The 69,709-nt window shown below is 45.2% G+C and overlaps 4 protein-coding genes across 7 annotated transcripts; 3 read left to right on the top strand and 1 right to left on the bottom strand.

Annotated features, from left to right (window-relative positions):
- The first annotated feature begins 8,059 nt into the window (after nucleotides 1-8,059).
- On the top strand, nucleotides 8,060-14,562 carry mrpl39 (mitochondrial ribosomal protein L39). Its single transcript, XM_018758491.2, has 10 exons — nucleotides 8,060-8,245; nucleotides 8,854-9,060; nucleotides 10,295-10,434; nucleotides 11,462-11,561; nucleotides 12,130-12,197; nucleotides 12,339-12,451; nucleotides 12,607-12,672; nucleotides 13,001-13,154; nucleotides 14,001-14,048; nucleotides 14,315-14,562. Exons 1-10 carry the CDS (start codon nucleotides 8,206-8,208, stop codon nucleotides 14,429-14,431), a joined length of 1,053 nt encoding a protein of 350 aa, XP_018614007.1. The 5' UTR covers nucleotides 8,060-8,205; the 3' UTR covers nucleotides 14,432-14,562.
- A 2,799-nt stretch (nucleotides 14,563-17,361) lies between these two features.
- On the top strand, nucleotides 17,362-28,330 carry jam2a (junctional adhesion molecule 2a). Of its 3 annotated transcripts, none has more exons than XM_029256670.1 (10): nucleotides 17,362-18,051; nucleotides 24,084-24,149; nucleotides 24,445-24,555; nucleotides 25,105-25,254; nucleotides 25,760-25,947; nucleotides 26,271-26,373; nucleotides 26,444-26,551; nucleotides 26,990-27,005; nucleotides 27,305-27,329; nucleotides 27,755-28,330. In XM_029256670.1, the coding sequence occupies exons 1-10, from the start codon at nucleotides 18,009-18,011 to the stop codon at nucleotides 27,791-27,793; spliced, it is 849 nt and encodes a 282-aa protein (XP_029112503.1). In that variant the 5' UTR covers nucleotides 17,362-18,008; the 3' UTR covers nucleotides 27,794-28,330. The 3 variants fall into 3 exon arrangements, with proteins under 3 accessions (XP_029112503.1, XP_029112502.1, XP_018613475.1); XM_018757959.2 differs by having other exon boundaries at nucleotides 17,366-18,051; nucleotides 26,987-27,005; XM_029256669.1 differs by lacking the exon at nucleotides 26,990-27,005 and having other exon boundaries at nucleotides 17,363-18,051.
- Nucleotides 28,331-30,350: 2,020 nt separating this feature from the next.
- Nucleotides 30,351-41,998, top strand: gabpa (GA binding protein transcription factor subunit alpha). The gene is made up of 10 exons (XM_018758503.2): nucleotides 30,351-30,465; nucleotides 35,746-35,835; nucleotides 36,591-36,735; nucleotides 36,846-36,930; nucleotides 37,430-37,660; nucleotides 38,148-38,342; nucleotides 38,454-38,510; nucleotides 38,909-39,046; nucleotides 39,137-39,329; nucleotides 40,341-41,998. The coding sequence occupies exons 2-10, from the start codon at nucleotides 35,759-35,761 to the stop codon at nucleotides 40,561-40,563; spliced, it is 1,344 nt and encodes a 447-aa protein (XP_018614019.1). The 5' UTR covers nucleotides 30,351-30,465; nucleotides 35,746-35,758; the 3' UTR covers nucleotides 40,564-41,998.
- Nucleotides 41,999-42,774: 776 nt separating this feature from the next.
- Nucleotides 42,775-69,273, bottom strand: LOC108938103 (amyloid-beta A4 protein-like). Of its 2 annotated transcripts, XM_018758431.2 has the most exons (17): nucleotides 69,049-69,273; nucleotides 52,184-52,351; nucleotides 51,782-51,911; nucleotides 51,580-51,692; nucleotides 51,216-51,406; nucleotides 50,668-50,930; nucleotides 50,245-50,412; nucleotides 48,795-48,928; nucleotides 47,702-47,776; nucleotides 47,401-47,559; nucleotides 46,275-46,403; nucleotides 45,928-46,027; nucleotides 45,343-45,561; nucleotides 45,116-45,166; nucleotides 44,909-45,000; nucleotides 44,333-44,479; nucleotides 42,775-44,144 (listed from the first exon to the last, which is right to left on the bottom strand). In XM_018758431.2, the coding sequence occupies exons 1-17, from the start codon at nucleotides 69,106-69,108 to the stop codon at nucleotides 44,043-44,045; spliced, it is 2,301 nt and encodes a 766-aa protein (XP_018613947.1). In that variant the 5' UTR covers nucleotides 69,109-69,273; the 3' UTR covers nucleotides 42,775-44,042. The 2 variants fall into 2 exon arrangements, with proteins under 2 accessions (XP_018613947.1, XP_018613955.1); XM_018758439.2 differs by lacking the exon at nucleotides 50,245-50,412.
- Between the last annotated feature and the right edge of the window lie 436 nt (nucleotides 69,274-69,709).

Genomic DNA, 69,709 nt, shown 5'->3' with positions numbered 1-69,709 from the left:
GGAAGTGGGGGGTGAGATTCCAGTTTATCAACTACAAAAACCCCTCAGACACAGATGTACAGAGAACAGAAAAGGGGAGATGTTCACAAAGGGTCATGGTACTGATGTACAGCAAGGGCCAAATACTCTACTTGTTGGGGTTGCAGTCTATGGAATTTACCCTGCTCATTCTGGAAGAGAAAATAAAGCCCCGGCACTGAGTCATTTCAGGTTGCAGCAGACAGAAACACACGAAGAAGGGGAGGTCCCACTGCTTTGGAAATTCACAATGCATCATCCTCGCTACCTCCAGAGTACAGCATTACTCCCTGACCTTTAATCAGGATTTTTGCCACATTTATATATTCACATATTTACAAGACAGATACTGTGTGATGGAAATAGTCACCCACCTTAGTGTATTTCTGACAAGCACACCAGTTTATCTGACTACAAAACCATTAGAGTATTTCCTGAATAAAACACATGAAAATAGCAGACACTCTAAAAGATTTAAAATCTAAGACACTTAATACTTAAAATAAATGCAATTAATGGAAAATGTTATCAAATGTAAAATGAAACATTAGTACCTCCTTGAAAAATTGTTATATGAAAAACTGAAAAAACAGTTACCATTTTATTTAATCACCGGGATTTCTGAAACAGCATAAAAGATTTAAGGGTATTTTTATGAAATTGTGTCCAATTTGTTTGTCCATTTGTTTCACAGCAGATACAGAAAGGAGAGCATCGAGGCCTATTGCTGAAAAATTCACAAATTTCCAGCTGTGATAATTTTCTTATCGTGATGACCATTACTAAGACTCCTCAAGGAGGAATTTCAAACCTTCCTGTAAAGATCATATATCATGCCATAAGTCATACTGGATGTTTTCATTGCCATATACAATACCAGTCAAAAATTTGGGTACACCTGCAGTACAACTTTTAAGGACATGAGCATACATGTCTTCTCAGCTTTTCCACATCAGTTTCAGAGATGTAGAACATTTGTGGGTTGCTTTGCTTTCACTCCTCTCCCCAGTTCATCCCATGCTCGTATTCTGCATTGCAGGCTCTACACGTGTCCTCAGACCTTTCACTGGTAGTGTACAATTTAAAAATCCCAAAATCCTGACCGCTACTGACTTCTGTAGAAAAATGCATATAGACCATAACATGAGCTCAACCCTTTTAGGTACTACATTGAGCTGAATGGTTCAGGATGCTCCTGTTGCTAAGAGCAACTTTCTCTTTTGTACATCACCAATGTAGGGAAATTTGGGTGACTCACTACTGTGCTGTATGTATATAAGCCAGAGGGTGTCACAGTTTTAGTCTTTTACCTCGGATTGAGCAGTGCTGGAACAGCGAGAAAGAGAGTAAGAGAGGATTTCCTGAATGATAGGAGTACTAAGCTGACAGCGGAGGCCCGCATGGCACCCACGAGGCAGGAAGTCTGTGAACGTGCAGGCGAGCAGGTATGGAGATATATGCCGCGTCTTCTCTTTCTAAGCTCAGTGTACTGCCCGCGTCAGGCTCTATTTCCTCTAGTTTGGTCTCGGCTTTCGATCCCAAAACACATCAAGTGAGGTTTTTTTTTCTATTTGCATTTTATTGACTTGGTACGTTTCTGACAGTGAAAACTAATTTAAAAAGTGCTGCTTTTTACAGCAATGGAAGAAATATACAGTATATTCCGCTAGTGTAATTGCTATAATCCACCTCCCAGTTTTGTCTTTTCTATTCCGTTATCTTAATTAAACTTGATCCTTAGTTTAAGCACCCGTTCTCATATCAGTCACGTAAAATATGCTGTTCTTCTAAACTGACTGATTTGGAAGGTCAATGTGTAGTAAGAGTAATGTTACAAAGAAATTAGGCAAGTGAGCTTCAGTATGACCTCAGTGCTTATGATCATGAGTGTGACACTTCCAGTATGCTATTTATCGAGATGATGATCCTCACCTCGATCATTTAGTAATCGGCGAGGAGACGACGTCAGCTGCAGCAGTCACTGAAACGGAATCTCAGCCTGCTGCACAGATTCATTCAATGCGTATCTGTGAAAAAGACTAAAAGCTTTGCTAACCAACTTTACGAGGGAGCAAACAATAGCTGTTTAAACGTAACCCTTGTTTCATTACTTTTCATCATCTGTCGCTGAATCGGATGCAGTTTTAGGTCTCAGCTGAAAACCTTTTAGCACATGGCTGGAAGAAAAGTTATTGGAAAAGGAGGGATGGGTTTGTACCGAATGGCCTGGGGGCTGAGAACAAAAAGAGGAGGTTTCATGTCCATGAATTCATGACAAGGAATAACTGATGTGGGATTTATGTGGCCTAGCCGAATATTGGAAATATAAAACATCAAAGATGATTTAGGATGTTGTGAAAGTGTAAAGCAGAGTGAAGTATAAAGATACTGCCTTAAAGTACACGTTTCAGATGAACGACAACTGAAGACTCCAGCGTTGCCATGTGGGAGAGGTTTGGGTGTGATGGAAGAAGAAAGATTTGAGAGGCTCTGTCAAGATCCAGCATTCAGCTAGGGGAATAATAACAATGAGAATGAGCACCGCAATCCAATTTTGTTCAGCGATATTGGTTTGTCACTGAGTGGTTTATTTTTTGTTTGGAGAGTGAAAGGTAGAAGACTGAAATTAAAATATGTTAAAGAGTTATCCTGTGACAACCTTATTACCATAGAGAATGAGCTTTAGATGCTGTTTACTGGGATTACATCTTCGCATTTCACACCAACTAACTCCCTCCTCTCAAATGTGTCGGGTAATATTTCCCCCCAGAGGATACAACTGGTTTATTAAGAGACAAAAAAAAAAAGTACTTTGTGTTGTAATGATCAATGACACTTATGTGACCAGACATTTTCCAAGCAGCTTTTTGTTCCCACAGTGATGTTTGCTTGTCTCCCACCTGCAGGCCCTTGGCATCAACACAGGCTACGATGTCTGCTGGAAAAGCTCAGAATCACACACTCCCAGCCCAGGGTTAATGCTAATTGTGATAGGGGTTGTGTTATGGAAGACTCCTGTCGGTTAGCATTAGACCTGTGCCACAGGGACACTCGGCAAACCGCACAGAGATGAGATAAAACATTTGCCATCCAAACAAAAACACAACAGAGAATAACGCAGGAAAGCGGCACAGACAAACGAGGGTGACTAACGTAGTAGCCAGCGAATATCTAAGTTCCTAGACCGTAAGTGGAAGGATTAAGAACGGATGAAAAAGTTAAAGTCATTTTATTACTTTTCCGTTACAATGTACAAGTGTAAAACTCCTTCATGTTTGAAATTTAAAAAGTAGTTTCAAGACTAATTTACATTTACTATTTGAAACACCATAAAAGTTGTAGAAATATTATACATACCAGGATGAATTAAAAATGTGTTTTCTGTTTTTTAGATTTATACCGCTCCCCGGTGATTATTTATGCTATTATATCAGAGAGTATAGATGGATTTAAGAAAGTGCGAAGCTTAGCAAAATACAATGCACACAAACTGCTATAGAATTCTTTGTACATTTTATTAAAGACAAAACGCTACTTTTCTCTGCCAGTGTGTACACACTCTGTGAATTTAGTCCAAATGCTGTCTCACACCAGAGAAAAACCACATAAGCATAAATGCATGCTGATGCACCCGATCGCACGGATAGACTCACAACCCTTATGCACATCATCGCACGTAAATGGACGCACGTAGATATTCTTGGTCTGAGGAGGGTTAATGCTGTCCATGACTGGGGTCGTGGGACCGCTGACCCCAGCGTAGCAGCGTTCACACTTTCGGGCCTCTCCTGATCGCACTGTACCCGCCCTGGAGAGCACCGCTCCTGCCGGTCCTGGGCATGCTGAGATATAAAGTCGGATTAGTCACCATGCAGCCAGCATGGTGTGAGTATACTTCTGTGAGATCAGTGATTTGTATTACTCATGATGCTTTCAATAAAATGTTGGAAAAACACCCAATTTTGTTTTTTCACACGGTAGGGAAATTTCAGCAAACGTATTTCCAGAACACACACACACACACACACACCTTTAGCAATCATTGTGAACACAAACAACGCCTAGGGTTTCTAAAAATGGGAACCATTTCACAACTAGATGGTGTCAAAAGATGCAAAATCATACAAGTGAATAATGGTGTTATTTTGACATTCAGGAATTTGTCAGCCCACACACCTTATTCACCGCGGTGACTTACACTGCTAGATACACTACTTACACTGGGTCACTCATCCATACAGCAGTGGAACACACACACTCTCTCTGTCACTCACACACTATGAGGGAACCTGAACAGCATGTCTTTGGATTGTGGGAGGGAACAAGAGCACCCAAGGGAAACCCATGCAGACACGGGGAGAACATGCAAACTCCACACAGGCTGAGTGGGGATTGAACCCACGTCCTTTCACACCACCCAGCGCTAATTGCTGTGCCACCGTGCTGCCTTTATTAATAAATTAATACATAGATTAATTAGAGTAATATTTCAGAGTATCCTAAAATTGTGCTAAATTCAGTGTTCAAGCTATAGAAAGAGCCTTGAGAAAGATTTTCTTAACTTTAATCCATTTGAAGAGGATCGGAATATCAAAGTATTATTTGTCAATGTGAAGGTGGGGTAGCACAGTGGGTTTGCTCAGGTCCTGCTCTCCGGTAGGTGTGGGGTTCGAGTCCTGCTTGGGGTGCCTTGTGATGGACTGGTGTCCTGTCCTGGGTGTGTCCCCTCCCCCTCCAGCCTTATGCCCTGTGTTGCCTGACTCCAGCAACCCCGTTTGAGACAAGCAGTTTCAGCCTATGTGTGTGCATCTAAACAAGCGGGTAGAAAATCAGAGGCACAGAACACCTTTTGGCTTTCATGAAAAAAATTTCAAAGTGAAAGACATTTTAAAGGTCAGAAATTAAGAAATGATGCGGAAGTCAAGTATGGTGTTAATAAAGCTTAGTCTTAAGATGTCTACAACTATAAACTTTATCAAGCAACAAAAGACTATTCAAATAATAAGCAGCTCTTTACCTCAGTGGAACCAGGGGAACCATCTGAAACTTCCAGACAGGAATCCTGCCTTAAAGACAAAACATATAGATTAACCTTCCTTAAATAGTTTCAAATCTGGCCTTTTGAGACATTTATTCTATGAATGTGATTGGACACAAGCTTACTGTACTGGTGCCCATTCAATGATTCGAAAGATCATTAAGAAAAAAACTGATTAGTCTCGTTCTTGTTAAACCACAGCATAAATTCACACACACACACCCACGCCCACGCCCACACCCACACACACACACACACACACACACACACACACACACACACACACAGTCTGAAACTGCTTGTTCCATGCGGGGTCGTGGGGAGCCAGAGCCTAACCTGGCAACATAGGGCGTAAGGCTGGAGGGGGAGGGGACACACCCAGGATGGGACACCAGTCCGTCGCAAAACACCCCAAGCGGGACTCAAATCCCAGACCCACCAGAGAGCAGGACCCAGTCCAACCCACTGTGCCACTGCACCCCCCATAGCATAAATTTAGTTTTTAATAAATATTTAATAGTGCATAAACATACAGAATGTACATTGATTACTACTATATATTTGGCACGAAAAGGTCTTTTATGGTTCCCTTTTGACAAACATGTGGTTTGTGTTTAACTTTCTTGCACCAGAAGCGTTAACATTTCCATCAGCATCATAATTCAGATGAATTCTGGAAGATATGCTCAGTCTTTTACGACTTATGTTACATGACCAATCATGCAAAAAAATTGCAAAGTTTTATCCCTGCCCTCTATTACGTGTATGTGCATGTATTTGCATTTTTGAGTTTACCAATTCCGCCTCTATGTTGCTGACAACCCGCTTCTTTTCTTTTCTGTCGTTAATGAAGAAAGAACAAAAAACAAATGATCATATTCCAAAACATTATTGGTAAGCAGATTCAGTATGAACCGAGCCTTGAAAAACAAATTCAAACGAAGCCAGATTGTAAAAGAAAAAAAACCCTGCAGATGTCATTCATGCTGATCACTCAATGGAAGTCATTAAAATATCCAGAGGGTTGCATGTTCATACTGAAAGTGTGTGGGCTCGCTGTTTGCGACCGTGGCTCGCCGTAGCCTGGTTACGCACACTCTCCACCCAGATAGGCACCCACACCTGGGTGTGGCCTGCAAGAAAAAGAGTACCAGGTGTGGCCGAATGGAACTATGACACAGTGAACAAAAAAAGAGTCCTAGAGGGTTCAGGGAGAGAGGTGTTGGAATGTTGAGTTGAGAAAAACTGTTTAAAGCTCTGGAAATATGTGAGGGATTCGTATGTGCATACATATGCATACGCATATTGAAGACTGAAAAATCTGAATTAATCTGGAGTTGTTTTACTGAGAAAATGAGTTCCCTTTCATTTTCTTGATATCTGGCTCCTTTCATAGTTTGGAGTTCTGTAGATAATTAAAAGTTTGTTCTTTTTCTAATCAGTGACAAAATGAGTTTGTTTCGTGAAAGTTTTGTCACCAAGAGTTATTTGTGCTATTTGATAATTATGGCGCTACGCTGTATCATCATAAAACCTATTGGAAGCCCACCATCAATTGCGCTGTATGTGGTTACTCCTTGAAGACGACACACCCAGTGTGTCACGATCATGTGTTGTATTTATGTGTTTTAAAGATGTGAAACTGCACTCGATTACTGTTAATTCATCTTAACTACCTGCTCCGTCTCTTCGGTGAAACGCCACAGTTTAGAATGTATGTGTCAGCCAAAACTGACTGAATCACACAAGCTTTGTCTCTATACCACTGACAACACATCAAATTCTAAAGAGATTTGTATGGAAAACAAAAAATAAGAAAGAGATCTATGCCTCTGAGAAACCCTCCTTTAATGTGGCAGCAGGTAGTGTACAGTAGTGTAGTATAGTACAGTAGTGCGGTGTAGTGTAGCAATGTACTGTATTATAGTGTAGTAGTGTACAGCAGTGTAGTAGTATAGTGTAGTAGTGTAGTACTATAATGTACTGTAGTATAGTAGTAGTAGAATGCAGTAGTGTAGGATAGTGCAGTAGTATAATGTAGTAGTACAGCGTAGTAGTGTAGCAGCATAGTAATATAATCTAGTAGTAGTGCGGTAGTAGCAGTGTAGTAGTATAGTCACTATTATATAATACTGTATTATATAATACTATAATAGTGTAGTAGTATGATGTAGAAGTGTGGTAATATAATGCAGGAGTAGTGTAGTATAGTAGTAGTAGTATGTAGCAGTGTAATAGTATAGTATAACAGTGTAGTGTAGTAGTGTATCGACATACACGAAACGATCACCAGTCTGTCTCTGACTCACTTGTGCGATATAAACTGGATTTACATGATTAATTCATTTTTAGCAAACTCTTTTCTCCAGCAATCAATGTACACGACATGTCATCTCAGAGGAAAAAAAAAACAAGTGCATTACGTCACCAACAGATTTCTTTACAGATGATAAACCATATTATATCCCAAGTCGAGCAACGTTAGGCAATGAATGCAGCTGGTGACACTACCGGTTTTGCCTTAAAACTCCAGTAAGACGCCACTTACACTACAGACAACCGAGTACACAAGGATGGGCTCCTCACCACCGCTACCTTGACTTGGACAACAGCTCATGATTATACACGGTGAGTTATGTATTTTCTAAATACACATTTAGAAAACAAACAGGTGCGACGTACATGTACAAGTACATAATGCTAAATATTCAATAATTAGACACAGCAGATATGCGATTAGTTCCCAGTTTATTTTTTAAAACACCGTTTGAAATGCAAATTTACATTTTCCAGTCACCGAGTCGAGTGTTTCTGAGTAACATATGGATTTGGTATCCATAGTATTAGATGTGTAATTGTTCAACATATTCTTTTTATAAACTAAAAGTAAAAAAAAATATATAGGCTACATATAAAGAAACGAAATTAAGCATTTCGCTTCGGAATGGATTCACATTTGGTAAAAAGTGAAGCGCCGAAGAACGTTTGTGCGCGCACCTCAGTTTCCTCACGGATACATTTTACGGGTGCACAAAGCCGGAAGACATCCTCGCGGTGCATGGGCTGATCAAACCTACTCGGTTCGCATTGGGGAGAGTCGCCCAGGTGTCCGGCCGCACAGCGAGGTTTCAGCCAGTGTAGCGGGGAGGATGGCTTGTTCGTCTGTGTGCGGAGCGCTTCTCCTGCGCCGTGAGTACCGATCCACAGGGCGCTGTGCCTCTGAGAGCCTCAGAGCTGCCGTGCATCTGACCTTGACGAGGTGTGTGTGCCTCAACTTGACTTGATCACACACACCTCGTCCTCTAGACACGAATGCTTTCACACAAAACAAGTGCCCGGCCGTTCACCAAAAATGCTGAAAATCATGTTGATCCATAACAGATAGAGCAACAGCAATATCCGCCAAGTTTTTTAATTAAAATTTTAATTGTTATCCAACAGTTGAACACACCATTAAATTGATATGTAAACCCATATTGTAGCTGATTGTGTATAAGTATGTAGTACTTAATGTGAGCTATGATTTGGTGTCACTTATTCTAGTTTCTGTGAGGAGTGACTAGTCTGAGCGCTTGATCGATGAGCTTGACCTCGCACTGGAAGTCTGAGGGTGCAGGAGGGAACAAGTGACTTCGTTCATCACCGCCACCATCATCATGTGTAGAAATGCGGCCCATGTGCGAAAGTGTCTGCCGTCTAACGCTAAGAGTGGATCGCTCTTGATGAGAGGGAGGAGGTTTTGCGTTCAGTGGTGCAGCATTTGTTGCGGTCAACAGAACATTCTCCCCCGGTTGCAGGGATGGTGTCCAGCGCGGCTGCGACCCGACTGTCGACCGCGGAACTGCGTGGCCTGAGAAATGATCTGTTCTCCAAGGAACAGGCAAGGCAGCGGGCGCTGATTACGCGCACGGAGAAGATCGAGGTAACGCTGGAGGTCCCGGGCCACCAGGGGACCCTGCTCATCATGAACAAGGGACTGTCCACACCACGCTGCTGTGCTCGGCGTGAGTATGAACTCACACACACACACATTTTCTGAACCGCTTGTCCCATACGGGGTTGCGGGGAACCGGAGCCTACCTGGCAACTCAGGGCGTAGGGCCGGAGGGGGAGGGGACACACCCAGGACCGGACGCCAGTCCGTCGCAAGGCACCCCAAGCGGGACTCGAACCCCAGACCCACCGGAGAGCAGGACCCGGTCCAACCCACTGCACCACCGCGCCCCCGAGTATGAACTCAGTTTGACTAAATATTTCAGTCAATGCGGTTGTGTAAAACAGTTGTGAAGGGATTGCCACCTGAATGCTCCCTGCAGTTGAGTTGCGATGGCTCACTATTGTACATTTCAGTGTTGTGTTTCAAGGAGTATAAACGGGTGAAATAATTTTGGATGAAAGTGTACTCTAAGCAATAAAATAATAGTTAGGGGTTACAGCCATTGGCTTGTAATCGGTAGGTTCCCAGTTCAAATCCTCACTCTTGCTGTATTACCCTTGATCGTGGTACCTACTCTGAACTGATGCACTAGCGATACTGTGCTTTATACATTGGTAAATCCTGTAAAGTTCATTACATGTCATTGTAGGATGTTTTGGAAAAAGGTTTTCATTCAGTAGGGTTAATAGTGAAAAGAAGAGAGTGGCAAAATGGGTATTGCTGTTGCTTTGCAGCTTCTATGCTGGGATGTTTTGCATGGATTTTCTCTGGCTGCTCTGGTTTCCTCCCACAGTCCAAAGACACATGTTGCAAGTGAACTTGAAACTTTTAATTGCCCAGAGTGTGTGTGTGTGTGTGAGAGAGAGAGAGAGAGAGAGATTGCCCTGCAGTGGACTAATATCCCATCTGGGCTGTACCCTAGCTCATGCCCTGTGATTTTGGGATAGGCTCCAGACTACCACAATCCTGCACTGGATAGACAGTTATTGGTATTGGATGAATGAATAAAATATGTGATGAAGAAGTTGTATATTTTTTTTTTTTGGTGTATTTGCTATAGGGTAATCAAGGTTTAAACACTGCTCTTAATTGCTGGCCTTATTGCTGGCCAGTTTATTGTACTGTATACTGTGTTCAGCATGTGAAATACATGATATGTGTATTTGAAAGTGCATATGAAACTGTGTAGACTGAAAAATGGAATAAAAGCCATGCATGTCTGTAATGGTGAGGAGTTGGATTTTTGGATGTGCTTTCATTTTGAGACCCCCTTCCCTTCTTCCTCCTCCTCCCATGTGTAGACCTGACAGAGTGGCACGTGAACAGCTCTGCTCTGGCCCTGGTGGATGGAGAGCCCTGGCCAATGCACCGCCCCCTCACTCAAAACTGCTCCCTTGCTCTGCTCCACTTCAAGATGGAGGATCCCCATCATGTTAACAAGGTACCGGCCAGCTTGTCTGTCTGCACCTCCTCCATTGCAGTGCTAATGCAGTATTTCCCCAGCTGTCAAAAGAACAATGTTCTTTTATTTCTGCACACACAAGGATGACCATGTACCTTGTGTGGAGTCCTCAACTTCCAAGCCCGAGGCACTTTTATTTCAATACGAGTCCAAATCGCTCTCGCCAGCTTCATGTCCGAGTCACAGGTTATTGATCATATCTGCATCCTATCTGAGTTCATGTCTGATGGTCTTAAGTTTAAGTCCAAGACTTGAGTTTCAGATTCAATAATTTGGGTAAAAAAAATTATAAACAGACAAATATAGAATTTACTTTTTACTGACTTTTTTGTATATACATAATGTACATTACATTTTCATGTGTATCGATTTTGTCTTGTCATATTCTTAATTGGTTATTGTACCAGAATAGTTGATTAAATTCTACACTATGCAGTGAAGGTGGAGTTATTAATGTCATGCTTTTTTTTTTTATCTAAATGGCCAGCTTTCAATTGAATAAATGAGCTAGCTGTTTACTTCATGTTGTTCTAAAAGTAACTCATGAGTCATGGTCCATGCCCCACTGCATAAATTTTAGTTTGAGTCCTAAACTTTCCAAACTTTCCAGTGTGTCACACGACTCTTGACCTGAATCCCGTGAAATAGAAGCTTAAATCAAATTTCAGTTACAGTGCCCCTCCCCCTCCTAGTCTACTGTACTTTATGCATTATATTTAGTGGTGTGTGAACTTCACTGTACTACTACTGCTGACAAAATTTCCAGGCACCATGGAGTACCTAGTATATGAGCATTTTTATTTGCTGATGTTTTTTCGTGCTAGCTTTTTTTGTTAGCTTTTGGCACAAGGTAGAAGGCTTTGGCAAACTATTTTGGTAGCCTGTGCCACCAACCGGTACTATCTCTGATCTGGTTCCATCACTGGTTTACTGCAGGGTTGTCTGTCAAAACCGCAGTCTCACTTTCATACCAGTGTATAATCATTGTTCCTGTGTTCTTTCTCAGGCTTACTGGCGGTCCTGTGCTGCCCTCCTGGGTCAAGTGCTGCAGAATGCCTTTAAAGAAGAGTTCAGTGTGGAACTGCTGACAAGTCCAGAGGTGCCAGGTACCACATACAACTAGTTTCATGAGACATACTTGACACATACACCAAAGAAACCAAAAAAAGCACACGTTACGATTCACTTATGTTCCAAGTTACAGAAAAACAAGGCTTATCTCTCAGAACAGACTCTGCCATCTGTCATTTGAGATGAAGCATTGTGATACCCCTTGTTCTGCCAGTAGGGGGGCCTGTTTAATTTGGCTTTGCTGTTTGGATTGTCTGGTGTGTAAAGGTCTCCCACACACTGCTCAGGTGGCGCGCATGGGTTGGTTGCCAGCAGTGAGAGGCGTCATTCTGCTGTCAGCGCTCGCTCTTCAGTTTGGCACTCATGCTCTAAAAGGGATCAGCTTGCAAGACTGTGTGCAGGCATGGACAGTGTTGTGAACATCAGAGTATGATAAAGAATGGATTCTGATTAAAAAGCATTGGAATTATTATGGGATTATTAGAACAATAATGTGCAACATTTGGGCAAAAAAGCACAAAGGGATTCAGTGTGAAGCTATTGAGAAGCATATTGCTGCCAGTTACATTTAATGTCTTCTGTCTCCCTGTCTCATTTCTCCAGTGACATCAGGGGCATTTTGTTGTGATCTGGTCCTGGACAGTCAGTTGGACAGCTGGGTTCCCTCTGAGGTAAGCTGTAAAATTTCTGAAGAATATTGTATGCAAAGCTAGAAAGAGAAATGTTCCTTGAGTCCTTTTGGTAAACAAAAGCATGTGGTACCCTGTGTATTGACTTTTTTTCTTCTTCTTCTTGAATGTCCCCTTCTGAAGGAGGCCCTTCGCTCTCTAACACGTGATGCCCATCAACTGATCCAGCAGAACTTGCCTTGGGAACCACTGCAAGTTTCACCCTCATTTGCCATAAAGATCTTCTCTCACAGCAGGTATTTTACTTGTTCTGTCTTAATCTTTACTAATTTCTCCATGTCTCCTGTACATTTCCACAAAAACTGTCCAGCCCCCATCATTCATATAAGTTGCACAAGAATTTCATACATGCATATGATGTTTTTTTTCCCCCCAATTTTCTTGTTTGCAGTTATAAACAGAAAGAGGTGGAGGAGAGAGCAGCAGAGAGTGCCAGTGGTTTAGTGACATTGTACAGGTCAGAACATGCACCTGCCTTGTCTCACGCTACACTCTGACACACACAACACTTGTCTGCACTTAATGTTATGTGCTTTGCAAAACGAGCAACCTTTTCAAAAGCATCCATTTCACATTCCACTATATCTACCTCAATATTACTTCTGTAATACTAAAATTTAAATGGTGAAATGTCATTTTGCATTGTGATGCAGTATTACACCTACATACTGATTGTGTGGTGCCATTGACTTGTCTTTCACAAAGTTTTAAGTCTATATGGAGGTGTTCCTTTACCATGGTCTGCTGAGTAAAGCGCTGATGTTTACTTTCTCCCTGTCTCTCAGGTGTGGGGACCATGTGTTTGTGAGTGGGGGCCACCTGGTAGCCAGGACAGGGCTGTGCTCTCAGTATGACGTCACTGCAATTCATAACCTGGGTCAGACAGAGCTGGGACTCCTTCGCAGAGCACAGGGTCTCTCTCTTCCTGTGCAGCTTGAGGTACGTGTTTACTTACACACAGAAATCACTCACTCACTCACGCACTCACTTTTGTTAACTGCTTATCCAAGTCATTGTTATGGCAGTTCACAGCCTATCTTAGATGCATAGGTTGTAAGGCTAACCTGGAAACACCCTGGCCAGGATGAAGGTCCATCTCAGGGTACTCACACAGACACACACACTTAGGGCATCTAAGAGTGTCTGCTTGTCTTTGGACCGTGAGAGTTAACCGGAGCACCTGGTAGAAACCCACACGGACTTACAGAGAATGTTCAAACAGAACTGAATCCGAACGTACACTCATACATCCAAGGCACTGTAAGGGTTCAGTGCTATCCATTGCACCATCATGCCCCTTACACACAGAGATACAACTTAAAAATATATATATTTTAAACAGTGGTTATGGTACCAATGGGAAGTATAAGTATACGTAACACTGGCAAAACTTGTATGGGATGAGCTGCAACAGAAGAGTGAAAGCAAAGCAATCCACCAGTGTCCTACATCTGAATTGCTGCAGAAGAGCTGGGAAGACATGGCTGCTCACTTCCTAATTAAACTTGTTGACCCAAAGCCTTGTAAAGAACAGAAAATGGTTTCCAGCAAATGTTCTCAAACTTCCAACTAGTAATCTAGGATGATGTACTGATGATTTTAATTTAAGAAATATTATTCAGGTGGTTGTGATGAGTCTCTTTTTTCATTGCTCCATTTCCTGTTTTTAACCTGGTTTTCAGTAATTAGTAATTTCCTCTTCTGAGTCAGGTATGGATATTCTGAATACTGAATATTTTGTGAAAATTAAAAGTTTAGTGACCTTCATGTCTGCTGGCTGCCTAGGCCCATCACACGGTGTGGAGGAAGCTCAGGGGGAGAGCTGAACGACTGGTAGGATAATATTTTGTTCTTAACTTGTCATAACTTGGTGTACACTACTGTTCGGAGAGCAAGTCTGACCTATTTATACACTATTATATTTTTATGAAAACTATTAAAGTACCACTGAGAAGTAAACAACAGCAGGACTCACACTGTGCATGTATGCGCACATTCTAGTTAGTGACTTTTGTTGGTAACCCTTCCGCTCCCTTCTGTTATTGTCTGCAGAATCCAACAGCATCCGCTAATGTACGCTGTGTTTTGTGTGCCTCCAGGTGGGAATACCCCCAACCCTTTCCTCTGAAGCCAAGTCCCCACTCCCTGATGCTTCAGCAGTGCAAGCTGGTGCTGAAGTAGACCCATCCAAGGCATCTCCCTTCCCACAGCAGTGACCTGTTAGAATGAAGAGAAGAGCAGAATTTGACTTCAGTTTTTTTTTTTGTATATACATCTGCCCAGTGAGACAAAAACATTCATAAATGAACTTTGTATTATTTTGGTGAATACATATTATGTAAAATAACTTATGGTCCTTTCTTTTTTGTGGTACATCAGAGAAATTGTTCACTAACGTGCAGCACATAAAAAGCAGTTATACTGATGTTATTCACTCGTGTAGTTGAAATATTTCTGTTTAGGTTTGTTGGATTTGTTGTTTGTGTGTGTATGTGTGTCGTCATGGGAGAAGCAGCTGGAGCAACTGTGTAAGGAACAGGTGCAGCAGAGAAAAGCCATAAGTGTTACTGTTCAAACAGTTGTTTCAGTGATCAAGCTGTGCATAGAACACAATTTTAGTAATTGAGACTGAAAAATCATCATTACTAAACCCCTTAGAAGATCAAGAATCTGGAACACTGTAAATCTTCTTACTCTTTATTTAATACAAAATGTTTTTTTCCCTTTATAGCAGGTGTGTCAGTGAGGTGTTGCCACATACCTTGGTTTTTCTGTCCAGAGAAATTCTAAGACAACTGCTAAAAAGCTACGGTATTTATCAAAAGTTTCACTTTCTACAGCTGACTTCTGGTTTCTGACATTTTTGTAGCACATTGTTTAATACGGGCCATAAAAGTCCCATCATTGTAAGTACCAGTATCTCTGCCGTCAATCAATACCAGCATTTTATTACTCCCAAAGCTCAAATCAGTATTTGGTGAAAGCAGTCATGGTAGGTCCTTTTCTGTAACTTAACATATTTCAGACTGGCTTGGTGAAATATTTGGCAGATATTCTTGGCAGATTCACTGCAAGTCTACTAAATTGATTGTGAATGGCTTGTGGACAGGAGTTTATAAATCTTTCTACAGATTCTCAACATTATATTCAGTTTCTTGAGTGTGTTACTCATAAATATTTACTTTCTTATTATGTTTCTCCAGTGTAGCTTGATCACAAAGTATGTGTCTTGTGGTGCATGAGACTTCCATGAAGTTGCTGTTCCACTTTGTCCCTTGGATGACATTCAAGACAAGTGTGGGGTGGGTGACTTCAGTGACCAGATTATTAAAGGAAAGGCAGCATGTTCATTTCCAGCTGGTTGCGGAAACTGGCAACCCCATACAGAAACCTTATTATTTAAAAGGACAGCTGTATAGACAGGATTACCGAGAAGAGAACCAACCCAACACATTGGCAAAGAAAGACTGAAAAGATAACTAGGCAGAAAAAAATCTGGAAAAAATCTATTTGCCAGTAGCATACCTATATATAAAGGATGATGATACATTCATAAAATCCAGTGTCTTTTGCAATCACTGTAATAAGCATTCTCTTGAAAAAGAAAAGTTATATTTGTCTGGCTTTCTTAAGCCTTTTTCACCAAGCTTTGAAAGATGCTAAATACACTTTAGTAGAAATAACACATTGCAGACCCAGGAGGGCATTAAAAAGCATATTATATTAGGTTAGCATCAGAAACATGCATTGAGAGTAAGTCAGACATGTGCCTCCAAAAAGTGTTTAAACCATCTGTTCTTCACCGCCATTGACCAGTGCCATTTAACTCATGTAAGATACAGAGAAAATTACTGTATATTGGTTCAGATGACTGAAGAGATGTGGCCCATTACATAGTAAATATAGACAATAGCTTGTTTATTGATAATCCCAGAATTTTCAGTGTGTTTCATAAATGAGCACACACACACACACCTCACTTACTATAGAAATGCAGTTATAGAGAAGCTGTGCAGTTTCTCAGCTAATGGAAAATAATACGTGAATAACCAAAATGTGATTTTTTCGTTAAGAATCACTTCCCTGTGAAAATGCAATGTAGTACCTTTCTTGGAACAATGCACTTCTTTATGAAAAAATCGTGATATTGGCACAGGCTTTGCCAGAAAGCACAAAGTGCTGGATGTTTGATCATGGCATGCGGCAGGTGAAACAAAAATCTAAATGATTATTTTGAGCTGTGATCCTACGCTGAACTGTGAACTGCAGCAACGCTGATCTCTCTAGATCCTCAAATAAATTCCGGCGAAGAGGCAAGGGTTAATACAACAGTTTAAAATTTAAGATGTTTCCATTATGACAGCCAGTAAAAAAGAATATATACAGTCTTGAGGTTCATGTGTAAAAAGGTCCACAGTCATTAATTCTGTTTGTAGTGTGAGTAAGGGGGTGCGGTGGTGCAGCGGGTTTGGCCTGTGCCTGCTCTCTGGTAGGTCTGGGGTTCAAGTCCTGCTTGGGGTGCCTTGCAATGGACTGACATCCTGTCCCGAGTGTGTCCCCTCCACTTCCAGCCCTATGCCCTGTGTTGCCGGGTTAGGCTCCGGCTCACTGGGACCCCTGCTTGGGACAAGTGGTTTCAGACAACGTGTGTGTGTGTGTGTGTGTGTGTGTGTGTGTGTGTGTGTGTGTGTTGTGAGTTGTACATTAAGTACTAACTTCTTCAAAATGTTCAACTAACAGTGGGATCGTTGCAAACGTACAGCAACGAGAAAGGTCCCATTTTCATACTTTCTTAGTCAAATTAAGGCTATGCCTGGACACCTGGTTATCTCATATTCCTCCCACATTTGAAATTCGCTGAGGAAATTCAAAATGTTCCATCAGGGTTAGAATGGAAAAGCATAACAATTCATAAACACGAACAAAGGTGGGCCTTTTATTTATGGGACACCTTTGTCCAAGGTCACTTGCAATGTTAACTTTGCAGTGATGGACCCTCTTGTACAGCAGTGCATTCTCACCGATCAGGGTTAGCGTACAGGGCACGACAGCAGGAGGCGGGATCCAACGGACAACCTAGAGACTGTAAAGTCCCGAACCACTACGCCACCTGCTGGCCCGATGAGGAACTACCAGCAGATCAGTGTGTGGCGGTAGGAAAAAGAAAGTATTCCCCTAAGATTTTGTTTAAAGCTGCTACGCTCTTGACTGTTTTCCCGTTAGAGGTGCTTTGCTCATTCATTCACCACACGTGTGTTCAGTTTGCTTACTTGTTGTTTTCATGGTTTAAATTACAGTTAGTTGTGTTTTACTACAGTTGCGTCACTTTGTTTTTGGTCTTTCTCGATTTCATGGAGTTTATACTTAAACTAATCAACTTGTAATGACGTTAAAATTACTTGCTTTTTTAAGTGATAAGGTATTTAAAATGACAGGTGTGAGGCGCTGGACTGGGTCCGACACCCCCCCAGCCACAAAAAACAAAAAAAAGAAAAAAAGATGAAAGGAAGGAGGGAGATGTGGGTGGCCCAGGCAGGGTCACAGCCCACGGAAACTGCGCGGCGCAGGAGGAACAGTGTGGAACAACGCCGTGGATCGTCGCGGGTGACGGTCCGTCTCGCACTTACCTCAGGAGAGCAGGTCACAGGTGTCCTCGCGCCTAACGGTGTGTGCTCTCGCGCCACAGCGGGTCTTCGCCTCAATTATCTGCGCGACAGCTGAGCTGGAGCGCGCGCCCCCTCTCTCTGCCCGCCCGGCCCGCGCGCCCCCCCTCGTCTCGTGCCCCCCGTCAGCATGGAGGTGCTGCTCGTCTCCGCGCTCCTCACACTCGTCCTCAGTAAGTGCTGTTCTCCTCCTTGCTTACTTCTTACATCAACTGTGTTGTTTTTTCATCTGAAATTTCGGAACGTTGTGTACCATCGCAAAGTTATTTTTAACAAAACATAGCTTTGTTTGCGCGGTGTTCACGGCGTGGTGTAAATCTACACTCTGTGTGTGTCGTACTGTGCGTCCTGTGTGTAAGTGGTGTTTATAAATTATGGTCCATATATATGTGCTGTATTATGCTAAGTTATAATTTTGTTACAGGTCATGGAACAGCTCACTACTAGCAGCACTTTTTAACTTTGTTCATTTGCTCTCCCATTTCCTTTTATTTTTAGTTAGTTTAAAAGCAAAAAAAAAAAGGAAAAGGAAAAGTTCTTTGAAATATTGACAAATCTAATAAGATAATATCTGTCAATATTTCAAAGAACTTTTCCTTTACATATAACTTTTCCTATACATATCTGATATGGAGTATTTATAGAATAGTTTTAGTCCACTTACAGTATTATGGATATACTATATGCTCAGATTAGTATACTTGTTACCCTGTCTTGTGGGAAGTGTTTACTACACCATATTAGAACACAATTACTTTAGTTTGGTAACATTGTGAATTTATGAAAAAAAACTTGCAGCGGTTTTTCTAACAAGTTTTCTTATGCTTAAAATTGTGTGTGGAAAAAGTCTTGTGTCTAGAGATACATTAGTCTAGAGAGGGGTTAAGTAATTTATCAGATTATGTAATTTGTGGAAACTGTCTAAAAATTTTGATAAACATTTAGTTTCAAAGACTTATGACATCTTGAAGTTCTGAAGATTTTTCTGAAGGACTTGCCTTTTATTGCTGTTTAAAATGATAGTAACGCTGTTTGATTTTGATCTTAACCCCGCCTTGAACCCCGTGATAATGCAGGACTCAGATGAAATCACATTGTTTGGACTGAGTCCAGACATGTGATGGGTGATCACAGTGAGCATCTTGCTCCTCACCATCATCACAGCATCTGATGGAAGATGCATTAGACAGTCGCATCCTTGGAGTGAGAAGACTCGTGTGGCCAGGAGAAATTCATTACTGCTGCTGGTGTGGCTGTTCCAGCACTGCTCCCTTGCTGTGGGCTCGCTGGTGACGCTGTGTTCAGTTTTTCCCAGGTTCCTCTGAGAACAGAGCGCTTATTACCTATTATGCATTTCACTGATATACAGGAACTTTGCGTTATGGAGGGGGTAACACTAATTAATGCACAAATAAATGGAGGAACCTTGTTACATACATACATCAGTGGAAAAACAACATACTGCATTTAACTTTATTTTAGTGTGGAGAGTTCTGCAGAGTGTTTCCAGTGATGGTAAATCTCGTGAAAATATTCGAGGAGGCTTACTGAATGAGCTACATGTTACACCTTTCATTCACTTTCACACACATCTGCACAAATGCTCATGCAAAAGCACTCAAAGTGAGAATGTGTACATAGTTGAAGCTAAAAGCCATGGGCTTTTTTACTTTTATTATTTGTTTCGGTAGCTTGCATTTTTCTCCAAAGTGGCAGAAAATGTTAGCTACTTACAATCGTTTACCCGTTTTTACAGGTGCTGATTTTTACAGTATCAATTTAGGATAAGTACCTTACTCACAGTTACTGTGGCTTGACTGAGGATTTGAAGCAATTTTGTTTTGACTGGAAGGCCATAGTGGTAGTGTAGATATATCCTCAATTAAACCAAAATGCATCATCAGTTAAAACCCTCTATCTTAAACTTCAGTTGAAAGTCCTCAGAACAGGATGATAAAATTTTACCGTCCTTTCACTGTTAATAGCAATGAAGTAGTATCAATGGATAACAAGTACTACTGATACAATATCATATTACGAAACAGTTAAATAATAACGTTATGTACTTGTGATGGCAATATAAAAATAAAACAAAACTATAAGATGTTCGATTGCTCAGTTCGTGGTAGCCTGTGGAGTGTTCTGAATATCTGTTTGAGTTTGCCCGCACAGTCTGTAGCAGACACTGAATAGAAGGAGCTGAACAGTGATGAATGTGATGTCCACCAGGCAGGGTCTATTGTGTGGGAAGGCAATGTATGGGTCTTTTCTTATTCTATAAATCATGTCTTGGACCATGATTTTGGACTCTGTCATCACTCCTCAGTGCAGACACAGCTGACTATTTAAAACCTCTATCTTTCTCTCACACGGGTGCATAAGGGTTGATACAGTTTAAATTGGCATCTGATACAAAGCTTGATAAAGGGTTTTATCAGACAGTGGGTGGCTGAGAAGCTTCTCTACCCATGAACAAAACCATGGGGAGAGTAGAAAGACTCAAGGACACTTCAAGGAAGTCCAACGTAGAACGGTAAAAAAAAAATAACTTTCGAGGTTCCTCATGATTCTTAGCGCTGAAAGAATTGTCACAATGCATCTGGAGTACAACAGACTTGGAGGATGTCCTGAGACTACATCTGATATGACTTCCTGTAGGATCAAGCTGATGTAACTGCAGAACAACACACACCCTCAATCTACTTCCTTAACAGATGTTTTTCATATCTCAACAAAATTTTTAATCTGGTTCTGAATGTATTGTCCAGTATAAAAGTGTTGAACAGTTGCTGATTTTATAGATATTCCTTTTGGACTTCACCCTTACAGAGAACCATCCTTGCATCCAGGGGGATTTTCTTTAGGTCAAATATATGCATATCCTTTTGTTTGTTTTGCTTCATTTAGCTTTTGTCGTGCTTCTAATCATACTTTATATACTGTACATATATATGTATAGACATACAGACATGCACACACACACACACAACTGGGACCTGTGGCAGTAAAGCACTTTGAAATGAAAGGGAGCTGAACAGGAATGAGGAAAACTAAGATGGAGTGTGAAGACAGTACAAGACTAACATTTTTAGTTGGTGCAGGCAATGTGTGTATCCTGTTGTGATTGCCGCTGGATTAATACTGGCATTTAAATGAGGCCCAGAGGGTTATCTGATGACACGAACACAGTAGTCCTTCTACCCGGCAGGACCGACACAATGGGCGTCACAGAGGGAGAGGGGCGATAGGAGCTCTTCCTCTCCTTAGCCTGGCTGACACAATGGCCCTCTGAAGAGGAGTGTGTGCCGGTCGTGCAGGCACAACCCATCTGAGGGGGAGGGCGCAGATAAAACATACAACACAAGGACAAGTATGACGCACAGCAACGGTTTTAAACATTAAATAAGATGGAAAAGAGGAGCTTTTAAGCAAACTTTTCAGCACTGATTTGCATGTTCAGTTCTGTTTTGTTTTGAAAATATTTGTCGTTTCATGGAAAAATTCATAGCCTGCAATCTGTGAATAACATTTAATTTCAGTAACAACTCTGTTTTTTGTGAATTTGTTAATTGTGAAATTGAAGCTCTGGACAGATGGTTCAACAGGGCTGCTTTTTATTACCTGTACTTCGACATTTAACAGCGCCAGCAGCGTCAGCCCATGTTTCTTTCAGCCTGACCCTACGGCACACCTTTATAATGCAGCAGAGAGGATGGATCCTCCTAAACTGCAACTTCGCTGCCTGTCTTCTGACATTTGTTTATATTTTTAGTCCCGTTCTAGTAGGGGGAAGTAGGTGTGTACTAGTTAAAACCACTCCCTTTGGACTCGAAAGCCTCAGATTCTGTGTTTTGCTGTAGTACCTTTCAGCAAGGTCCTAAACATAAAAATTGATCCTGTAAAAATTAGCCAGCAATAAACGTGTAAATCATTTAAATCATTGTAAGCTTCTCTGGAGGAAAAACATCAGATAAGTGTAATATGGTATGTTTGATACATTACCTGTGAGTACATCACAGGGTTATAGCAGTTAGAATGCAGATCATCTGCAGCTTATATGACTAAACTCTGTTCATATCTGCAAATATTAAGAAATGGAGAAATTCTTACTTTATTCACTTTCCCTTTTCCATCGAAGTACCCAGTGTTAATATATGTTTTGGAAAGAAGACTGGGAATAAAAAAGTTCCACTAAAAGTATTTAAAATGATTTAATATCAGAAGGAGCACTAAAAATGCCATTTAAACCTAAACATTTGTTTTTCAGCCTCTCAATATTTTCTTTTGACTAAAGATCTTGACTAGATAATGGAATGAAATGATAGGAAACTTAATATATTTGAGAATTAGAAGTATGATTAAAGGGGAGCTAAATATCTAAAAGCTCTCATTTTTAAATTTTTTAAACAACATATATTGTCCTAAATGGAAAAAGACCCATGTCCAAGTATCTTGCCATGTTTACTGAGACTTGAATATGAGCAGATTTTTCGATGTTTACGTATCTGTGTTTGCACTGGTAGATGGCTGTAAGTTTTTTATCCTTTTACACATCCACTATCCCTATCCCTGCTATGGCTGGTATTTCCTGATGGACCAGCAGTCATTAGTGTGATAACAAACAGTTATAATTTAACAGTGTGCATGGAGGAAGGGCTGTTCCTACTTTGTCTTCCTGTCAGACGGAGAGGAAAAGTCACCAATACCAATTAGACTACTGGCAGTTATCATCATTAATGAACCTCTCGCTCATTTCTTGGCCAATTTTATATTCATACATGAACTTTAAGCAGGGGCACAGTGGCATAGGGGGCTTGGCCAGGAGCTGCTCTCTGGTGGGTGTGGGGTTCAAGTCCTGCTTGGGGTGCCTTGTGCTGGACTGGTGTCCCATCCTGAGTGTGTCCCCTCCTCCTCCTCCAGCGTTGCTCCGTGTGTTGCTAGGTTGGGCTCCAGTTTGCCACGACCCCGCTTGGAACAAGCGGTTTCAGTCAGTGTGTGTACATAAACTTTAAATTACTTTATTATAAATTATCATTTACTTGAACCTCATATTTGAACATCCAAGTTATGAGTTTTTGAAGACACAAACATTTCCCCGTTTATCTATTATTTTAAATGGCATTTTCTTCATAGTTTGATTTTTTTTTTTAATTTTTTCTCTTACAGAGTAAGAAATGGCATATGTTTGTGCTTGCCACCAATAAATGGCAGCAGAATACACTCAGAATAGAACCTGAAAAAGCACCTTTTGGGGAATGGGAGCGATTACAGTGAACATTCTTTTAAATTTATTATTACTCTATCTACCATGTTTACAGAAATTGGCCAGTGGATAAAGTGAGGTTTGACGGCAAACTTAACTAGATGCTATGGATGCTAAGCAAACTTAACCGGATGGTTATGTAATGCATTGGTGGTTTCCTCGTGGCTAGTTTAGTTTACCATGAGATGCAGAGTTAGCATTCAAGGTTGGAACACTTTTTAATCTGTCCTCCCCTTGCAAACCTCCATTACATTGCAACTCACCCTCCTTTCTCTACCCCACTGTTTCTTTTTCCTGTGGAAAAATGAGGCTGTGTAAAGCATATTACTGCACTTTGAACAGGAGGTTGTGGAGGTTCCTTTGTTTATTTTCTGTCATTTTGAAGTATTCTAATGTTGCTTTGTGTTCAGAAAAAATAATACAATAAACTGCCATCTCGCTCACATTGTATCATCTCACGCCCGATATTTCCAGTGTAGAGGAACACAGATACCCTGTGCTGCATCTAGAATAAGTAAATTACAGTACTGCAAGGAATTTTCAATTCATTTTAGTTTTATCTGATATTTTAACAGAACATAATTCTGAATAAATTGAGGGATTAATCTGCATTATTAAGCTTTTATTGATTGTGATGTGGTGGATGGACATACAGACAATTATGACCTACAAACTGACTTCCAGTCCCAATTGCATTTGTAAACTGAGGTACAAGCGTACTGATGGCTGCACCTGGGTGAGGGTTTTTTAGTGGAAAATCAGGGGGACAGTTGAAAGACCTAGAGTGTCTTTTTTGGGGCTGTACCATTGACCATTGTCCTATACTGGCATTCTCTACCAAAAGGCCTTTTTTGTTTTTTTTTGGTTTTTTCTGTTATTCTGTGGAATTGTTATTAAAGTTGTATTAGTTATCGGGGGAAAAATGTGTTTTTCTCTCTACAGGCCCCGGTGTTATTCTTGTGACTGTGAGCACAAGAAAGCCAAAAGTGGAGGTGCAGGAAAATGAAGGTGAGACCAAAAGGAGGAAAGAGTCAGTTCCTCCTGGCTTAGTAAGCTCTCTCTCCACTACTGGCAGGGGCTAGTGGCCAAACTGAATCTTGTAGTGCTTTCACTCTCAGTTCAGTCACTGAAAGGGTTTATTTTAGGACTTAAGCCCTTGGCAAAACCATGTTAGCTTCCACGTCTTTATGAAAGTTTCAATTTAGTGCTTAAGTTGAGATTTTGGACTTACTGTACTACTGCAATGTTAAATGTCATTTCTGCTAAGTTTCATACCTTCTTCTCTCTGCTCCCTTCATCTCAGATGCAATACTTTACTGTGAATTCAAGACAGAACACGACTCTAATCCTCGGATTGAGTGGAAGAGGAAGGACAAGGATGTGTCTTTACTCTACTATAAGAAACAGTTCATGGGTAATAGACACAAATATAGTCACAGGGATAGTTTGGCAGAACATGTGAACAACGGAAGTAGATTAAACAATCAGTGTTTCTTACTGACATTTATTTTCCTCACGGGGCAAAAAGTAAAATTACACACTTTACAGACCAAAAATGAATGAGTCAGTCTACGGTACTTGGATCTAATGGTCAGGCTTGCTGGAAACACATTTGTCATTGGTATTTGTGAAACAGCTGCTGGTTGCGTCAGATGATTGAGAAGAAGCATTTATACGTGGTTTTTACAGGCTATAAGGATTATGAAACTCAAAAGTTTAAGTAAGATTCTCTTGTTTAATGGTTTTTGTGTATAAAACTATCTCATTTAATCATCTGAAGACAAAGGAAAGTTATAAATGTTATGTATCACTTGTTATGTCCTCCTTAACTCCCAGTCACAGACCAAGGTACTTCAGACTGATGTAGTTTACATAGCATATACACGGTTTAGGGAGACAGTATAAAATCCTATGTATGAACAAAACAGTCATACACGGATGACCTCTTCCTATGATCCTCAAGGGAATTTTGCAGGACGTGCGAAAATTGAGGGTGCGACAGTAACTCTTCAAAAAGTGACCTACAAGGATGCTGGAGTGTACCACTGTGAAATCACTGCATCTATGGATGATGTCAAACTTGGAGAGACTAATGTTACCCTCAGAGTACTAGGTAGGAGTGTCTAGCTCTTGACTCTAGAGATGCATGAACACCTTCTTAAGTCTTTCTGCTTCCATATATCACTTCAACAGATAGTCATTACCAAAAGCACAAATTTAAAAAGCTACATTATGAATCACACATTTGAGTATCAAAGCTAAATTGTAAGTAAAAAAAACATTTGAAGGTAAACGTGTGGCTTTCTGAAAGACGTAGATTTTGAAAAAGATGTGTCACACCCATTGGTAAATGATTTTTTTTTTTCAAAATTAGAAGCATACTTGCTGATGTAAGTAATTACTTCATTAGTGAAGTCCTGTTTTTCCTTTTGGAGAATTAAATATTTGGGATCAGTATGTGACATTAGTTCTATCCTGGCCTCTTCCCAAACCCTATATATATTTTATTAAAATTTCCTCACTACCTGTCAATGCCTGTCAGTGTTGCTTGTCTGATCAACTGGAACACAGCCATGGTAAAAATATCCCTGTCCCTGCACCCCTTTGCTGTCCCCCAGTGGCACCAGGGATTCCCAGCTGTGACATTCCAAGCTTTGCGCTGTCGGGGTCCCTTGTTGAGCTGCATTGCAAGGACAAGCACAGCGTTCCCCCTGCTACCTACAAGTGGTACAAGGACAAGAAGCTGCTTACCCCCAGTGGCTTGCCCAATATCTCGTACACCATTGACCCTAAGACTGGCACCTTGGTGAGAGAAGAACAGAACTCTCTGCATGACTTGCTCCAAGGGTTGGATGTATTTGGAAATAAATTGCAGCCTAAATCATTTATTTTGACTAAATAATATATACAAATATATAATGATATATAATTTACCACTTTGGGGAAAATCTATAATACAATCTAGGCTTGACATTAGAATGAAATGGCAAAATAGCACTGAAACACTGTAGTATAACACTGGGAAATTCGCTAAAAATTCTACAAAAACTACAGTAAACTTTTAGTCTGACTAGGTAAATATTACTGTTGTAATCCACATTTCTTTCTGCATCACTCTGCTCTGGACAGCGGTTTAAATCAGTGTCTCGGGCCAGCTCAGGAAAGTACCACTGTGAGGCCTCCAATGGCATAGGGAAACCCAAGACCTGTGAGGCCAAACACATGAAGATTGGTGAGTTACTGCTGTGTGTGTTTTATATGTTCAGTCACTGTAGAATAAATTAATTTACTTACTCTCACAGATGATCTCAACATAACAGTCATCATTGCTGGAACTGTTGGGGGTTTCCTGCTCATCTGCCTCTGTGTCGTGGGAGCTTGTTGTATTCGCCGGAAGGGCTGCTGCCAAAGTGAGTTGTCATTATCAAGCACCACTTTCTGCTCCACTGAAGGATTGCCAGAGGAATTGCAGCTGCTTAAGTACACACACACACATTTTCAGAATCGCTTGTCCCATACGGGGTCACGGGGAACCGGAGCCTACCCGGTAACACAGGGCCTAAGGCCGGAGGGGGAGGGGACACACCCAGGACGGGACGCCAGTCCGTCGCAAGGCACCCCAAGCGGGACTCGAACCCCAGACCCACCCGACAGCAGGACCATGGTCCAACCCACTGTGCTACCGCACCCCTTGCTGCTTAAGTAATAATGTTTAAAACTGTGTTCTACAGCTACAGAATGATAAAATGAAAACAAATATTACTGTCAGTGAATGCAGATACTTATGTTTTAAAACCTTTCTGACATTCTTTCATTCAAAATAAATGAACTTCTCTGTTTTTCAGAAGACAACAGAGAAGGAAGGTAAACCCCTCATTGTGCTGTTTTCTTGACAATTTAGTTTTGTTATGATATACAGTAATTGAGATCAATGAGGAATATGAGAAAAGCCCAGTTCACCAGCTTCTTTCAAAAATCCAATTTCCTTAAAAATAAACAATCAAACTTTTTTCAGGTATTTGGCAGGTATTTGTTGTTTTCCATTCTTTTACATCATTGCAATGAAAATTTCTAGAGGTGAACTTCCATTAAATAAAATAAGAATTAAATGGATACATATATAGTATAAACTGTCCTAAATGACTCTACTTATATTTCTGCAGAAACAACTACAACCCTGCCCAAGCTGTAAGTATTAATGTATTTGTCTTTTGAAGTCTTTGCCAAAAATTTAAAAAAAGAAAAAAATTCTGTAGGAAGGTGATCGGGATTAGTGTATCATGAGTTTTGTGCACCTACTCGTGCAATGAAGTGGAAAAAAACAAACTAGGTTTACTTAAGGCTCACATGTCTGCAACTATGTCTTTCTTTCTCCTAATGTAATGCACAAATTGTATTTTCTGTGAGATGTACGTTGCTTTGGAGAAAAGCGTCTGCTAAATGAATAAATGTAAATGTAAATTAAACAAAGACATCCAGGAGGGGGGGTTATGTAAGAGGTCTGATTTATTTTATTAAGTAGCACTTAGAAAGTTACCGCTGACATATTGTATTTGATATCTCAGACAGCGACGGCTATCTGATGTATTGTTCTGTGCTTTTCCATTCCTTAGACGCAAGACTTCAGACATACCCAGTCCTTTGTCCTGTGAACAACTGTCGACTGTGGCTCTTCGTATGACAGTGGAAGAGCGAACCATTAACACCTTATGAAGCACAACTCCAGTGTCTTGTTCTCTTGGACAGCTGAAGGATAAAATGAAGGAACAAATTATATAACCCATTTCTCTGCACTTTGCAATGTATGGGGAAGGTCCCAGTTGTAAAAACTGCTCTCACGCTCCCTCTTTTGGCGAGAATAAAACGAGTACGTACAGTATTTACACAACCTCATCAATCATGTTCATGAAAAAACACCTCATAAGCAACTGTGGTAAATGTATGGCTGAGTTCCATAATTAAGTAGGCATATGATATCACTGAAGAGGCTTGCCAAGTGAACATAGAGGAAATGGCAATAATGGAGGTACAAGACAAATTTTTTATGAATTTTATGAATTTCGCAGACCTTCAACACCCTAACTTGTCTTTGGCTTCAGAACCACTGTTACTACAGAAAATGTTATTGTAAATCACACACACACACACACACACACTGTCTGAAACCACTTCTCCCAAGTGGGGTTGCGGTGAACCGGAGCCTAACCTGGCAACACAAGGCTCAAGGCTGGAGGGAGAGGGGTCACCCAGGACAGGACACCAGTCCATTGCAAGGCACCCCAAGTAGGACTTGAACCCCAGACCCACCTGAGAGCAAGACCCAGTCCAACCTGCTGCACCACTACATCCCCCTATTGCAATAACACACACACACACACACATTTTCAGAACCGCTTGTCCCATACAGGGTCACGGGGAACCGGAGCCTACCCGGTAACACAGGGCGTAAGGCCGGAGGGGAAGGGGACACACCCAGGACGGGACACCAGTCCATCGCAAGGCACCCCAAGCGGGACTCAAACCCCAGACCCACCGGAGAGCAGGACTGTGGTCCAACCCACTGCGCCACCACACCCCCTATGTATTGCAATAACTTTTGTTCAAATTTAGATATATATTTTCAGTACCTAAAATGATGTTGCTGTTCTTAGTAACTACTGCCTAAATGTGTACATGAATTACAAGGACTTGTATTTGCATCAGAACACTTGGACCTTAAATTTTATTAAAGCTCATTTTCCTAAATTTATGATGTATTCTGCTATATAAGAAAACCTATAATGAGTGCAAGAGTTGACTGCAGTTTCCAGTGTTTTAGCTTAAAATATTTAAATCCATTGATTCTACATTTCAAGCTTAGTAAACATGACTGGCTTGAACCACACCATGGCACTAATTAAATGTTGAGTTTCTATTTAGTTTACACACTTGTCGACATGTCAGATAAACCATATTACTGAGAATGTCAAGGCACATACTTGTTCAAATCCCTTTATTAAGTAATGAACAGTAATGCTTACATATCAGACAGGAATAGAGGCATTTGATAAAACTCACTCAGAAACTATATTCTAATAAAGGACAGTATGAAACTGTTATGTCATTACAGATCTCATTGTGACTTCTATATCTATCATGGTATATAGTATGAAGGAATGAAAACTTGCTGGTTTGAATCCCACTCCTGCTGCAGTACCTTGAAAAAAATATTTCCAGTGAACTGATACAGTAAGACGGGGGTGCGGTGGCGCAGTGGGTTGGACCGAGTCCTGCTCTCCAGTGGGTCTAGGGTTCGAGTCCCGCTTGGGGTGCCTTGTGATGGACTGGCGTCCCGTCCTGGGTGTGTCCCCTCCCCCTCCGGCCTTACACCCTGTGTTGCCGGGTGGGCTCCAGTTCCCCGCCACCCCGTATGGGACAAGCGGTTCAGAAAATGTGTGTGTGTGTGTGTGTGATACAGTAAGAACATCCTCATTATCATTTCCAAAAACTGTGATCCACATTGAACAAAAGGATCAGAAGAGTCATAATAAATTAGGCATCTCATAAAGAAATTAGTGGGATTGGATTTGCCTGTTTTTTTTTTAAGAGTTTTTCCACCTCATCAGTGTTCCATATAGACTGGAAATAAGCAATCTAAAACATTTAAAACTTTATCTATAAATCCTTATAAATACATAAATAATACATATTACATAATACATATAGATAGATAGTTTCATAATCCTCCTTTTCTCGGGGGAAACAAACAACTACCGAACGTTATATTATGTAGCTGTGATTTTTTTTGTTTTTATTTTGAACTGTTTCACTCTTAGAACGCATAATGAGTAATCTTACTTTTGTATTTTTGGGTTTAAACAATGAAATGTATTTTACTGGTATTGCGATGCGACAGTAACATTATAAAAAATGAAACCTGCAACAGTATTAAAAAAAAAAGATCCACAAACGGCACGTTACTTTTTATTCAACACAAAAAAGACTACATTCGCCATTTTATTTACTCAACTCAACAGCGGAAGAGTCGCATGGGTTTATGGGATATGTAGTCCATTTGTCTTTGCGCCAACAACCTTTTAAATTATTCATATGATCACAGCTTCATTTTTTGAACATATAACTACCGTTAGTGAAATTTTCATAAACAGGCTTTATGACAGTGTTAAATACCATTCACATGGAATAAAAGGTTTATTTATCAGGATATTTCGCTATATCCCCTCCCCCTCGTGCTCGATGCGGACTGTACTGGCGGAGTTTAGCTTTGGAGGGACAGTTATCGTGACCACGATATCGGGATCAAATTTGTGGCGTAACTTTAGAGGTACGTGTAAAAATATTACCTTAGAAAGGTTAAATTTGTTTTATTAATTAAACCTTTGTTTTCGTCTTAAAAAAAACCGCGTAAAACAATACTCAAACAGTTTTTTCATACGTTTTTCAAGTTCAGTTTAGCAAATTCTACATATACTATTCGGGTGTTTATCTGGGTATACTTATCTGGGTACATACTGATGCCTGTACACCTCGAATTATTTTGCTATTTATTTTTAAAGCATGTGAAATCTTACACGCACACACACAGCTATATCGTCGACAACGCTACACTTCACACTTGTCTTCCTTAACTTCAGTAACGTAAACTTCCCCTTTCTTTTTCAGATATCTGTTGTTAGGATGTAACTTAACTTTGATCAAGTTCGTGGTTTTAACGGTCTACGTAATTTTAACTGTGTTTTATATAACTTAGTGTCGGCTGTCATTGCAAACAGTTTAACAGAGCAGATGTTAGCTAGCTGGCTAACATCAACAACACGCTTTTTGCTGAATGTCTGGACACCTTCGCCTCTTTTAAAAGTTGCAGCTGTTCGCCAGGGGTCTTTGGAACGGACTTATTAATTCTGCGTTAAAGATTAATGCGAAGGAGACACTATTTTACCCGAGTTTTCCGCAGTCGCTCACAGAAATGTTTGATGGGTTCTCTTGTGAAATAAATGTTGCTCCCTTCGCCAGGATTTCCGGCCTGCTTTACATTACCCGTCTTTTGTTTTGTTTCCGTTTCTTCCATTTCCGTTTTAACTTTGCACATTTGAAATAAAGTCCGGCAAACAGGGAGCCACACATCTCCACAACATTTATGCTTAATGTTACTGGACAATGAGTGGAGAAATGTGGGAAATTTCTCGCCGAGTCTGCACACTGTCACAGGGCGCGGTTCTTCACCTCAGTGAAGTGATGTTGGCCTCGAAACTTACTCTTAACCTTTCAGGTGTATAAATAAGTAGTACAAAACACAGTTTTTTCTTTTTAGAAAGTTATTTAATGTACAGATGATATTTATTAAAGTGTATTTTTCGTCAAAATACATGGGTGCGTACAGCGGGCCTGTGTGAGGACGCGAAGCCTCGGTTTTGCGTATGTTGCTACGCGCCAAAGGGAGCGACCGGTCGCGGCTTAGTTTGTGTCCGTAGAGCCGGTGCAGCATCACAGGCACCAGAGCGCTTAGTTATAGCGACAGCCACTTTCACCTCACTTGCAGTAGTACTTCATACTGCGTTTCTCCTAATAAAATTAATACGACTACTTGGGCAAACCAGCCTGTTCATAATCCTGTCAACCGTAACATCTAAATTAAGAAAATAAACATGGATTTAAAAAAAAAAAATGCGGGCCTTAATGAACATCACTTAAGTTGAGTTACCCGTTAGTAATCCCACAAACATGGCTGGTATTCCGCCACTATGTGAAGAGCATACAGAGTCAGTGATGGCCCATGAATTAATAAGATTATCATTTGGTATTTATTATACTGAATTAAGTCAAAGTCAGCTGTATTTTCACTTCTGCAATATGTTTAGAACATACATCGCGGTGAAATAGTGTTTCTCCTGGACCACGGTGTGACATAGAGGACAACATATACTAGTACTACTACAGTACAGTTCAGAATAACTTGGTACTAAACTAAAAACAGGAGAGGAAAGGAGAATCCGACCGATAGTCGAACCTCGGATTCAGGAGGAGCAATGCGGTTTTCGCCCTGGCCGTGAAACACTGGACCAGCTCTATACCCTCACTAGGGTGTTGGAGGGTTCGTGGGAGTTTGCCCAACCAGTCCATATGTGTTTTGTGGACCTGGAGAAGGCATTCGACCGTGTCCCTCGTGGCATCCTGTGGGGGGTGCTTCGGGATTATGGGGTTCGGGGCTCGTTGCTACGGGCTGTTCGTTCCCTGTATGACCGGAGCAGGAGCTTGGTTCGCATTGCCGGCAGTAAGTCAGACCTGTTCCCGGTGCATGTTGGACTCCGCCAGGGCTGCCCTTTGTCACCGATTCTGTTCATTATTTTTATGGACAGAATTTCTAGGCGCAGTCAGGGAACGGAGGGTGTCTGTTTTGGTGGCCGCGAGATCTCGTCTCTGCTTTTTGCGGACGATGTGGTCCTGTTGGCTTCATCAAGTCAAGACTTGCAGCGTGCACTGGGGAGGTTTGCAGCCGAGTGCGAAGCGGCGGGGATGAGAATCAGCACCTCCAAATCCGAGGCCATGGTTCTCAGTCGGAAAAAGGTGGATTGCTCCCTCCGGGTTAGGGGGGAGTTGCTCCCTCAAGTGGAGGAGTTTAAGTATCTTGGGGTCTTGTTCACGAGTGAGGGAAAAATGGAGCGGCAGGTCGACAGACGGATCGGTGCGGCGTCTGCAGTAATGCGGTCATTGTACCGGTCTGTTGTGGTGAAGAGGGAGCTGAGTCGTAAGGCGAAGCTCTCAATTTACCGGTCGATCTACGTTCCTACCCTCACCTATGGTCATGAACTCTGGATCATGACCGAAAGAATGAGATCGCGGATACAAGCGGCAGAAATGAGTTTCCTCCGCAGAGTGGCTGGGCGCACCCTTAGGGATAGGGTGAGGAGCTCAGTCACCCGGGAGGAGCTCGGAGTAGAGCCGCTGCTCCTCCGCATCGAGAGGAGCCAGTTGAGGTGGCTCGGGCATCTGTTCCGGATGCCTCCTGGACGCCTCCCTGGGGAGGTGCTCCGGGCTTGTCCCACTGGGAGGAGGCCTCGGGGCAGACCCAGGACACGTTGGAGAGACTATGTCTCCCGGCTGGCCTGGGAACGCCTTGGGGTTCCCCCAGAGGAACTGGAGGAGGTGTGCGGGGAGAGGGAGGTCTGGAGTACTCTGCTCGGACTGCTGCCCCCGCGACCCGGCCCCGGATAAAAGCGGAGGAAGATGGATGGATGGATAAACTAAAAACACTATGGAATTAAGTGCAGTGGTGCGGTCGGTATAATAAATAGAAATGTGAACAGATTTTAAAAGTGGTATTGCAAAAAAGAGAGTGAGTTTTTGTGCAATTATTCTTCCTGAAGGAGGGTTAGTGTGACCTAATGTAGATGCTGTGCTAAAGAAATACAGCAGGATTATGGTATGTAATAGGTGGTCATGGGTGGTACAGAGAGTTTGGGATTGAAGCCGTTGCGCAGTCTGGTGGAGTCGGCTCGTATGATCCTGTATCTCTTCCCAGACGGCAGGGGGCTGAAGAGGCAGTGGGAGGGTTGTGTGGGGTTGCCCACAATTTTGGAGGCTTTGCGGGCACAGCGGGCATGGTAGATGTCCTGTAGGGAGGGGAGTGGGGTACCAATGATCTTACCAGCTGCAGTTGCTATGTGCTGTATGGTTTTGCAGTTGGAGACATTGCAGTTCCCATACCATGCAATGATATAGCTGGTCAGGATGCTTTCAGTGGTGCCCTTGTAGATGGTGTGCATGATGTATGGTGGCACACTTGCCCTCTTCATCCTCTGCAGGAAGTATAAGTGCTGTTGGGCTTTCTTGGCCAGTGACACAGTGTTAGTGGTCCTGGAGAGGTCATGGGTGGTGACAACAGGAATTTGGTGCTGCTGACTCTTTCTACGGCAGAACCGTTGACGGTCAGTGGGGGATGATGGGTACGAGTGTCATCGACTTCAGAAGAAATCGCCTTCATTTTCCCCACATTTAGGAGGGGATTGTTGTTCCTGCACCACACAGCCAGTTGGTCTACCTCCTCTCTGTATGATGTTTCATTATTGTTGCTGATGAGACCCACCACAGCTGTGTCATCAGCAAACTTAATGATGTGTTTGGAGCTGTGTCTTGCAGTACAATCGTGGTTCAGTAGGGTGAAGAGTAGGGGACTGAGCACTCACCGCTGGGGGGGCCCCTGGGCTCAGTGTGGTGGTGCTTGAGGTCCTGCTGCCGATCCAAAGTGACTGAGGTCTTCCAGTGAGGAAATCCAAGATCCAGATACAGAAGGAGTTATTCAGGCCCAGCCGGTCTAGTTTGCTTACGAGTTGCTGAGGTGTGAGGGTATTGAATGCTGAGCTGAAGTCAGTGAACAGCATTCTGACGTCAGTGTTCATGTTGTCCAGGTGTGCCAGGGAAAGGTGGAGGGTGGAGGATACAGCATCATCCGTGGACCGGTTGGCCCGATATGCAAATTGGAGTGGGTCGAGAGCGGGAGGGAGGATGGATTTTATGTGTTCCATGACTAACCTTTCGAAGCACTTCATGATGATGGAGGTTAGTGCGATGGGGCGGTAGTCGTTCAGGCAGGATGCAGATGACTTCTTTGGCACCGGTGTTATAGTGGTTCCTTTGAAGCATGTGGGGATAACTGCCCAACCCAGTAAAATGTTGAAGATGCTTGTGAAGAGATCTTTAAGCTCTTCTGCACAGTCCTTCAGAACCCGGCTAGGTATGTTGTCTGGGCCAGCAGCCTTGCAGGGGTTGATCCCAGTTAGGGATCTCTTCATACTGGCTGTGGAGCAAGAGCACAAGACCTGGTCATCAGCTGTTGGTGGTCTTTTCTGTGCCGGTGTATTGTTCAGCGTTTCAAAGCGTGCGTAGAATTTATTGAATTGATCTGGCAGAAAGCTGTTGCTGCACCCTGGTACATCTATCACTAAGTATGTGACTAATGAATGAGTGTCAAGAGCACAGCTCCTACAGACTGGGGGGTTTGGGTGCAGAATCGATATGCGCAGGTTCTGTCCGTCTTCGGCACATTAAGACATGCGAAGACTATAAAGTTTGCGCTGCCATCTTGAACAGTCAGTTGAACATAATATCTTGAACATAGCGTCATCTTACTGGTCATTTTTGTACCTGTCAAGAAATTTAGTTTAAGTACATTGCTTACATCAAGTATATTTTTTTTTGGTCTGCTCTACAATATGAGTATTTGGGAACCAAAGCAAAATTCCTTGTATGTATCTGCATACTTGGCCAAATAAATCGGATTTTGATTCTGATCACAGTGCATATTGAATATGTGTACTTTTTTGTTGACGTACTGCAGTGTTTGTTTTTACATAATTTCCATTAAATAGCTGCGATGTCTGCTTTTTTATTTCGGTTTGTCATGTTTAGTTTCTTAATTTCTTAGTATTGTTGTTTTTTTAATTCATGCCATACTGTGCATTTCTTTTTACATAAAAACCATGTAATGTTTTTCTTCATTTATACAGATTTATTGTGACAAATGCTAATGCTAAGAATGTGTTTTATTCTGATGAACACCACTCTTTTTAAACATAATTTTCTTTAAAGTTCTACATTCCGTTTACAGACTGGCAACAGCAATGTCGAAAGGTGAAGCAGAGGAGCTGATAGAAATAGAAATCGATGGGCGGGAAAAACAGGAGTGTATGGAGGAAGGGTAAGTCGACTTTGTCTAGGTTGTGAACAAAATAAAGGAATTCCAGACAGAATTCATTCTGTTTTTGTGTCCATGCTGTGTCATGTGGCCACTATGATAGCAAGGCTGACTCATAGGACCTGGGATGCTTCATTGGGTGTGGGTTTGATCCACACTCAGTCTGTGTGGACCTTGCATGTTCTCCCCATGTTTTTGTGGGTTTAGTCCAGGTGTTCCAGTTTTCCCCCGCAGCCCAAAGACACCTCTTTCGGATGACTTGGTGATTTTTAATCGTCCATAATGTGTGTGTCAGTGTGTGGGTTCCATTGCTGTTCTCTTGATAGATAGCTGTAAGTAGCTTAACATAGTGTATCTATCATTGTAAGTCACCTTGGTGAATAAGGCTTGTGGGCTGGTAGCACTACATAGAGTTCATTGGAAGTCGCTTTGGAGAAAAGCGTCTACTAAATAAATAAATGTAAATGTAATACGCATTGCTTACGATTGTAATAATAGTAATAACAACAATGTCCACCCCCAGCAATGTATGATCGTGTGAATGGATAAAATTCCATGCAATTAATAGGGTGACTGAGTTAACCTGTGTGTTTTTGGAGGTGGCCAGAAAGTATTTGTCAGATTAAGTCTCACCATCTTAATGAAGGCACAACTGGAAAAAGCATGGCTTGTTTAATAAACTTTAAATGTTTAGGAGCAGCATGTCTAGATTACATTTTCTTCAAATATACTGATATCTTTGTGTGCACTTTTTCTAGGGTAGAGGAGCAGACCATCACAACTGCCGAGTTTGTGACACAAGCCATCGACATCAATGAGCCAATTGGCAACCTTAAGAAGCTTCTGGAGCCTCGTCTCCAGTGTTCATTAGATGGACATGAGATTTGTCTGCAGGACATCCAGGTACCCCATGTTGACAGAGGCTGATTATCTGTTCTTTGCCCTTTGCCTTTTCTTGTCCATCTTGGGTGCGTCTATAGCTGTATGAACTTTCTTCCCTACTCTGCCTTCAGCTTGACCCTGATCAGAGCCTCTTTGATCAAGGAGTGAAAACCGATGGCACTGTCCAGCTCAGTGTGCAGGTCATCTCAAGGCAAGGTACAATGTTCATGAATTCTCACAAAAATATTTATACGCACCCCTCTATATTTCACGACTTCGATGCGCAGAACTGCGTATACATTATTCTTTCCACCAACAACACTTACAAATGTAAATACAAGACATTGTTATAGTACGTAACAAATTGATCTTTTCTCTGTCTAGAAGCAAGTATTTTATTTTTATCATTTTTTTAATGATGGCTGATGGTGTTAATGCAGTGTGAATTTTTGATCTGTGGATTGAAAGTGCCCTCATAGTTTGTATTCAAACCCATTTATCATTTGTTACGTCCTGTTACATAAATGTTCCTCGATCTGTGGTCAGCTGGCATTTGTGTTGTGTCTCAGTTTTGAGTTTAGCCATGACTAGATACCAGTGATTCTAAGTAGTATTATGAAGGATGGATAAATGTAGAGCATTCGAAACAAGCACAATCACTGCTGTCCTGTCACTGGTCACTGGTATGTAAGTCTCCTGTTGTTTGCCTGCCCAGGGGTTGAGCCTAAGCTGAACATCCTGGAAATTGTGAAGCCTGTGGAAACAGTGGAGGTAGTGATTGACCCTGATGCTACTGTGGGGGAGGAGGGCCAGCTGGTGGAGGAAGGCCAGGTCATTACTCTGGATCGCTCCGGAATCACTGATGACACTTCGGAGCAGGTTACTCGCTGGGCCGCAGCTTTGGAGGGGTACAGGAAGGAGCAAGTCCGACTGGGCATCCCTTACGGTAAGTGGTTTGCGGGGGTTTTCACACATCTCTCCATGCAGCGGTCTTTGCAGTCTTTATGTAAAAACTGTCATTTGTTGAGAAGCGTGCTTTATAAAATTGAGTTTATAGCGTTATATCTTCTGCACTGTAAAGATAAAAAAGGGCCACATACAATAGAGATGATTATTCAGAAGTCTTACATTATACAATATACTAATAGTCTTGTTTTCAAAGTTTGCCTGTCTAGCTTTACCTAGTCTCATCTTTGCTGTGGATTTCATGCATTTTTAAGAGTTTGCACAGTTTAATACTGAACTGGTTTCCCCATAAAATGTAGAACAGACTTCCTACATGCAGTAGAAAAACCAGGTGTTATATAGTTACTTATGATATCTAAAATGCAAAGAAACTGCAAGAATCAGGAAGACATATAGTGTTTGCCATGACTGTCATGTGAGTACAGCGCTGTTTTTGTGTTGAGTCTGATGGAAATCTCTCTCTGTAGACCCAGTACAGTGGAGCGCAGACCAGGTCATCCACTGGGCCTTGTGGGTAATGAAAGAATTCAGCATGGTGGATGTGGATGTGGCTGGGATCCATATTCCTGGGCGGGAACTGTGCTCTTTCTCTCAGGAAGAGTTTCTGCAGAGGGTCCCCCATGGAGAGATCCTGTGGAGCCATTTAGAACTCCTCCGCAAGTGTGAGTCATGTTGTTCCATAGTAGACTTGGACCAACCTACATGACCCCCCCCCCAGGCCTGCCCCTGCATTGCCTGATGAAGTCTTTGTCTCCCTAATGGTCTTTCTGCAGATGTGCTGGCCAGTCAGGAACAGTCGGGGCAGATTGCTACAGTGACCATCGACCAGCGTGAGTCTTTCATCAAAGCATTTCCTGATTTTTGTGTGGAAGTGATATATTCAGCTACACCCCTGCTTGGTCTTTTTCTGCATAGAAGAATGTGTGATTGCCTTGCAGTGAACTGGGGTCCTGTCCAGATTGTATCTGCCTATGCATCCAGGACAGGCTATGAATCATCCAGACTTTGTCTGGAATAAGTGGTTATTAATAATAGATTGATGGAGATCTTTTTAGTGACATTTCTATTCACTGTTCTAAATATACATACCCACCCCTTCATTTGTGGTTCCCAACTTCTTTTTAAACCTCTGTATTTAGTTGACATTTTGCATGCTTACTGTGAGAAGTTGACAGTGACGTTAACAGTAATGTGGCACACTCCGCATGCTTCTCTTGTATTCTTACAGCGGTACAGATCATCCCAGCATCTGTGCAGCAAGCACCTCCTGGTACCATCAAAGTCCTTACAACCAAACAGGGCAAAGTGCAGCGATCCCCTCGTATCTCTGGGGGAGAAGACCGCAGCTCCCCAGGGAACCGCACAGGTACATGTCACTGGTGAGATGGTCGATAATAAAGAAGAACGTGTAGCCTCCCTTTGAGTCATATGGCTGTGGTTGTCTTTTGCCTGCTAGGGAACAATGGACAGATTCAGCTGTGGCAGTTCCTCTTGGAGTTGCTGACTGACAAGGATGCGCGGGACTGCATCTCCTGGGTGGGCGATGATGGCGAGTTCAAGCTCAACCAACCAGAGCTGGTGGCCCACAAGTGGGGCCAGCGCAAAAACAAGCCCACAATGAACTATGAAAAGCTCAGTCGTGCACTCAGGTCTGTGAGGCGAATGCTTTTTTTTTTATGCTCATTTTCATTTCTCTGTCACTGGGATGTCAAATTCAAGCCCTGATGGGCTGTGCATACAGCACTTTTTATTTCAAAATATTTCTATAATTGAACCATAGTTGAACAAATGATTAAATTATCTGTATTGCTTTTACCTCTGATTTTGTCTGGAACTATGGCGGTTTAATAGTCTTCCTTACATAACGAACGCTATTATGAGAACTCGCACTTTGGAGCAATTACAATATAACATGAACCTTAAAATTTTCACCAACTCAGTTACCAGAACAGAACTTTCAAATCTATTTATGTGCATAAGGTTAAGGTAAGCAGCCCTGCCCAAAAGTGAAAGATCTTCTCTGGTATATCTGAGTCTTGTATCTGTATGCCCACTGACAAGCATCTCTCAGAAATCCTGTGACTTTTTTAATCATGTTGTAAAACCATCATCTATCATAATGATGAGGCTTAAATAAAGTGCTTAAAGATGTTGAAAAGGCAAAAAGGCAAAGAAAAGCCTTACCTATCAGTTCGAAACTTCAAGTGATTTCCTCATCGCTTATTGTATATACTTTATGAATAGCTCAGCTAAGAGGGGTAATACGCATTATGAGTGATTACAGTAATTACATTAGAGAAATTGCCATGTTTGTTAATGTTATGATGTTCTGGACTTGGTTTTGAATGAGATTTTCTCTGCGTTTCAGAGATGAGGCAGGAGTTTTGCATGCTTCGTGATTGGAAAAAAAAAAAGCCTTTTGTGGCATAGGACCATATTATTTTTCCTATTTAAGTGAATGGTAACTAGAGTATATTGTGCAAGAATGCACCTTATGAGAAGATTTTCAGGAAAAATAATGCTCCTTATACACTGGAAGCCTTTATTAAAGCCTGCAAGATACTCTTCATATCATCACTATTCTGTTGCACCAGCCTAGCTGTAGCTGGGTGTCTGGATCAAGGCTTGATGCTCTCTAATGTCCTCTATTTTCCATGCAGGTATTACTACGATGGGGATATGATATGCAAGGTGCAGGGAAAGCGCTTTGTGTACAAGTTTGTGTGTGATCTGAAGACCCTGATCGGCTACAGCGCAGCTGAGCTGAATCACCTGGTGACTGAGTGCGAGCAGAAGAAACTGGCCAGGATGCAGCTCCACGGGCTGGCCCAGCCAGTCACCACGGTGACGCTCGCCACCACTGCCTTGGACAAGGACAGCTGAAATGGAAAAGGTTTTGCAGATGGGGAAAAGGGTGCAAGGGAAATTGGGAGGGACAGGCAGGTTTGGGGAAGTGGCTATTCTTTTTGCACCTTTAACCCCCCCAGGCTCAATGTGACCCATCTGGACTGTGATTGAAAAGTGAGTCTAATTGCAAAGAGAAAAAGCTAGTCTGCAAAACCTTAAAGCTTGTGACCTGTGCTGAGGAAGGGTGCCAGGGGAAGTTGATTGTGTGTGTCGTGTGCCTGCAAGATGACGGATATCCTCTGGACATCGAATGTCATGTCTCTGGGGGAGGCTTAGCAAGTCACCTTGATTTATCTACCAGGTGCTGAAGGTAGAGTGATAGTGGCCGATTGTGTGCGTCTCAGCGGTCTTGCTCATGTCCAGATGTGTGCATGGACCCCTGCGCCCAGGGTGAGTGTCACTTGTACTCAGGTTAGAAGGGAGGGACACCCGCTTCATCATTTCCATTGTATATACTCCATATTTTTGATAGCCACCAGGGCAACAGTGTATTCTCAGTTTGTAAGAGTTCTTTTCTTTTAGCATCTGTTTTCCTCTAGCTGTGGACCTTTCCTGTCCACCTGGGGGCAATAAAGAGGCATGGTTTTCTTACCTCTCTCATCGTTTGTTCTGCCTGCACTGCATTGCAGCATGACCCTACAGCCTAGAGAAAGGGCCTAGACACACAGATGCAAACAAATATCCAGCTGCCTGGCTAATAATGCTGTCCCGTTGGCACTGTTGTGTAGAGGGTGAAAACAGATAAAATTAAGAGCTGTGAAACACACCAGTCAGTGATGGGGATGCTGAAGAATTCAGTTTACTGCTGTATTGTGGTACACCCAACACCAAGGCCATGTTTTGTCTTTTAAACTTTATTTATGTAATACAGTGTAGAAAGCTTTCCCAGTCAAAGCAAAATGGTTTGTACATTTGCACAAAAAGTCACATAAAGGAAAAACCTTGGTGTGCGCTGCCCCCGCTAGCATTCAGAATAATGTCTCCAAACCAAACACCACCACAATATGCCCTAGTCATTTCTCAAGCGTGAGTCAACACCCAGCATGAAACCCGACAGCTCTCCAGAACGGTATGAAACACACTTTTACTAACATTGTCTAAGAACACCTCACCTACTTTTGCACTGTACTGTAGGCTGGGATAAAATGCCACAAAATACATATAACCTACGTATACAAGTCTCATACAGAAATACATAATGAGGTGAAAACCTCGTAACAATCACCTTCACCTGAGGTTATTTCAATTTACGTGTGGGAATAAAATGTTTAAGACATTTACTTTGTCACGGCCAATTCGTTTCTGGAAAAACTAACATGTCTTTAAATGTCATTTCTTTTTGCTGTTAGGACTTGTTTTGCATCACTCTGCACTTTTACAGGTTTAATAACCAGTATAAAAATCAGGAAAATTAAAGATAAGGGTTAACAATACATTCTAAAGCCACGGTTAACCAAATCTTGCCGTTCGCGTCGGAACAACCGTCTTTCCTACAGTTTCCAGTTTCATTGCCTTGTACAAACAGCGGGCAGGACTGAAGAGCCTGTTGTTACGGACCACGTTTCCAAAAATTAGTACATTCTTTAACTTGAATTTCAGCGTGTGCAGTGTGGCGCAGTACTGTGTTGGAATACACCGGTACGTTCGGCACACTGTACCCTGGTACATCTATCACTAAGTATGTGACTAATGAATGAGTGTCAAGAGCAGGGCTGCTACAGACTGGGGGGTTCGGGTGCAGAATCGATACACACGGGTCGTGTCCGTCTTCGGCACATTAAGACGGACGCGGAGACGTAACAGGTGAGCTGTTTTCTCAAGGACTGACAGCCAAGGGAGGCCCACATACACTTGTCCAGCACAATCCCAGTCTGTTCACGCATCTTGCACCAGCCGTCAGGCTTGCGTCGGGCTTAGCCTACCTTCCACACAGACTCTTTCTCGCCGTGCCTCACTAAAGGCCACATAAAAACAGGGAACACGCCTGCGTGCGCGCTGGATGCCAAGACACTGCAGTCAGCAGCCCCGTGGGTCTCGCATAGCAACTGGAGCTGCATGTGAGGGACACAGCTGGTACTGCAGGACTGAGCTGTGACTGGGAGCTGCTGGAGCACCACGGTGGGAGGGGAATAAACCTCAACAGACAATAGACGGAAAAGCTCACAAAGAAGGGGAAAACCAGCACTGTTTTTTTTTTTTTTTTCCCCCCTGCGGAAATGAGCAAGGACGAAGGAAAAAGGAAACGCGGAGAACCTGCATCTCCACATCTCTTTAAAAATGTAGCCCACCCCTGAGTCGACTGAGAAAACAGCACGTTGAGGTGATGAAACTTTAAGAAGTCTACATGACCAACACGGTGAGAATGCATAGTAAGCCAAGAGAAAAAAAAAAAAACACAACTGATGATGATTCACAAACACAGAAGGCCAACCCACGGAAACTGTTCTGCACTCCCACAGTTGACCACTACAGGGGGGCCTGGCGTGGTTGAAAAAATCTTAAAGCGTGTCTCCATAACGATACGAGACCAGATTCAGAATTCTGTTGTTAAAATCACATGATCACAAAAAACTAAATGTACAATCCTGCTAAATTACACAATCTCTACATGAGAAATGACCTGTTGAAATAGCAGAACATTTGTTTCTTTATAATGGTTATCATCATGCACTAAACAGGTACAGCTAATCTCTGCCATAAATACATTACGCTTAAATAAAAACATTCAGTTTCTTTTTTACATACCTTTCGGTGTTTTTTTTTTTTTTTTTTTTAAATTTTTTTCCTTTTTCTTATTTTTTGGAAAAAAAACAAACCCAAAACAAGAGAATAATTCAAAAATAAAAAAAAAAAAGCTCATTGAAGTGTACATTTTTATTCTTTTCCTTTTACCAATAAGAACCTGGCATGGACACAAACAGCACAGCTGTAATCAAAATGCACAGGGGAGAAGGGAAGAGCGGAAGAGGAGAAGGAAGGAGAGAGAAGGGCTATTTACACTTAGATGCCCCCTTGTGCCTGGGGGGGGGGGGTTTAGGTGCAGCAACGTGGAGGGGCAGAACAGGACGGGGGGGCGGGAGGGACCGGGCCGCAGACAGACACACGGACAGCAAGTTCCTGCTAAGCTTGTCCTGTCAACAGGGACACGATACGGGTGGCTACCTGGGAAGAGGGAACTCCCGATTCCCCAGGGAAACCGGCGCAACTAACCAGGACGGCCCCTGCGTTCAACATACTGCTTGCTGACACACCTTCGTGCCGGTCATGAGGAAAGAGGCAGATCGGAGCATCGGCCGCTTCCCACCATCGGGAATCTAAACGAGCGGATTTTTGCCAAGGCTGTCGAGCTGCCGGGTCACTCCCGCCCTCGATGTCCTGTTCTCGGGGTTCGGCGGAGGGAGGGGTTGGGGGGGCGGTGGCAGGGACGACGGGTCGCGGGGTTCCGAGGGAGCGCCTCAGTTCTGCATCTGCTCGAAGAACTTATAGGTGGGGTTCTCGTAGCCATTCTGCTGCATCTTGGACAGGTGGCGCTCCTCGGGGGTTATTGCAGCGTCCACCTGCGAGAGACAGGAGCGACAGGCCCTGTTCGTTCAAAGGCGGGTGGGACGCGGAGGGGACGAAAACAAATACGCGGCAAGAAGACGGAGCAGGAGCCCCCGTGACCGAGACAAGGCTGCAGCGACACACGCTGGCCCCTGAGCCATGTCAACAAGCCCGAAATCCACCGACAGCGGTCGAGCCTCACCTCTACCACCCCGTGATGGATGGACGTGTACTGCTTCTTCCTCAGCATCACCAGGGTGATGACGATGATGGTTGCTATGACAACCCCGCCCACCATGAGCCCGATGATGGCACCTTTATTGGAGCCCACGTCCTCGGCGAAAAACACCTGCGGAGACAAGGGCGCGAGAGAGGAGGCCGGGGCCCGTCGGTCACCGGAGGGACACGCAGCAGATACGAGGAGCGAGCCGTCGATATCGACCAGACCGGCAGCAATCGCTTCCCACGGACGGTTTTTAAACGCAGCATCTCCGTACGACGGGACTGGTGCCGGCAGACACGGTGCTGCGGATTCTCTCCGAAAGCGCCCCGAAAAGGCGAAAACGCAGCGGGGCATCATTAGAGGTCGGCTCCTCGGCAGGCCGCGGTTACCATAACGACATCGCCTCATTAGCTTAGCTGCGAGGTGCAAGGCAATGGGAGCCAGACCTCTTAGCAAAGACGCACCCTTGAGCCGATGCACCGAGACACCAATGACCAGTCTTTACAGACGTACAACATATTTCTATACAATACTAGCAGATCTGCATGCGGATACCAGTTTCTGGTGGTGGACCTCATATCCAGCACTTTGTCTCTCCTCGGCTTCCATACGCAGCTCAGGAATCTCCTCAGGTTTCAGTCCAGATCCTGAAGCGAGAAAACTTGCATTAAGCTTGGCGCGCGCGCACACGCACACACACACACGCACACACACACACACGCACACACACACAGACCCTCACTCTGAACCACAGACACACACCTGGTCTGGTGGGAATTCTTTCGGGAACAGGACGTACATCGATGGGCTCAACTGGAAAAAGAAAAACGGAGAACGCTCAATTTTTCCCCCAGTTTTCTTTCGTACACCAGTGTTTACCCTCATTTCACATGCCTGCAGTGTTTACAGTACCACTGACTGTGTTCAGCAGGGCTTCGCAGCGCCAACGTTGTGTTTTACCCCAGGTGAGCAGCATTTACAGAGCATACCCTGGTTCTGAGTGTTGGCCTGTCCAAAACTCTCAGGATGGATGAAGCCCCGCCCCTCCAAGCCCAGACCGCCCTTCTCGGCGGGGAGGACGTCCAGGGGGGAGGTATTCTCGGGCAGGTCCGGCATCAGGGCATCATTTCCATAGCTGATCCTGCCGTCGCTCTGCAGGGAGGAGAGCTGCTGGGACACCTCCGCCTGTTCCCTTTGGAGCAGCTCCTCTAGGGGTCGGGAGGGGGGGACAAGGGGGACAAAGCGAGAGTGAAGCAGATGGACGGAGGGCCGCAGATGGCGCCGTGACGACGAACACGCAAACACTGAGTAATAAAGGGGCGGCGAGGAGGAGCGGAGCAGGGTGTGAACAGCGGGGGAGGAGGGCGGGGGAACACGTTCACAGGCTCAGAGGCGCAGGAACCCGGCGCCAGACACAAGGACCGTACGGACCGGGGGACCGCAGCGGTTTCTAAGGAGACGCGGAGAATCCGGAGCGCAAGGAGCTCGCGGGATGTGACGCGGATGCCGCCGAACGGCTCTACACGAACGAGCGAGGTAAAACACGAGGTGATTTAAGGCGGACGCGGACTTACCCACTTGGTCTTGGATTTCCACGGCAACACCGGGCACCTTGTAGAGCAGCCCCAAAGACTGGTTCATCCTCTCCTCGATCACACGGAGGTGGGTCATCACCTGGGCCACAGCGTCACGGTGTCACACGTCATTCGTGACAAGTGTTCTCATGCGATGAGCAACTGTTCCAGAGAACTCAAATCCCAGGAAGTGCCTGCCTGCCTGCCTGCCTTCGCCCGTCTCTTTGCGTCACCGTGACACCGACGCATCCTACTCGATGGCTGTGCTTGGAAAGAGCTACGATCTGCTTGCGTTACATCGCCTGCTGCGGCCGTTTTCAGGCACTCGACGGGGGGGGCGGGGTTACCTGGGGTCGAATCTGAGCAGCCTTCTTGGGGTCCACCATGCGCACGTGCTCGAAGTGCTTGAGGGTGTGCTGCCTGTCCTTCTGCTCGGCGCGCACGTACTTCTTCAGCAGGCCGAAGACTTGGCGGGGCTGGAGCAAGGGTTCGAGGCACGGTTATGTTAAAGGGTGGGAAAGATTTCGGGAGGAGGTCGAGGGGTTAGGGGCAAGGAGATACACACACATCGTCTGAAACCGCTTGTCCCATAGGGGGTCGCGGGGAGCCGGAGCCTAACCCGGCAACACAGGGCGTAAGGCCGGAGGGGGAGGGGACACACCCGGGACGGGACGCCAGTCCATCGCAAGGCACCCCAGGTGGAATTCGAACCCCAGGCCCACAGGAGGGCAGGACCCGGTCCAACCCGCTGCGCCACCGCGCACCCCGGGCAAGGAAATATTATAACTATTGTAATATAATTTTATTAATACAACAAAATGATATGTCACAGTGGATAGCGCTGCCACCTCACAGTGATCGGACGGCGTGGCTGGATGTGGGTTCGACCCCTGCTCAGTCTGTGTGCAGACTATGTGTTCTCCTCATGGGTTACATTGTGCTGGTGTGCAGGTGATTGTGGGGAGTTTACTGCAGCGTATCTACCTGCATGTCACTGTCAGTTGCCTTGACGAAGGAATCAGACAAATACTGCACTGTATGTCTACATGCATCTATTGTAAGGGCAGCTACTCCTGTAATATACACCGGTAAAAACTGCGGTACCGGACCCAAATCGCGTGTCTGTATCTCTCCGTCTGTTGGAGAAACGATCTTCTGTTTACTCTGCATCTGCTAAATGGATAAATGTACACGTAACATTAAAGGGGACATTAGACAAATAGAATAAATTAATTCGATTTAAAAATGTAAAGCTTTGCCCCTGAAGCAGAAGAGGGACCCTGAGCCAACAGCGTTGTCATGGTCACAGTCATACTGCAGCTCCCCGCAAGCAAACACGAATCTCTGATGTCACCCTGCGGCACACGGCGGGGCGGAGGGTAATAAATCACGGAAAGAGGAGGAACGGCAGGGCAAGGGCACTTCCGAAGCGCCCCGCGGGAGCGACGAGTCCGACCGTACGGCCGTTCCTACCCGGGGGGTGGGAGCCTGCAGGGCGGTCAGGTAGTTCTCGAGCGCCAGGCGGCGTCGGTCGTTCAGCAGGGCCTCCACGCGCGCCATGTGGGTCTCCACCAGCTGCTGTCTCTCGGTGGCCGCCTCCTGCTCCAGAGCCTCGACCTTCTCCTGGAAGCGCTGCGACACGCACATCCGACGCGGGTCACCGAGCGCTCTCGTCGCCGCCCTCGGAACCGGCGCGGACTCAAAGGCTCGGGTTCAAGCTCCAGCGGGACCCTCGCATGCACTACGGCGAGCAGCCGGGACGGAAGCCGCTTACCTGGATGACGGCCTTTTTGTCGGCGCGGGACAGGCTCTTGGCTTGCCTCTCCGCTTCCTCCCACTCCCTCATCACCTACGGACACAACGCCCGCGTGAGACGGCGCTTTCCGCCGAGGACCCGGCCCTCAAAAGGCCCGAACGTCCCAGAGACGCAGGACCTCGACGGAAGTCCGCCTCGAGTCGCCCGGAGCGCCGCAGGGCCCCGGATGCTCGCGACTCGTTACTCGGCGCACGGACGCGAGTCCTGCACGGTTATTCCGTTTTTCACGTGATTATTATGACCTGTCCGTCTCTAAGCGTAACGTTTTTGGACGGATATTGTCATTTTGATGCCGACGTACCGCACCGATACGTTGATACCGATGCCGTGTCGCACCGCAGTCACAAATCCTAGCCGCACCGGCTCAGACTCGGTGATTTCATGTAATATCGGATCTGAAACTCTTAATTCTATAAGAAAGGAGGATGACTACGACTGTGCCGCTCTTACTCCCGAGTCTCACGTGCAAATCCTCTTATTTCCAGCGAGAGCTGAGAACGTGGCCATTTTATTCCTGATGTAAAGGAGCCCGTCCAGTCAAAATAATACTTTTAATTAATGTCATAAATTTACACCTCATTTGTTTAAGGAAATCTAAGAAATCTCTGCAATTATCTCTACTGCCCACCAGACCACAGTTCAATATCAGTGAGATCTTTTTTTTTGTTTTGACTTAGACTTTATACAACTTTTTTGAGTTATAACTCAAGAGCGGTAGATTCCCCAGCTGTAAACTCCTGACGTCTGGAGGAACCCACTGCTGACGGCTCGCTACCGTAACGGTACCGACCGAGGCATCTCGAGACGCCCGGACTCCACCCGTGGCCACAGCTTGGCCCTTAACTACCCGCGTGGCTCCAAACGTCTTCCAGAAATGCTGCTTATCACGAGAAGAACACAGGAATCAACCGTGCGAGGACCAACCTCTATATTCCGACGCCACTCGATAACCTCACCGGACAGTTACTCAAGGGTAGCTTCTCAGCCGCTCTTCGGGAACGCCGCATTCCCGGACAAACCCCAACTCGATCCCGCTCTTCCGCCATCTCACCTGGGACATCTTCTCCTTGTGTTTGGCCTCCAGGCTCTCCTTGGCCTTCTGGAAGTGCGAGTGCTCGTTTTCATCCCCGGGAGTCTCCAGGTAGCGGTCGACAGCATCGGGCGGGCTGGGGGCAGTGGTGGGCACTGGAGACGTAAACGGACAGCCGATGAGCCTACATACGTACGTATATTCGCATCCGGCACCCGCTTCGTTACCTCTTCTGCGTCGGCAGCTACGCATTCCGTTTGAATTGCGACAAACCTCGGTCGTGCCAAGGGAAGGTTAGCGATCGAGCGGCGCGTGAACCGTTGCAGGTACCCGTCACGTGGCGTGAAACCCGACAGCTACACTTGTTAATTCGGAAATAAATTTTCCATCGGCGGTCCCAACTGAGACCCGGCATCAGCCGTCAGGTCCGGCGCTCCCGCAGTTGTTTTCGGCGACGCGAACCCCGACGCTTGCACCGAGCGCGGCGTGCGCCGCAGCCGGCTGCGCTCCGAAGGGGCGGGAAATTTTCACCCGGGTCTGACCGGGTTCTGACCTCAAGACCGCGGCGCACGCTGGCGCCATCAGCGTGACCGCGGCGCGTCCCACCACGGGCCGAGCTCCGACGAGCCAGCGTGCCGGAAGGTCACGGGCACATTGTGCCGAGTCAGAATAGGGGCTTGCGCCGCCAGAAGGGGCGACGAGCTCCATCGAGCGAGACCGGAGGTACACGGGCGAGCCGGGCCGGTTCGCGGCCCGGATGTTTCCGACAGCGGCTCACACGCCACGCAGGGTTATAGAGGAAGAGGCAGAAAGACAGAGCCCCACACGCACCAGCCAGAAGACGGAAACACGTTAATAAACCGCACTCGGCGGCCGCTTTAAACCCAGAACAAAGTACTCGGCGCAACGTTAGCCAAGGCGTCTTCTCTCATCGCAAGTTAGCCGTTTCCACTAAAATGCCAAGGTGCTTGCGACACACTCCCACGCAGCGCAAGGCCGTGCACTTTTCAAACACGCTCCCCGCGGAGCCGATCGTTTCGCGCACCGGGGAGCCGGAGGCACCTGCGTGCGGCACGCGGCCGAGGGACGCGGGCGAAAGCGCGTCCCCGCGGCGGAGCGATGACGGGTACGCTCAGCCGCTGCGATCCTTTCAGTCATCGCCACATGTGGGATGAGTACCTTTGAAACCTGCTCACCCGTTTCTACTGAACACACAGCACTGGAACACACACACACACACACACACACACACACACACACACACACACACACACACACACACACGCGCGTGGTGTCAGTAGCGCTCAGAGCGCACCGAGCTGAAGTGACACACAGGGCCGTGTCAGTGAAAGCTGGACAGGCTAGGAAAGAGCTGGGAGCACAGAGCCGGGCGAAGAGACGCAGAGCTGGACCGAGACAAACCGGGACAGTGGGGGTGAGGCGGGCCGAGATAGCGCCCCCTGGAACTTACACACGCTACTGCAGACTGACAGGCAGTAGTCTTCCGACTCGAAGTTATTACGGTTGCCCCCGCAGCCCCCATAGATGAAGGGGGCACAGCGGCCCTCCCTGCGGTCGAAGTACCAGCGCTGCAGCATGGCACGGCACGGGCCCGTCTCGGCCTCCTCCCAGCAGACTTCTGCCAGGGAGAGACAGTCAGAGCGCCCCTCTCTCCTTCCCGCAGTCACACACGCACGCAAATCTGCGCGGAAACACTCTCAAAGCTGAAGTGTCTCAACGCTCAATGGCTTCCTGATGTGATATTATGAACCGGTTCTTATGCGGGGGGGTGGGGGGGCTGTCTTACAGATGATATTCTGATTTCTCTCGCTTGGAGAAAGTCCAACGGCCACAAGGTACTGGACACATGGCGGCTGTCTCTTCCCCCTCTTACCTCTGACAACCTCTTCCACTGACTCAGTGGTAGTCGTTGTGGTGGTTGTCATGGCGACGCTGGTGGTGTACTCGTTCACGCTGCGCTCGTCGGCCGCGTTGTCGTCATCGTCGTCGTCCTCGTCGTCGTCCTCGTCATCTTCGAAGTCGTCGTCGTCGTCGTTGTCGTCATTTGCCAGGGCGGTCTCCCGCTCTTCCTCCGCGTCCTCGTCATCCTCCGCCGGGGCCGGCTCTTGCTCTCTTTGCCGCATCTCCCTCGGCATGCTTGGCCGAAGACGGAGGGGGGAGACACGAGCTCTAGAGCTGTTCGCGCAAATCAGCTAATGCAAAACCCTCAACTCTATTCACGAAATAACGAAACTGGCCCGAGGGTGACAAAAGCACCGCTCTTTCAAACACGCAGGCGTGGTATAGACTCTCCAGGGCCACACAACCAGTAGGACCCAACATCATACCTGCGGAGCATCGCATTGCAGTGCCCGGCAAACACCGTTAATGCAAAACATAAGCGCTTTAACATCGTAACTCGGCAGCATACGTCAAACCGACCTGTTGTCATTGTATTCGGTCTCAGGGCCTCCCCACCAGACGTCGGAGTCGTCCTCTTCCAGGTCCGTGCTGTCCGACTCCCTCTCGGACTCCGAGGGGCAGCAGACGAACTCCACTCCTCGGAAGCGGTCGATTCCGCACGGCAGCAGCATCCCGTAGTCATGGAGATTCATGGTGCGATCGCCACATGACTGCGAGAAGGACGGAGGGAGAAAGCCTGGGATACACAGGGATTCGTGGAGCTCTGCGGAGCGAATCTATATTTACGTTAATGCGCGCCGACACGTTAAAGGGCGAGACTAATGGAGCGACGAGGCGACGTCGACTCGGAGCACGTGCGCGGTCCACGCGGCACGTCGCTCACCTCCTTGGCCACCGTGTGCCAGTGCAGATGGCTCTCGCACATGTCCATACGCTCTTGGTGGAGGAACTTGCACTTGTCAGGAACCAGCAGAGCGTCACTCACGAACTCCCCGACTAGGATGCGGACAAGCAGAGCCGTTAGGGCTCGGCAAGCGAGGCGGCTCCGCTCTCGCGGGCACGCGCGCGCGCACGCACACACTCACCGAGGCAGCGGTAGGGCACCACGATGTGTAGGTGGCTGCGGCACTGCTTTCGGCCCTTCTTGCACCAGTTCTGGATGCTCACGGGTTGGTTGGCCTCAACGACGTTGGTGATCTGGAGGTCCGGGTACACCTGTGGAGAGAATACGGTAAAACCTTCGAGGCTGTGAAATCGCCCCCATTTAATGTCTTTAACCCCCACGTCCCCCGACAACAATCTAGGAGGACCCCGTTTCACCGCGTTCTTAGCCGACCTTAATCGTACCGACACCAAAAAAGCTGCCCTGCTCCCTCTCTTTGCCTCGGCCACTAAAAACCAAGAAGGATGCCAACAGCCTATTTCTCCGCACCACCTAGCAGTATTGCCAGCTGCCCTCCGATCCAGCTCCCGATGCCCCCACCTACCTCCTGACAGTACTGCAGGATACCTTCTTTGGTGCCAATGCAGCTCTTGGTGCCGCTGGGGTCCGACTCCCACTTGCCCGTCTGCACGTTGATGTGCATGTTGAGCCTCCCGCAGAACATGGCCACCTGCGGCTCTGCGAGCAAACCCATGGATCCATCCGCCGGCACCTGGAGAGGAAGACGCGCAGCAACGACAGTTACGGCTTTTCTTCCACTAGTTCCTCGTTACATTTTATTTTAGGAGTTGTTCACGCACAGGTTTATTTTCCCCCCCCCCAGTTCCTCGGCCCGGGAGTTTCTTTTGTTTTCCTTTCCTCGGTTGTTCGACGACTTACTTCGGCGTACTTCGTTAGCGGGCAGCCTTTTACCACGTACTAAGCGCGCGGCTCTCTGTGCCACTCCTATAGCCACCCTCCACCTAAAAGGGTTAATTTGTTCCATTAAATCACCCGATTATGCGAATTCTCATTATCTGGGAGTTGAAACGGCATTATTTTTTTTTCCGGAGGAAAAAATAGGTTCTGGCAAGAAAAATATGTCACCTAAAATTAAATTTCAATTCAATTCGTTTCCACGGAGCGCTCTTCTCCACAGAGTGACGAAGGGTGTAGAACAACAGGCGCAAACAAGAGAATAACAGAGACGGCAAGTAGGCCAGCTGGCAGCCGCGGACTCGAAACAAAAAGCTCCCAGCTATGAAGAGAGGGAGAAAAACAAACAAAAAATAAACTTCTGGTGGTCCAAGTACAACTGGTTGGCTACCCCCCCCCCTCCCCAGGGCATTCTAATGTGATTATAGAGGATTAACATGCAAAATGAACCAAAATAAAAGACAAATACAGATTTTTGTGCTTGGCAGAGATGACACCAATATATTTTAGAATATTTCTAATAAAAAAATGATTGAACTCTATGACTTATCCAAATTATTAAAACTGGTACCACAAATTGTGCAGAACAAATAATTTTTGGGCCATCAGTGAGGCCTTTGGTCTCTTTACTGGTTAAAAAACAGGTAAAACTTCTATTTTTAATGGACTAAGGGCATTCATGTTATAAAAGTTAAAAGTTTTTTATGTTATCAGATAAATATTACATGTTTTATTTGAGTTGTGAGTTAGGGTTACTGTAGGGGGGCATGGTGGCGCAGCAGGTTTGGCTGGGTCCTGCTCTCCGGTGGGTCTGGGGTTCGAGTCCCGCTTGGGGTGCCTTGCGACGGACTGGCGTCCCGTCCTGGGTGTGTCCCCTCCCCCTCCGGCCTTACGCCCTCTGTTGCCGGGTTAGGCTCCAGTTTGCCGCGGCTTCAGACAGTGTGTGTGTGTGTGGTTACTGTAATGAATTCTGTGCCTGGTTAAGACTGTCAATGTGACAGAAGTGCAGGGAATAGGAAGCATACAGTATATAGTATTTAGCTTTGTTACAGAACCTAGACTTTGTGTGCGTTGCCCAGTGAAACACATAGCAAGTGCTGAAAAATATCTGCTGCGGACACAAAATTACACGCATCACAGGAAAAAAAATGCTGTACACCGAGTACTAAGATCACTGTACAAAAAAGTTGGCACAGCGAGTACTATGTCACAGCGGTGAAGAGGAGGACATGGGTTCGAGCCGCACTCAGTCCGTGTGGAGTTTGCATGTTCTCCCCGTGTCTGCGTGGGTTTCCTCTGGGTGCTCTGGTTTCCTCCCACAGTCCAAAGACATGCTGCTCAGGTCCCCCATAGTGTGCGAGTGACAGAGAGCGTATGTTCCACCACTGATGTATGGATGAGTGACCCAGTGTCAGTGGTGTATCTAGCAGTGTAAGTCACCATGGTGAACAAGGTGTGTGGGCTCATAATACTACATAGAGTTCGCTGGAAGTCGCATTGGAGAAAAGCATCTGATAAATGTAAAAGGTATATTTTTTCGTAAGCGGTTGCAATGGTTTTTCTTTGTTCACGACTCCGTCGTACGAGGAACAGGCGCGTGTGTGAAATATGTACTCAATTACTTATTCCCGCGCTACATCGATCATGTTTCTTGCTACACCACCTCATCCCAGACCGTCATCACCTGGTTATCTCGCGGCCTCGTCAGCCCTGTTTCGACTCGTACAAAACCTCTCCCGACAAGTCGCCTTGAGAAAACGTATCAACAAAACGAACGATTAAATAAATACAGCACATAATCTATGTTGCGCGAACTTTGCCGTTTATTACATAGTTTCACCCTATCCAGTAACGAAACCCTCAAAAGGCGACAACCGAATAGCTGTTAACGGCCCCATTAAAGAAAGAAAAAACAAGAGGCAGCCGCGTCACAGCTGCATCCAAGGACTCCGCGCGGGAGGGCGCCCTGGACTGGACGGAAAGCTCTGGAAACGTCATGAGTTCGGCGTCCGTCGCACCCGGTGACCTCAGCGAACCCACCTCTACAAAACGTCCCGTCGGACGTCCGGGGGTCCATCTGTCATCGAAATACCCCGTGTCCCCCGCTGGGAATCCCACGGGACTGACACACACCACTACGCACCGCTTCAGCGCAGCCTGGACCCCCTGCACACGCTGCCAAGATGACTTGAAACAACAACTGGGAAAAAAAAAAAACTTTAAATTCCTGTCATGCTGAACAAAGATAATTAATATTCAAAACCAAGTACTGTAACAAAGAGTACAGCAGCAGGATTGTGTGGTGCTTATAGTTGTCGCCTTGCACTTGAAGGTGGTTGGCTCAAATCCCACCTCCTGCAGCATTAACCTTGATCACGTACCCGAGTTGATACAGTAAAAGTTACCCTGCATTCCACATGGGCACATGAAGTACCTTGCTCAAGGGTACCGCTGCAGTGGTGGGGAGTGGGACTCGAACCAACAACATCCTTAATCAGCGTGCAACCAGCTGTTCGGTCACCTGTTACCGAGAAAGGGACGAGACATTTTTTTGATGGACTTCTGGAGCGTTTCTACTCCGGTCGCGTTCGGACTTTACTCGGCGGTCTCCTGCATCCCGAGAGACTCTCGGGGTAAATCAAATTTAAAAAGTCATAACCGTCGACAACTGTTAACGAGTATTTATGGAAGCGTCCACGCTGGTACTGGTTCGGAACCTCTTTTCTTCTACTTCACACTATGTGCAAGAACACAGAATCCTGAAAACACAGTGGAACAGCGCTATCTGCTGAAACCCTCAAACTTTCCTGTACACCATTTACACCCATCATCTGAAACCGCTTGTCCCATACAGGGTTGCAGAGTCGGAGCCTAACCCAGAAACACGGGGCAAAAGGCCGGAGGGGGAGGGGACACACTCAGGACGGGACGCCAGTCCATCGCAAGGCATCCCTAGCGGGACTCGAACCCCAGACCCGCCGGAGAGCAGGACCCAGTCCAACCCACTGCACACCATTAATTTTGTACAGTACCACATTTTATTAATATACTACTTAGAACTTGCACACAAAGCATTTTTGAAATCTATACACAGATCTGTCAAGTACGAGGACCTCGTTCAAAGACGCTGCAGCAGAGGCGCAAACGGGTCACAAATGAGAAACCTTCGGATTATCGATCCCTGTCCTCGACCACCACGCCTCAAGTCTTCATTCCGTCTGCCGGCCAGTTTATTCATTATTCGAACCCAAGTCCGCACGCGCAGCCCAGGCGCTTCGAGGCACCGGTGCTACCTGCTGAGCTACTGCGCTGCTGCCGCTTTGCTCTTTTTAAGCGGAAATCCACCTCCATGTTTGTGCAAACACAGTAAAGAAGAAGTGAATGTCATCATCATAGCTATTAAATTTTATAACTCTCTTTAGACCCTCGGCAAAATGCACTCTGCCGGAACGGTAAAAATAAAAAGCTGCTGCTCAGCAAAACATGCCGTATTCAGCACTTCTCCCTTTTTATTTAGTCGCTCAAGTAGCAGATGCTGTTATTCACAGTGATTCAGCATCCAGAAATTACAACATCTTCCACTTTGCTGTGAACTTCCACAGGCATTTGAATTTAACAACAATTATGAAAAGGCACGGAAGTGTTAAACTGCGACAGAGCGCTAGACCGTGTCCTTCACATTATTTGGGGTAAAAGCTGGAACTGCCACCGAGTCACTCGGCTCTCAGAAGAGGTTTAAAAGACTTTCGGTAATCCCACGTGGATGATGGAAACGTGACGTCCAAATGCGGCGGGAGGCGGGAAGGGCAGGACGCGCGACGGGGACCGGACAGCGGACAGTCTCCCCGATCCGCCTACCATCTATTCTCGTTTTCGCCGCAGACCGGACGGCCGACTCGGAGCACCCTGGTAGGCGCTCCAGAAACACGCCCCCCCCGAGCGCGTTCCCCTGGCGCCAATCAGCGCTGCGATGCTGGATCTAAATTAGCCGTCCACCTCCCACACCCGTGGGGACGCTTCCTAGGGGAGGCGGCGACGACTATAATTAGAGGCGATTAAGTGGGAAGCGCCGCTTCCAAGCAGGGGGGGACGGACGGGGGACCGAGCGCCGAGCCGCCAGCGGAAGCGGAGCTGGCCGCCGCTCAGAACAAACACACGCCGGTCTGGAGAGATCGAGTTGTGAGCATGGGTTTCCGTAACACTATCGGTCCTGGAGAGCTTGCAGCGACGTTCTCTCAATGGCGAAAGGCAAACAGAAGGAACGGCTCGGCCTTGACCAAGAGTGGCGCCACTCTGTTACTAAGTGGGTGCGACTTACCCATCACAGCCAAAAAGACACACACACACACACACACACACACACACACACACACACACACACACACACACAATACCCAACAGTGCCTGTTCCACTCTATTTATCTCCAACCCCCAAGTCACCAAAAACTCACAGGATGCCAGATTTACTGTGGGAAAGATGACGCAAGTGGCACAACCAGGACCACAGCGCAGCGCAACCTGCTGAAATCCCACACACACACACACACACACACACACACACACACAGAGAGAGTCTGAACCGCTTGTCCCATTCGGGGTCATGGGGAACCGGAGCCTACCCGGCAACACAGGGCATAAGGCCGGAGGGGGAGGGGAGACACCCAGGACGGGACGCCAGTCCGCCGCAAGGCACCCCAAGCGGGACTCAAACCCCAGACCCACTGGAGAGCAGGACTGTGGTCCAACCCACTGCGCCACTGCGCCCCCCTCCGCTGAAAACCCTATGGGTCAATGACCAGGACGCAGTGCTCTTCTCCACAGAGAGGTGGCAGCACTGGGCTTACTGACAGTGCACAAGACGCTTGGACACCAGACTCCTGCGTGTGTGTGTGTGTGTGTGTGTGTGTGTGTGCGCGTGCGTGCGTGCACCACAGTTACCCCAGTGCTGGCTCGCAGAGGTTGAAGGAAGTTTTTGTTCAGACTCCACAGAGAAGGGAGCGGTGCAAAGGAGTGCTGCTCAAAGACGCCAGTATGTTGGGCAACGGCTTAACAAAGACGTCTGAGGGCGCGGTGCCGGAACCGAAAGGACGGATAAAACAACCTCTAATAAGTCCAAAGAGAACGGGGGCGGGGGCTGCGACGCTGTCATAAACGCTTTGGCAGCGCGAGACTAAAGGCACGAGGAAGCGGCGAGTTGTTCAGAACGCCGAAGGTGGTCCGAAGGCGTGGGGTGCGAGTTAAGGTTTCCAGGCTGAGAAATTCCGAGCTTTCGTAAACCCGGGGTACGGGGAGAACGCGAAACGCACGGAGAACGCGGAAGCATACGGCCTTCGAAGAAGCCGACGTTCTCTCCGACTGACGTTACCCCGGGGCGGATCGGTTTCATTCGCATTACCCTCAGCACCCTTTACGTAAGGGAGCGACTGGGCCGCGCACGCGTGCACTTCACCCGCGTTTGATCTCTGCGATAACCGGTGTCTGCAGTTACACGTTTTCACAGCTTTCCTGCAGTCGGAGCTCAGCGAAATCCCACTTAGGGATTACCTCAATTGAATTCAGACATTTTACAGACATACGAAGAGGGATGTAGAAACAGCAGAAGGATAAATTAAATCAATCTTTTTTTTTTTTTCCGTCTGAATTAATACACTGCGCTAATAGTGGTGTATTAAACGTGGGATGGAGGGCAGTAAAGAACCCAGGGCATTACGGGTAACCGGACGCCCGGCTGTCGCCGCTCCCTTGGAAAGCGTGTCCAAAGACCAAGGCGACTCGGAGGAAGGACCAGTCCTCACCATGCTCTCATACCACCAGAAGCCTTGGCGTTCAGCGGGACAGGAGCACGGTAAAAGGGGGTAAATGTACAACTGCGCGGAAAAGCAGCGCAAAGCCACACGTGTCTCGGTCTAGATCCCGCGCCGCACGTTTCAAAAAGCGTTGCCCTGCCAGCCAATCAAGACGAAGGAAAGCGGGTCCAAGCAAACGGCCTGACGCTTCCCGTGTGTGTAACTTCCACCCTTCCCATCAGGAATGGGACAGGAGCAGGCCGGATGGCAGTCTCTAACAAACACAAATGCAGGTTGTATCTCCCTCTCTCTCTCACACACACACACACACAACTACAAGATCACACTGTCCAAACTGTACTACAGTCATGAAGCCCAACCCAGGCCTCTAACTCACCGCCCGATGGAGAGATGGTGACGTGGGGAAAGGGAAACGGGGTGAGACGGGGCTGGAAAGACTGAAGGAAGAAGCCTCCACGCTAGAGCTTCGAAAGGCAGCGTGGAGGGAGACACGCAGTGATCTGCTGCGAGCGCTGCAGCGGAGAACACGCACTTTAAAGCCATCGCGCGCGAACACAATGGAGCCCAAGAACGATGAATGACGAACAATACTATGACTCATGTAGCCCGATACACAAACGCACAAACGCACTCGCTCACCACACACCGGCAGCCAAAAGCAAGAATAACAGAAGTGATTGTGAGAAGCGTGCACACACGATCGCAGCAGCTCATCCGGCCACGCTATTGTGTTCTTCGTCCGCCTCCTGTGCTTGTGGGCCAAACGCGACCGTTGCCGCAACTGTGACCGGAGGAGACGGGGAGAGGGCCCCTTCCGTAGCTCTCTCCAAGCCCAGAGAGTAACACCGTGAGTAAGGAACAAACTATGCTGCCCCACAGCAGGTCAAGACGAAGCAGGGCTTGGAAGGCACTAAAAAACATACACTGACCCCTGGGTGCAGTTATGTACGTCCAAACATACAAACATAATCTGGTTGATATATTTAATTTTAACTGTACTTCCTTCATTTATTCATTTTTTAAAAAAAAAAATATTTCAGTTGGTTTCAGAGCAAAAGTGACCAACATTTCCACGCCCAGCCAGTAGATGTCAGTGTCGCGTACCCAATCAGTGCGACACTACTTTACTTACATTTACATTCATTTACTCATTTCGCTGATGCTTTTCTGCAAACTTAACACAATTTACAATGTTAAGGAGCTTACAGTTATTTACCCATTTATACATCTGGGTAATTTTTACTACAGCAATTTAGGGTAAGTACCTTGGTCAAGGGCACACTCGCTCCCAGTGTTTACAACTTGTGTCTGGTTTTCATGAGTACTGGTGATCAATAACAAGACGAACGTTGCACATATTTGCAGGATCAATCTGTTAGCAATCTGCACCGAATAGGAGTTTGTAGAGGAAGTGTATTTTTTGTCTTCAGTTGTTTCAATTTGATATAAAAAAAAAAAAGTTAAATATTTTTGTAGACATTCTTACAAAGTATTTTTATATTTACAATACGACGTACAATCTCGAATAGTTCCAACGTACTGATTAAAGAGACTTTGGAGTTAAGAACAAATAACAAACAGACTTCTGAGCCCTGTTGAGCTTGTAAGCTGAGAAGCTGGTGTACAGGGGAACAAAGTACCGTACTTCCTTCTCAAGTAAAACTCCATACTCTGCACAACGCGAGTACAGAAGAAAAGGAACAAGTGGGGAGCGTGCTAACCAATACCAACCACAGGCAGCGAAACAGAAAATTACGCAATCCACCAAATCATTTTGGTTACTGATTAAATTCTTTCGTTTAATTTATAGAGTACCAGTGAAGAGTGCGGGTGGACCGGGGTAACCAGGGTAACGCTTGTACGGGTCAAACCGGACAGGAGAGTGGAAACAAAGCGACATTCGTTTCTTCATGAAACTGGTTTGGCTTGTGAAAAAAAAAAAAAAACAGTTTCCAGCCAGCGAACTCACACTTTTCACTGCGACTTTATGCGTTTTACTTCTGAAGTATTTTTATTAACATCATTTCGCTTGCTGTGGAAACATTTAGGGAGAAAAAATGTAATGTATATGCACCGCACCCAGAAAGGAAAGGTGAAATGAACTGAGTCACAGCAATGAGACTAACCCCGCGCCCCCCCCCCCACCACCCCCACAACACACACAGACAGACACAGACAAGCTTTTGTGTTGGTGCTTGGCCTCTCCCCGGTGTCCTGGTAACAGAAATCTCTCCCCGGTGACCTTGTCTGCAGCAGCCAAGGGAGCACCGCCGCTATGGGCCCATTCTGAGAAATCACTCCTCTGATCTCACACCCTGTTTTACCCCAGCTCTGAGCGAGCTGGACAGGTAACAGACATCTGCGTAAGCAAAAAAGGTGAACAAACACAGATAAAAGATGATGGGGGGGCAGGGAACACAAGCAAACAACACAGGTACAGAGTGACAAACAGTGCAGAGGAGAGAAGGATAAAAAAAAAAAATGAACAGGAGCAGGGAGTGTACCAGGCTGCAGCTCCTCTCTCACGCACACTCCCTCATTCTCTGCGCTCCCTTGCTCTTCATTGCAAAATGCTGTATATAAAACGTCGTTCGACAAGGGATGACTCACTTCTGCAGTCACAAGAGAGTCTTACAACATACGAACTTGTTTCATCTGGACAAGTCCTGTCTGGACTGTTCTTGGACAATGAACGTATTCTAAAAAAAGTCATGGAAAAAAAAAAAATTAAGTATAATATAGTACAAAAGAGCTACATAACAGTGCACAACAAATACGCTGCACCCACTAGGGCATTATATGTCAATCATCTTCCAAAAATATTGAAATAAATGATCGGTGCTTGGTAAAATGAAATGAAATGAGGTGTGAAGTGTCATGAACAGATTTCCCCCCCCCAAAAAAATACATGGTCCTTCAATTTAAAAGAGTTTCAGACAAAACCAAGAGAAAGAACGCAGGAAATTTCAACCAAACGCCTTACAATGGACATCGCCCACCGGGACACACACGCGACAATCGATTAAACGAGAGCTACCGGTGCTTCGCAGTTTGCTACGGATGAACTGACAGCTGTCGCAAAAAGAAAAAGAAAAAAAAAAAACCCGATAACCACATTTGGAACGAGTGCAGCTTGGCAACGCAGCCATCGTGCAAAGAGACTCGTTCTATGTACGCGAGTTATATTTTTGTCATTCTGATAAAATACGGCAAATTGATGTGGACAGAGAGAGAGAGCGCGAGGGAGAGGCCAAAGCAGGCAGTCGGAGAGCGTGTAGAGATCCGTTATGAGCGGAGATGACAGGGTCTGCCAGCGCTGCCCGGTCTCATCAGCAGCAGGACGTCTCACTGGTCTGCCCGGCCTCGTACCTCATTCATCTGCGCTCTCGCCGCTCGCTCGGCCACCGTAACCTTCGTCTTATTATTACGACGCTATAAGTCGAAGCGGCACCTTCACAAAAGGCCTTTATCGCCTTTCATGTGGAAAAATAAGCGTGCGCCGGGATTTCAAGCGGCCGGCGTTTAAGAACTAACGGCTCTGCCGCATAGCAAAAGATCCGCGTTGACGTACGTGTAGAAGTAATAGCATTTTGCAGATTATCATTTTGTTGATTACCACTTTAAAGAAAGAACGGTATTTTTCGACCGAAAAGAGGTTTTTTTTGTGCGAGATATAAGAATAATTATGGATATTTTTTTAATCTGGTCTGGGTGCTTTGAAAATAGCATCCGCCATTGTTCGAGACACGAAAGTAATCATCTAAAGCAGAAATAATTGAGTAGGATTTTTATCAAAATATAATGCAGATGAAAACATATTCTATAACCTGACATTAGTCACAAAATGCATCATTACCCCTGTCTAGAAGAATGCTTTTATGAGCCAGTGTAATTTGTCCCTTAACTGATGAGGTGCTAACCCTACAGTTGCAACAATTACCTTATGGACAAAAAATTAGAACTAAAAAAAAAACGGCCCCTTCCTGATATAGAGAAATACGCAGAAAGAAAAAGGAATATCAGTCCCCCACGTAAACCTTCTGTATCATATAATACCTTTAATTTGTTAGCAATTATCATTGTGTTTTCCAGTTCATATATTATACAGCTCAACAATGGCAGATGAAAAGCCTTGAGACACATTTTTGACTGAAACAACTGATTATAACCAACACGAATATGCTGTTTACATGGTGGGCTGACAATGTAGCATATTTAGGAGAAAAATGGCTGACATGTCTGAGGCTCAGGACTAAATTATATTGTTTGCCATTTAAAATAATAATAGAGTAATTTAAGTCCTGGTTTATCAGAGTTTCACTTACACTCAGTTCTCAAGAATCTTTTATCCCTCATAATTTGGGCTAAAGGTTCATATTGAATAGGGGGTGTGGTGGCGCAGCGGGTCTGGGCGGGTCTAGGGTTCGAGTCCCGCTTGGGGTGCCTTGCGATGGACTGGTGTCCCGTCCTGGGTGTGTCCCCTCCCCCTCCAGCCTTGCGCCCTGTGTTTCCGGGTTAGGCTCCAGTTTGCCGCGACCCCACTCGGGACAAGCAGTTTCAGTCAGTGTGCGAATCTGGGTTCACACTGAATGGAAGTTTTGAACACGGTGTATACTTTGGCATGTATATTGTTAAAACATACACTGGGCTTCACAGTTTAATTTGTTTGCCTTTGCATGCCTTCTGTTTCTTGCACGGATGCCCCTTTGAGCTCTGGAGGGTGAGAAAGTGAGGGAATGAGAGCAGTGGAGATGATGGCAAGGAAGAGAAAATCTTTTTCATTTTCCTAATCTTCTCAAGTGACGCCCATTGAGGATATGTTGAGCGCTGCCACTTCTGCAGTTCCAGTTAGGGAAATTTAAGATGGATAAACCAGTCTGGATAGCTTTTAAACTGAAAATGTAAAACTAAGGGGGTAATAACCAGTGTGATCACATGCAGGGTTTGACAGCTTTGCCGCCCTGCCACACCCCAGTCCTGTCCTTGCAGTGACCCCCTTGCCCTACCCCTGTGCCACACTGTACTGCCCGCATTCTTGAGCATCTGCTTATCCAAGGGGCAAGAGCCAAAGGACTGCCGTCACTCGTCTGTGACCATTGCGACGTTCCTCCTTTCTGCCATATGTTGCCACTTACTGTTCCTCATTCTCCTTCTGTTTCCATGACAACACTCTGGTGACCACCTCCGTCCCTTCTGTGTTTGTGCATGTGGGTCTGGACCGGAGGTGCATGGCATGCTCCGACAGCAGTCATGTGAATGTTTAGCAGCAACAGCCATTCCAAACAATTATATCTGATCCCTTCACTCCTTCCATATGGAAGGATACATTTTGTATATGGAAGGATGCACTTTAAGTAATCCACAATTTTTATGTAATACAGAGTGATTTTTTGACAACACAGTTCTTGGGAAGGGACCTAATTAATTCTTGAACTGACTGTCAGTCATATGCACATGTACCGATAGTAGTAACATTATTTTTTTACTATTTTAGGGCTATATAGGAGATGTAATTAAACAAATCTCAAGAGCATAGTACCCATAGCAACAGACTATCTTGGTATTAATCTCCACATTTTTCCTACGCAGTCAGCTGTTTTGGCTATCAGCTTGATTTCAAAAAGTCTGCATAGACCCTGTCCCTCCGATTAAACTCATTTACTTGTTTTCCAGATTGAAAAGATGTGTATGCATATTCTGATTGAAGCCATTTACAGTCACAATTCTATCTTTTGTACAACTACTACTATATAGGCTTTAGTCTAGAACTGTTTATGCTGATTATTACTCCATAGGCTTTAGTGCAGACAGAGCTATTCTAATTATGAAAGTTTTGTTTAACATAAAACAAGTTAAGGTGATGCTCATTGGTAGTTTTTGTAGACCTGTTTGCACATTTTCTGAGACTGCACTGTCTATTTACATAAATACAGCCATATTGTTCTTGAGCGTATTTGCATACATTTGCGTTTCATGAAATTACAACCCCATCTGGCAATTTAAAAGTGTTTAACCTTCAGATATGCTCTTATTAGTGCAGCAAAAAGCCCTGTTAAGTTGATCATATTCTACAGATTTAATAAACAATCCTTTATATGCCATTCATTGTTTCATTGCGAGATGTTCCTGTACACCAAAAACTAACAGGCATTAAGAAATGTTTTATTTAAATCCCTAGAATTAAAAATGTTGTGAACTAACAAATTCTTCCAGCAGAATCTGGCTAAACGTTCAACAGCTGGATCCAGACCTTTGTGGTGTGCAGGTTTTTTTTGCTGTACAGCCCATGTCCATTTGCTCAGAAGATGGTGCAGGTGAAAACTGGGAAAGGCGGCATTTTTGCCTGTTCGGTGGTAATTTTACTTCGATGACAGGTTTTTAATTTTGTACAGCAGCATTGTGGCTCGTATCAGACATCCAAAGGTTTTCTTTCACATACATAATGTAGGTCAAAACAGGCAGTGAAATAAAAAAAAAGTAATTTAATAGACCTGTTTTTTTTTTTTTGCACTAGGCAGCGCATCAAGGGAGATTATAATGACATAGATATGGGATGTCATACAGGTCACTTTATCAGCTTGTGTCTGGTATGGCTTTATGAGGTTCTGAAACACGCGAGCCATCTATGGTGTTATTCAGGCGAAACGGTAAATAAGAGACGTCCTCACTTTCGCTCAGCACCCCTTCGTGTATTGCAGAGTGCTGCGGCAACGGTCGTGCTATAATTAGAGGCTTGCCTGAGAGGGAGACTGGGGCCGGCCAGCTTCTCGAGATATTCCTGTCTTCCTCTCCTCTCATTCCTGGTTTTATTCCCTCTGTTTGGAAGGCAGCTGCAACGGACCTCAGTCACTGCTGCCGTCTTCGACTAGACCTCGAATTTGCTTTGACTTCAACCAGCGTTTTAAGCTCTTAAGATTACTAAAACCTTGCATCAAAAAGATTGATTTATTTTTTGCATATTTTACCTTGAACGAGCTGAACGTATTGTCCATGTAAGCATGCTTATGTTAGCGTGGACATCTTTCAAGACACAGGAAAGTTGTGCCTGCACATTTTTCGAAAATGCCTTGTTTCTGGAAATGGCTTCTGCATACATTTAGTCCTTTTCTGCTGCTTTCTTGTAGAAAGAAGAAGATACCTCGGGTAACATTCTGCTGTACCATGGTCATTAAGCCTATTCTTTATAGAAGAAAACATTTTCCATACATGTTTATAATAATTCTCTTAATTATGCCTACTGATTTATGCTTTAGTCTCATGCTAAGATATGCTCTGTTTAAAACAGAAACACCAATTTTAGTACACAAAGAGCTAATCAGCTACCCAGTAGCTGTTTCTGCTGTAGTACAAGTGAATAAGGTAGTGAATTTCTCCATTAAAAGATCTGGTCGTATAAATGGGCAAAAAAAGATGCTTACAGAGACACCACCCCGAGTATGTCTGATCTTGGAAACTAAGGTGGGTCGGGCCTGGTTAGTACTTGGATGGAAAACTGCCTGAGAACACGAGGTGGTGTAAACTTCGGGGGCAGCCGCTAGCGTAGCGGTTAAAGCGCTTGCTTTCAAACCCAAGTCACCAGTTCGAATGTCACCTACTGTTACAATACCCTTAGGCAAACTACTTACCCTGAATTACTATAAAACTACCCAGCTGGATAAATGGGTCAGTAGTTGTAGGTACCTTAACATTATAAGTTGCTTTTAAGAAAGTGTCAGGAAAATGTGATAAAAGCAGCAATGATCGAAGCTAATGGTCACCTCAACTCATCACCCTCCTGCTGCTATTTCAGGATTAAGTCAAGTGATCTAGTGTTTTTTTTTTGCTCAGCTGGCTCTTATATATCCCTAACAACGTAGTATTTGACGTACTTGTGCAGCTAGTACGGTAGTAGCGCCGTGTGAGATTTTAACAGGCAACCAACAGATTAAAAGTCCATCTTCCTCATTACGACATTACCTTTCTCCTTGCCTCTACTTTCCTGCTTAAAGAGGAATTATACACCTATCCCTAACATAACAGGCTTAATTTGTTCATGAAATCACCACATAGTGAGGGAATCAAACTGCCATTTTTTTCTTGTGAAGCAAAAAAGGGAAAAATATTTAACTGAAAATTTACTAAAACGGCAAAATAAAAAATGCATTCAGACGTGGTAATCATGAAACCAACACGCGTTATAGGATTTGTATCATTTTCTGTTTCTAGTTTATCTTTTAATGTTGAATTTATATTCATTCATTCTCAATAACGGCCGTCCGGTGCAGGGTTACGGTGGTCTTACGCTGGAAGCACAGGGCATGAGGCAGCGGTTCCAGCTCACTGCAGCACATGATGCTATAATTTTTGTTTTCAGTGTTCCTCTATCTCTGCAGCCTTTTCAAATGTCTCGTGCGGTTTCTTTTCAACCATTTTAGAAAACCTTTGGCTCACAGATGTTCACGACATAAAGAAAGGCAGTTCACAGGATCGCTGCCTGTGTTTTATATTTTTGGCAAATGCACCCAGAACAAAAAGCTTGGGAAGACATAATCATTAAGAAAGTGCACAACAGGTGTGGAGAAACAGCACGGTGGCAGTAAATGAAGGTTGCCATGGCAGTGGGAGAAGGGCGGCTCGGCTGGGAAGGGGATGGGTGTGTGTTCAGTGTGTTTAGCGGGCAAAACACTGAAACACCAGTCCACTGTGTGATCCAGCACGGCCATCGTGTCCAGGAGCAATGAGCACAATAGGAGTTTGTTTTTTTTTTTTTGTTTTTTTTTACAGGTCAGCTGTAAAATTCTTGTTGTTTCACCAAAGACAGGTGGACATTTCTCGAAAAGTCCCCCCCCAGGCGGAAACACAAGGGGCTTTTGTTTGTATGGGCAGAAAGACAAAAAAACAAATTGTTCCCGGTCTCTGCTGTTGGAGGAAAAGCTGTATTTAAAAGGAGTTGTCATCACTTCACAACTGCTAATATTATGATCTTTCAGATGGCTTTTTTTTTTTTTTAAATTTTGGAAGTACACTTTCACACTGCATACCGTTCGAGGGCTACTGGAAGCCATGAATAAACACACCAACATGCTTAAAATACCCCAAATCTCCTTAAGAGATTCACAGCCAGTTCCAGGCACAGTGTACTTAAAATGTACTTAGGATCTTTACTTGGAAGCTGTACTTTCTGGAAATATAGTGTCAACTAGGAGTGTGCGAACTGCCGAAATAAATCAGTGTAATAAATTATAAAAAGGGTGAAATGTGTGGTGTTCAGTCTTCCTCTTGAATGCCAGAACGGTGGGGCGCTGAGAAAGCCAGCGGCTGCTGTGTTCTTATCATACAAAATTCATTAGTGAGCCGAAGAGAAGCTGCACATCAGCACATAAAGTGTCTCTTTTCGGCTGGAGGGGCGAAGCAGCGCCGTGTCGCCGGGCTCGGGAATGGTGCAGTGCACCGCCGCCATCTTACTGCCCTCCTCACATCGCCTCACACATCTCGGCTCCTCCCGAGCCTCGGCGGCAGCACATTCCTCCTCAGAAACAGAGCAGTAGTAGCTACTGCGTAACATTAGAACATATTCTCCTCACTACATCGCCATTATTTTCATTTGTACTAGAAAAAAGCGACAGAAACATGGGGTGAAAACTGTATTATTATACATCAAACTCCGCATCCAAACAACAACAGCCGTGAAAGTCAAAACAGAGAACAAGAATGGCTTCAAAACCACTGGAATTCTGGGTGTATTATTATCTCCGTTGCTTTTTATTATAGGGATTATCCGTTTCTAGAAGAGTGGAGAGGAACTCGGGGATATATTACAGTTATCCTAGGAAATCGCCTACGATTAGGACGCCAACCGCCCGGTGCTCAGCTTTCACTGCTTCTACTACGTTGCACTCGCACTGAATTACTTTACTGCGTGTGTGTTTACATCATCAGTGCCGCTGTTTCTAGCAGCCCCCGAAAAAGGAGACATGTTCTAGAAGCCGTCCACACACACGAGAGCAAAGCGCCACTCAGCAGTTTCACGGAGCGCGCGTGAGAGTCACGCAGTGGCGCATTCATTAGCGGCGTCTGGCCGCCCGCCGACCGCAGTGTGTAGCAGCGCTGCGACGTCGCCGCCGCCGCCGCCGCCGTAGAGCGACGCACAAAGCAAAGGCGCAGAGCGGCGCGCACCGGCCCGTTTCCCTGCCCCGCGTCCCCCGAAACATCTAATACAGTTTATCTACGTGTGCAAATCAAATGTATCGCTTGAAATCATATGGAGTAACAAACACATATAACATATATATAAATTCATAGTATTTAACTAGAGTATAAAAACCTATTTAATGTATTCCACATCAATACAAAAGCATAAATGTCACAGAACTGACACAGCAGTTCAAATTAATACATGTAATGAATCCGTGCCCTATTTTTTTTTAGATGTCCCATTGTTTATGGGCGCTTTTCAACGTAGCTGAGCGACAGCACACATAAACCAGCAGAGAGACTCCACCTGAGTAACAAGAAGAAGCGAAACGCCGCACATTTAAAATTTTTGTCTCTGGAAACAATCAATGATTCAGTATGAACGACTTCCACTGTGTGTTTCTGCGCTCTCCCGTCGCCACACACGGTGGTCTCGGCTGCCCGACCCCGCAATGGAGGAGGAGGCGACGCGCAGATCGCGCCTCTCCGTATCCTCCACCGTGTTCTCCCTTACCTCGGTGCCGAGTGCCGCGGTGGCGGCGAGCACGAGCAGCAGCACACTGCGCTCCCCCATGGCCGCTCCCCTGTCACAGCTCGGACAAGAACAGGTCGGAGGCTTCTGCCGAAAATCCGCTCCGGTGTGTGGGTGCTGCGCGCCGTCTGTGTTATAGCGGGCTGAGGGATGGAGATGGAGATGGAGAGGCTCGGGATCGCGCACAGCTGCTCCAGCGCCAGTCACCTGACCGGACAGCGGGGGGAGGGGGCAGGGGGCGCAGGGAGGGGGTATTTCAGCCTCCTGCTGTGATTAAACCAGACTGGGTATTTCACATAAGCAACTGGAACGCATAATCGGCTGTTTGAAACGGTTTGCCCCAAGTCACGTGTATGCACCCGGTCAACCCCACCAATTCACGAACTAATAAAGAATTCTTTAATCGTGTGGCTGTTTGATCTAATCTGCGTTTCGCTCTACCGTAACACACAGACAAGAATAAGGCAGGTCACTACGTACTTTCAGTAAAAGTGAATGACATAGATATAAGATTTCGAATGAAATTACCGTCTCTGGACGTGGTTCGGAATAGCTTTAACATTTTTATTAATTAGGGTGATGGATAAGGGATGTCTCGCCAGTGGAAGCTATATTAAAATTGCACAGGGAGAGCGGCAGTTCA

Source organism: Scleropages formosus, chromosome 12 (genome assembly GCF_900964775.1).
Source record: "Scleropages formosus chromosome 12, fSclFor1.1, whole genome shotgun sequence".
NCBI classification, from domain to species: domain Eukaryota; kingdom Metazoa; phylum Chordata; class Actinopteri; order Osteoglossiformes; family Osteoglossidae; genus Scleropages; species Scleropages formosus.
This window is presented reverse-complemented; position numbering and strand designations above follow the sequence as displayed.

What these genes read in the sequence shown, in the direction of transcription:
- mrpl39 (XM_018758491.2), top strand. Translation starts at nt 8,206, where the DNA reads ATGGCTTGTTCGTCTGTGTGCGGAGCGCTTCTCCTGCGCC. An exon ending in ATCCCCATCATGTTAACAAG is followed by an intron (nt 10,435 to 11,461) that starts GTACCGGCCAGC and finishes GTTCTTTCTCAG; the next exon opens with GCTTACTGGCGGTCCTGTGC. An exon ending in CTCTTCCTGTGCAGCTTGAG is followed by an intron (nt 13,155 to 14,000) that starts GTACGTGTTTAC and finishes CTGGCTGCCTAG; the next exon opens with GCCCATCACACGGTGTGGAG.
- jam2a (XM_029256669.1), top strand. Translation starts at nt 18,009, where the DNA reads ATGGAGGTGCTGCTCGTCTCCGCGCTCCTCACACTCGTCCTCA. An exon ending in GGAGGTGCAGGAAAATGAAG is followed by an intron (nt 24,150 to 24,444) that starts GTGAGACCAAAA and finishes CCTTCATCTCAG; the next exon opens with ATGCAATACTTTACTGTGAA. An exon ending in CCGGAAGGGCTGCTGCCAAA is followed by an intron (nt 26,552 to 27,304) that starts GTGAGTTGTCAT and finishes ATATTTCTGCAG; the next exon opens with AAACAACTACAACCCTGCCC.
- gabpa (XM_018758503.2), top strand. Translation starts at nt 35,759, where the DNA reads ATGTCGAAAGGTGAAGCAGAGGAGCTGATAGAAATAGAAATCGATGGG. An exon ending in CAGGAGTGTATGGAGGAAGG is followed by an intron (nt 35,836 to 36,590) that starts GTAAGTCGACTT and finishes CACTTTTTCTAG; the next exon opens with GGTAGAGGAGCAGACCATCA. An exon ending in CTCCCCAGGGAACCGCACAG is followed by an intron (nt 39,047 to 39,136) that starts GTACATGTCACT and finishes TTTGCCTGCTAG; the next exon opens with GGAACAATGGACAGATTCAG.
- LOC108938103 (XM_018758431.2), bottom strand. Translation starts at nt 69,108, where the DNA reads ATGGGGGAGCGCAGTGTGCTGCTGCTCGTGCTCGCCGCCACCGCGGCA. An exon ending in GTCAGTCTGCAGTAGCGTGT is followed by an intron (nt 48,929 to 50,244) that starts GTAAGTTCCAGG and finishes TTACGTCTCCAG; the next exon opens with TGCCCACCACTGCCCCCAGC. An exon ending in AGGTCCACCACCAGAAACTG is followed by an intron (nt 44,480 to 44,908) that starts GTATCCGCATGC and finishes TTGTCTCCGCAG; the next exon opens with GTGTTTTTCGCCGAGGACGT.